Source organism: Neovison vison, chromosome 8 (genome assembly GCF_020171115.1).
Source record: "Neovison vison isolate M4711 chromosome 8, ASM_NN_V1, whole genome shotgun sequence".
NCBI lineage: Eukaryota > Metazoa > Chordata > Mammalia > Carnivora > Mustelidae > Neogale > Neogale vison.
The window spans coordinates 675,049-742,780 of NC_058098.1; the positions used below are offsets into that span (position 1 = coordinate 675,049).

Below are 67,732 nucleotides of genomic sequence, written 5' to 3' on the forward strand. Positions count from 1 at the left end.
AGGGAAGACCCATAAGCTTGGCCTCCCTGAGAAGATGTACAGAGGCCTCCGTGTGCTGGCAGAGGAAACAGAACGCCGGGCACAGGAAGCAGTGCATACGGACAGTCCTTTCCTGGCTTGGGGGTCACTGCGGCTGTGGTGTGCCTGGGGTTGGGCGGAAAGGGAGGGGAGCGGTGGGGGGATGGGGGCAGAGCAGCCAGCTGTGCAGGTGGGGTGGTCTGAGAGCTGCAGGGGCGGATTACAGAGGTGAAGAGAGCGCTAGGTTAGGGTCGAAGGCCACGGGAGCATTGATGGGTCCAGACCCTTGGAGGGGCCCGGCTCAGACCCGCCATCACAGGGCGTGGGTGAGGGCCCATCTGTCCCTCAGATTTTATCTGCCGCAGATCAGGGACCATTGGTCATAGTTTTTTCATTTGCCCAGAGGTGTGGAAAGGGGCGTCAGGGTGCTTTCTCTGTGGACAAGAACTGACAAAATGCGCAACCTGCCAAACACCATCCCTGTGTGTTCCTGGAGGCCGGGCTGGGGCGCGGGCGGGGGGTGCAGTGGGGGCGGGCCGTGGTGGCAGAGGCCGAGCAGGGGCTCCCTCGAAGGCCCAGAATTACCCGTTGGTTTCCGCCCTTCCGGATGTGTCCAGGACTGCCGTCACTCCGCAGCCTCCCTCCACGTCATGGACAACCTCGGACAACGGGTGCCGAAGAATTATCACAGCTGCAAAATACCAACCAGCTCCCTCATGTGATTAGTCGCTTTGCCAGGGGCTGGGGAAGCTTGTTGCGAACTCCGATCCTTGAAAAAAACCTATAAATTAAATTTTTATTGACTTTAGTATGAGACGTTTTTTAAAAAAATCAATGCTTTCATATTCAATCTCTTCCTTGCTGAACTGCGCCCCCCCCCACCGCCGTGAGCTGGATAAAGTCAGCCCTTCCTCCTCCTAATATCGGAAAATTCCCTGGAGGGAGGGCTGGGACTTTCTGTCCGGGTAGGCACTTCCTGTTGTCCAAATTACAAAATCAAGATGAAGACAGCCCTGACCCAGGTTATGGGATTGAGAGCCTGTCTCCTCATTTCCCCAAATGAAGTCTTGTCTCTTGGGCTGGTGGAGTGTCCCCTCTGGCCTCTGCCGGGGTCCTCTGTTTTCCTGAGGCCAGCATGATTGGAGAAGGAGCTTGCTCCTTTTCTACTGGGAGGAGGTGGGCGCTGGTGAAACAGGAAGCTTTGCTTTTCAGTGTCTGCCCCCGGGGCCCCCATGGTCACTGGCCCAGAGAACTGAGTGTGGCTGAAAACCTGGATGTAAATATCTTCTATGTGACCACCAGATGGGCTCCACGAGCAGGTGTCAGAGCTGCCCCTACCCTACCCCGGAATGGCCCGTGCAGCATCACTGCTGGTGTCCCTTGGCCAGGACGAGAAACCTTCGGAAGCCTGTTTCTTCTGGACTCACTTCCCCTATGCCCTGATGTCTTCTCTGTGGGACCCACCGTCCTCTGTTGTCTGTGAGACTAGAGTCATGAGCTCCCCAGGGCTGCCTCCCAGGAAAGGCCAAGCCCACTCACAGTCTGGTACCTCTGGGGAAGAGGGAATAGTCCAGAAGTTTTGCAAATTTGGTTTCTACAGCCAGCCGCTGTGATGTCATGTCCTGGGCTCTGGGGAACACAACAGCAGGCAGGACACACGCAAAGGCGGGACAGTGGGGTCCCAGCCCTGTGTGGTGGGTTCCCTGATGCGAAGGGAACACGGAAGAGCACTTTGGGGGCGGGGGGTGGTCTGTGAGACCTTGGAGTTGGCCTCCAACAGTGGCCACACTATTTTCTCAGCTCAATAGTTCAATCTTGGCTGCTTAGTGCAGCCAATGATGTGGGGGCGGGAGGAGGAACCGGAAGGGGAGGCCAGGAGCTGCTGCTCCGGAGGCTCTGGGGAGAGTGGCCGGTGCTGGAGGTGCTGAAAGTGCCCAGCCTGGCGGGCCCGCCTCCTGCCCAGGGGAAAGGGTATCCCCAGACTGGAGCTGGGCGCTGTGTCCATCTGGACTTTTCCACTCCTCTTCTCTGGGTTCTGCAGTCTTGGCAAAGATGGCTTGAGCCTGAGGGCTCTCCCATCTATTTTTAAATCAATGAAATTCCTATCTCTTGCATGGAATTCATCCCAACTAAGCATTTAGCCCCGCAACCCTGGTTCCCTGGGTTGCGGGGGTAAAGGGCATTGTTGACCAGGTTGCTGACAACCGGACAATGGTGTGCATGGCACAAAGCTGAGAACATGCGTGTTCAGTGAGCCATCTCATTAAAAGGACATCCTAAACCAAGGATTTTCAAGCCTTGATATGGGATTCATCTGCCAGAACCTCTGGGAAATGTGTCAGACCTTCCTGGGGTCTCTGCTTGAGACAAGAGAACAGAGGGCTTGTGGGAGGCAAAGGTGAGCCCGCATCCCTAGCAGGCTGCCCTCCAGCTTGGCCAGCAGTTCTCCCGCTGAAGGGGCCTCCCCCAGGAGGCTCTGAAGGCAACTAGTCTCTCCTTAAGGTCTCAGAATGCCAGAGAGCCTGGATGGTGTTCCCATTTCAGCCCTCATATGTTTGCAAAAATGATACCTGGGAATTGCTCCTTCCTCCTCTGTGAACCGACCTCACCCATGGGCCCACTTCACTGTCACATCGAGCTCTGAGAAGGGCTCCCGCAGGAGGGGACATGCCCCGCTAAGGTGACACCCCATAGTCTGGGGCTTTTAACAGGATGAGAGCACACAAGGGATGCTCAGAGGCTGAGTGGAGAGAGCCAGCATTGGCAGCCTCTCTCTTTTTGTGATGTAAGTGGTCATGCCCCCAGCCTTGAACTGAGGAGGTGGGCTCCCCCTTCCTCAGCCTGGGCTCAGCGGGGTGTGCACACCCAAGGAAACTGCAGCCACCTTAGGGCACACTGGCTGCATGCTGGTGATGGTAGCTAATGACCAGGCACAGAGGCAGGGTGGTGGAAGTCAGGAGTGTGGCCCCTGGGCTGTACCTGTGTGCACAGTTGTACGTGGGGCATAAGCGGCACTCCATCCTCAACATTCTAGATGACTTACAGATTAGACCATTCTGTCTGGAAAAGGCCACATGGCCTCTAACTTTGGAACTAAAAAAGGGCAAACAACACAGCTGATCCAGCACCATGGACAGGGCTGCTTTATGCGCCAACTTACTGGGGAGAACAGTGTCTGCTACAAACTGGGCTGATCTTAGTGGACCCCACAGTCCTAGGCAAACGTGGGAAGAGGCTGGATGTGGTCAGGAGAGGCACCTGCAGCCAGCACCGTCCAAGGGAGGCTGCAGAGGGAGGCTTCAGCGAGGTGGGGGCGGGGTGAGGAGTGTCCATGTGGAGTGCGCAGGGGCCTCTCCATGACTGAGGAAAGAGTCCTCTGGCTTCCCAGAAGAAGATTCCAGAATGACACCCCCACCACACACACACAACCATGGCTCCCTGGCTAGGGGAGGCAACCTCTGCCTACTCCCCCTCAAGAGGACACCTTGCCATCTGTGTCCAGAACCTACCCTCCTTTGTTCTGGACTATGGCACCAGTGTCCACTCTGGGCTCAGGTCTCTGTCTTGCCCTGGGGGTCATCCTTCCAGGTCCTTTCTGGAGTCTGCAGAAGGAAGTCGAGGCCCCTTGGGGTGAGTCTCTCAGGTCTCACCTCTCTGACCACCTCTGCTCCTCCCCCTGCTTCAGGGGCCTCTGTTCCTCCCTTCCGGGACTCCTCCAAGGTCCAGTTCAGGCCCTCTCTTAGGAAGTCTCCCCAGATGCCTCCCTCTACACTCAGGGACCTGGGTCTAAGGGGTCCTCATAACTGGCCCACTTAGAGGCCAAGCACATAAGGTCCCAGTGGGCTGGGCCTTAGCAGAGGTTCTACTAAGGGCCGGTGCCCATTCCTACGTCCTGCTCCTAGGTGTCCAGTCCAGAGGTCCAGCTGGTAGGAATCCAGCTGGGGCCAGGCGCTGGCAGAGCTTTGGGATCCAAGGAAGAGCGGGGGGCCGCTCAGGCGCTGCGCCTGTCTTAGCAGGGAATGGCCAGGGGGCCGGATTCCCTGGTCAGGACACGCGGGGCTGCGGGAAGGGGCGCCCGGCGGGCCCTGGTGGCAAGAGGCCCGGAACAGCCCGTCCTCTTCGTCTGCAATCTCCCGTGTTCCCTAACCCTCCCCTTCCCGCGGCCGGCGCGGCGTCGCAGGGGTTAATGGGGGCGGGGCGAGGCGGCGGGCGGAGCCAGGTGGCCGCAGCGTCCCCGCGCGCGGCCCCGGCCGGCAGGAGCGCGGACCCGCCGCCGCTGCCGCCTCGGCCATGCGGCTCCCGGGCCGGGGGCCTGGGCTCGGGCCCGCGCCGCCCCTCGCGCGTCTCCCCCGCTGAGCCCGCGCCCGGCCGGGGCGCCGCCCGGCACCATGGTGCAGAAGTCGCGCAACGGCGGCGTGTACCCCGGCCCGAGCGGGGAGAAGAAGCTCAAGGTGGGCTTCGTGGGCTTGGACCCCGGCGCGCCCGACTCCACCCGGGACGGCGCGCTGCTCATCGCCGGCTCCGAGGCTCCCAAGCGCGGCAGCATCCTGAGCAAGCCGCGCGCGGGAGGCGCGGGCGCCGGGAAGCCCCCGAAGCGCAACGCCTTCTACCGCAAGCTGCAGAATTTCCTGTACAACGTGCTGGAGCGGCCGCGCGGCTGGGCGTTCATCTACCACGCCTACGTGTGAGTGCGGCGGCCGGCGGGGGCGCGGGGCGCGGGGCGCGCGGCGGGCTGGGGGGGGTGCTGTGCGTCCGAGCGCCCGCGTCGCTCACGCCCGCGCGGGGTCTGAGTCCGGGGAACCGCGTTCCTTGGCCAGAGCGAAGGGCGGAGATGCTAGTGCGGATCGGAAGGAGTTCTGGGGCCCGGGCGTCCCGGCCGGGGTGGGGGCGCCGTCCCCCCACCAGCAGCGGCCTGCTTGGGTTGCATCAGCCCCTCCCCCGCAGCATGGGGGATGTGCGGCGCCCCAGCCTCTCCTCCTCCGCCCGAGGCCCCTCCCCACGGCCGCTGCGCCGAACAAAGGGCCAGCCGGGAGGGAGGGTGGCGCTTACAGTCCTGCCACCGTCTCTGGACTCCTCGAGGCCCCCTCTGGTCTGGGCACCTCCCCCACCTCCGCCCCAGAAAGGGGGCAAGGGGTGGGGGCAGGGCCTGGCTTACCAGGCCTCAACCCCCAAGCCGCTCACTCTGCACCAAGGGTGAGCTTCTGGGTTGCAGGAATGGGGGTAGGGGCTGTCTTAATATTACACCCCCCCCCAGCCCCGGGCTCGGGGTTGTTGACTGTCTTGACCGCGGTGCCTGCATTCATCTTTGGCCCAAAGTGCATCCCTCACTCTCCCCTCCACCCAGCTCAGCCCTGACCCCTCTGTGCTGCTGCGAGCTGGAGGAGCAGGGAGATGCCCATTCTGGGCTCCGGATGGACGCCCCAGAGGGGGGTTCTGTCCTGAGGCCGCCAGGCCTGGCCCTATGCAGGGATCTCCTGGCTCCCTGGGCAGGGGCAGTGGCCTCAGGCCCACGCCATGTGCACATGAGCATTCGTGCGTGGCATGTTTGGGCAGGAGTTGCTGTGTGTGGCCTGTGCCATGGGCGTGCAGTCTCTGAGCGGATGGGCACTAACCTCCCATCCCAGCTAGACTGGGGCCGGAACTCGGCCATTTTGTATGAAAGAGGCATTTTGGGATGGGAGTGAGGAACGGATTCTGGGAAACCATCTCCAACCATGTGCCGCCCTGGGACGACAGGGTGTGTGCCCACGGACCTGTGCATGTGTGCTCTGGACTGACCCTCCATGGGTCCATAGTCTAGGGGAGAAGACCCCCGGGGGGGGGGATGCTTGGCTGCTGGTGGGATGGTATCCTGCGGGGAGACCCCAGCCCTGGCAGGTGCAGGCGCTGAGTCACCATGGGAGGCAGGGGCTTCCCTGGCGCCGTGAGCCATGAGCATCCTCCCCACCCCCTCCCCAGTAGGGCGACTTGTGCCCTTCCCATGTAGGCATGCTCAGGCGTGCTGTTCGTCTTCGGAAGAGCCCTGCGTCTCCTCACCAGTGGCCAGGTTGCCCCCCACCCTCACCTCCGGTATGAGGTCAGAGCCCAGCCCACAGCCCAGCAGCCAGGCACCCCTCTCCGACCTGTGGTATGGCTGCGGGAAGGTTTGCTTGCCTTGGCCCTGCAAGTCCCTGGCCGACGGACAACCTAGGGTTCCCTGTGTGTGGTCTTGTCTTCAGCCCCAAGTGGCTTCTCCTGCCTGTGCCCCGATGTGGCCATTCCCTCTGTGCCCCCTCGGAGCTGCAGCCTCCAGACTGGGACGCCACGGGAGAGAAGTCCGGGTCAGGCTGCTGCTCCCCTGTGTGCGTGTGTCCGTCTGTGTGTCCGTGTGTCCGTCTGTGTGTCCGTGAGCCAGGACAGGCAGGCCTGTAGCATGTGGGGGCCCTCCCGCCTGCTCGGCCCCTCCCTGGCTTCCCCACCGAGGTCACAGGATGCCTTGAGCTTCCTTTGCCCCCAGCTCACTGGCAGGGGGACCTTTTCTGGGGAGTCGGGGGGGGGCAGGAGGGGGCCAGACATGGTGGAAGCGGCCGGGTCAGGCACTGAAGTCAAGTCCGGAATCTGCAGGCCCCAGTCTTCGCTCAGGACAGTGGGTGCCTGCTTCTTGCCCCCAGGGGTTGTGGAGATGGGCTGCGTGGGGCAGCTGCTGTCCCAGGGCTGGCCGTGGACTGTCCCTGAACGGCTGCCACTGTTGTTCATCGCCCATCCCCCGGGGCCCCAGGCGTGGAATTCTCCACTGTCCCCAGGCCCAGCCCTACCCCAAATCAGGACGCCTTCACCGCCCCATTGTTGGTCTCCTGCCTGAGGCTGCGGCCACCCTGGGATCCCCTTGCCTAGCGTGGACTGGCCCGTGTGTGTGCAGCATTTGGCTTGTTGGATTCATTAATCAGATGAAGTTCAAGGCCCCCTTCCCTGCCTGGTGCTGAGCTGAGCCTGAGGAAGCCCGTGGAGGGCAGGGACCCGCCCTTACCATCTGTCCTGGCTGAAAGGGGGTCCCCAGGGCTGGGACAACTCTGAGCCTTCCTGGGCCACCGTTCTACAGCTTTTGCCACCAAAGCCTGGCTTCTGGGAGCTGGAGGTGGGCCAACCCCTCCGGGCGCCCAAGGCTGCCCTGTGCTTCCGCGTTCCCCGTCGACTTCCCCGCCGACCCTCTGTGGGAAGCGCTTTCTCTGAGGACCTGCCTCTGGGAGTGGAACCACGGAGCCATGGAGCCACGGAGCCACGTCGGCCATCACTCCTTCCCGGTGTGAGCTTTTGGAGAAAGCAGCCTTCCCTGAGGAAGGAGGGATCCCACGCCGGGAAGTGTGGACCTGCCTGGGTGGGAAACAGCTCGGACCTGCCCCTCCCAGCTCTGAGTTCCCTGAAGGGTCCCTTCCTCTGCCTCTGGGTGGGAAGACCCTGCCCCACCAGGGCATGGGACGGTTCACCCCGGTTCGCGTGGGCAGCCCAAGCCGCACATGGACCCTGGGGGTGGTCACTGGGGACTCGCACACGTCGATGGGGCCCTTCCCTGAGGAGCTTGGCCGTGTCGGGTGGGGAAGGGTCAGGCTCAGCAGACCCTGCTCCCTCCTGCCGCCCCTCACGCTTCAGGCCAGAGTCTCAGGCTTGAGGATCTGTGCACCCTGAGAGAGGGGGCATCTGTGTAGGGGATTTTCTGGGTCAAAGCTCTGGAGTTTTCATGAGTTTCTCAGAGGGACCGTGAGCCACAGGAAAGGCCTAGGCCTCCCTGTTGGGGTTGTGGTGCAGGCAGGTCCACGGGGGACCCCCTGGATCGGGTGTGGCTCCAGGCCTGAGGGGAGCTGGGGCAGTTCCTGCTTCGAGGGTGTCCTCCATGGGGCTTCTCTGTGGCTAGCGGTGGGAGTGGAAGCGGGCCCACTGCTCAGCTCTCTGGGAGCCTTGCTGGTGGGGAAACTGAGGCCAGGCAGGGTTGAGTGAGCTCCGGCACTGTCCCGCTCCAGCTGAAAGGGGTCTCTGCCTCGGAGAGGAGAGTGCAGCCCGCGTGACCTTTCTGACATCGGGAAGCCACTTTGAGTTGCTGGTGTGAAACTGTGTTTAAAACAGGCCGAGGCGGGCTGAGCGTGTGGAGGCCGGGCTGAGCGCGGAGGCCGGGCTCACAGGGCGGCTCACCCTTTGTGATTTCTTCCACCAAGCCCTCCCAGTCCTTACATGGCCCCGGCCTCAGGGTTTTCTGTGCTGGGGCTGCTGGGCCCAGTGTGATCTCCTGCTACGTGTCAGCCAGCTGCGGTCCAGGGTCCCAGGCTCTGCTGCCATCCCCTGCATGGCCTTGGCTGGCCCAAGTGGGGTCACACTCTTGGCCCGCGCAGGCTGCCTGCTGCTCCCTCTCGCTTGTCTGTCGCCAGGGGGCCACCTGGGGTCGGGGGAGGGGAGGTGTAGCCTCTGCCCTCAACCTTGGCCCCGAGTGTTGGCCACTCTGTTCCTTGGTCTGACCGCATTTGAGGGTCGAGTGCGGCCCGGGGAGGTGGCTGGGGTCCCTCTTCTGCTGACGGAGCATTCTGTTCCCAGAAGGAGACGGAGGTCTGCGTGGTTCTGTTGTCATCTGCCTTCAAGTCGCAGAGCTCCGTCCTTGGGACGGAGATTCTGGAGAATCTTACAGAAATTTCCCTAAAGGTGGGAACTCCAGGAGGCTCGTGTTTTCCGGAGGGGCCATCCTCACTGGCCTGGAGACCTCATGCTCCTTGCAGGATTCCCCGCCCTCACCAAGTAGTTTCAGTGGAGATCGGACTGTGACAGCACAGTCCCGTCTAAGCATGGTGTCCTCTGGGTCAGCTGCTAGGCTGTGGAGTCCCCCATGCTCCTGTGTGCACAGCCCGATGCGGTGGCCAGGAAGCTTGGTGCTTGCCAGTTTCCCGGGCCGGAGCAGAAAGACTCTCGGATCTATCAGACATCCGTACAAGCCAAAAATTCCAACTCTGGAGACTCGGGGGGAGGGGACTGGTGACGTGGGTACTGCTGTGCGTCGGGGACCCTCAGGCCCCAGGAGCCCGTGGCGGGAGGTCCAGCTCCGGTTCTGACAAGACATAAGCCCCACGCGTCTTCGAAGAAGCAGATTCCGTCCAGACGTGGTGGAGGTTTTCACGAGGGCGTTTCACGGGTCGTTCAGTTTATCTGACCCGCAGGTCTTGGCCGTGCCTCTGTGCGTGGCCGTCACTCAGCGGGCGTCTTCGGTCCCTGCTGGTGAGAGCCACAGGGCGAGCCTCAAGAATGGGCTCCCTAACTGCCCCGTGGAAGGAATGGGGCCCGGGGGACTGAGCTCCTTGGGGCATTTTATGGAAGACACCAGCAGGGTCTTGGGTGTGGGGAGGGTAGGCCCCTCAGGGGAGAACTTCTGTGCAGGACTAGGGGTCACACAGCATGGTTTTGTGGCCTCTGAGTGTCCGCGGGGCCTTGGATAGGGCGGGCAGGTGGGGCCGGGGCCGAGGCCTGGGGTTCAGGCCCTGTCCTGTTCAAAGGCTCAGGATGCTGCTGCTGTTGGAAAGCCGAAGCTTTGAGGGACGTTGGTGCCCGACCTCTGGCTATTGGAGGTTGTTGGCTGCCCTGCACGTGTCCCCGTTAAATATTCTTGGGCACAAAGTTAGGATCATTCCTGGACGGACGTGGCTGGGTACACGTGTTAGGCCACCTGGCCTCAATTTCCACCGCCTGTCAGGCGCGTGACTTCCGTGGCACGGCGCTACCCAGTGGAGATTGTTCAGAGGGTGTGTTGGGTGAGGGACCATGAGTGGTGGAGACCCCCGGCTCTGGGCCAGCCTGACTGGGCTCCTGTCTCCACCGCCGGCCCCAGACCCTGGACCCCAAGTTTCCTTGTCTGTGACGTGGGCTGATAACTGTGTTCACTTTCTGCGAGTCCTCGACCAGAGCTCGGTGTGTGTGACGCTCCCAGAGCTCCTGGCTGATACTCTCGTCTCTGTAGCCGTGGCTCAGCCGAGTGAAGATCCGCGTCTGGCACGGAGGCTGGACAACCAGGCGGACGGAGGTTGGCCTGTCCTGACCGGCTCCCGTGGCCTCCCGCCCCTCAGCCCAGCCGTGGAAGCCCGCAGTCCCATCGGCCGGTGGCGGGGCCTGGATCACGAGGTTTGTGGCTGCTGACAATGAGGCCACACTTGAAGACGCAAGGTCCCTCTGGCACTTTGGATGCTGGTTTGTGTCTGTCCTGGGGGATTGGTCAGTCTCCTGAAGGAATTTGCGGCTCTGCAGCCGCCTGGGTCTCCGGACACACCTTCCCTCTCGCAGCGGAACGGCACACGTTCCCCACACCCTGAGCCTTCAAACATGGAGGCAAGAACGTGCCCAGCTTGTGGGCTGGTTGTACTAATGGGGTTCCCAAGGCCGCTGGCCTCTGCCTGGGTGTCCTGACCAGCAGCCCCTGCTGTCCTCAGCCAAGTCGTGTGGGGACCACCGTCAACGCAGGCCCCTCGGCGGAGCCCAGCCCTGGCTGCACTGTCCGTGGAGTGTGGGCGCCGCTGCCGGGCTCCGCCGCTCTCCTTGCAAGCCTGGAGCTCCGCGGCGCTTGCCCACCGCTCCGGCTGCCTCCTAGAACGGCGCCTCCTTGGTGGCCGTGCCCCAGCCATCGTGGGAGGAGGAAGTGCGTCGTTTGCCATGGCTGTGTGGCACCTGTCCGCCCACCCAGAGAGGCTGGAGCAGCCCAGTGGAATCCGGGGTGTGCGAAGAGTCATGCAGACTTGAGGTCATCCCTGGAGATCGGCATCTTCTGGGCTGGGGGGAGGGTTTGGAACCAAGCCCTTGCTCTGGGAATGACGCAGTTTTGCACCTTGGACCCTGGGCCCCACACTCTGGAGGGGTGATGCATCCCGCTGACCATTCCTCGGTGCTCTTCCCCCGCTGCGGGTGGCATCGCCGTGGCCCCGACGCGAACATGCTGTCCTCGATGGTTCCTGTGAAGGAGTGAGCACGTAGGAGAGGGCCAGGGGCAGACCCGGCCTTCCCTAAAGCCTGCCTCTTCCTCATGCCAACTTAAAACGCTGTGGCCAGGGGCGCCTGGGTAGCTCTGTCGGCTCTTGGTCTCAACTCGGGTCTTGATTAGGGTTCGGCCGTGAGTTCAGGCTGCACGTTGGACTCCATGCTGGGTGTGAAGAAAGAAGTCACGACCGGATTCGGGAGGGGGAGGCGGCTCAGGGCTGGTCAGCAAGCGGACTTGTCTGGAGTTGGGAGGAGGGGGCTAGGGCTTCTGTTGTTTGAAGCTGGTCTAGAGGATGCTTTTAATTCATCCGGGCCGGGGCTGATGCGCCTGGGACGGCAGGGCCCCTGGATGGGGAGCACTCTGTCTGAGCTGGGACCTGCCTTCCAGAGTTTCTGTCAGACCCAAGGCCTCCCAGGGGCAACTGGACGGTCAGTGTTTCCAGAAGAATAAGGTGTTTCCTTTTTTTTTTTTTTTTTTTAAGATTTCATTTATTTATTTGACAGAGAGAGCAAAAAAGGAACACCAGCGGGGGGAGGGGGAGAGGGAGAAGCAGGCTTCCCGGGACCCTGGGATCATGACCTGCGCTGAAGGCAGACGCTTAACGACGGAGCCCCCCAGGCGCCCCAATGAGGTGCTTCCAGCATGAGTAGCTCTGAGTGTGTTTGCGTGGCTGTGTGCCGGCTGGGTCCTTGTTGGGGCCCGTGGGGACGAGGCTGGGAGCACATGGTGGGACCAAGGGCCCGGATCGTCACCGGCCGGCGCCGTCTGCGGGTCGGAGTGCCGGCCGAGGAAGCGCTTGTCAGCCCTGCTGTGCACCTGGCCTCACCTGTCCTGGTGGAGGGGAAGGTGGCACGTGCGGTGGGGACACAGGGCCCCATGTGGAGTTGAAGCCAATGTTTTCTCCTTCCTCCTGGGCCCTGGTTAGGTGGGTCATGGGGGCGGTCATGTCTTGGGAAGGAGGTCTTCTAACCTTCCTTGAGTCTCGGACAGTGAGCGTGGGTGGGGACAGGGTTGTTCTCAGGCTCTTCCCACACCTGCTGTCCGTCGGCCCCCTGATGCTGAGGTCAGGATCCCTGGGGAGCGGTCCTGGGCACGAGGCCACTCGGGGACAAGTGGGGCAGCCAGGATTCAGGCCGAGCTGGTACTGGGCTATGGGGACCGTGGCTTCTCTAGCAGCCCCCACATGTGGTCCGGGGACTCCTGCTCTTGGGGGGAACCTGCCCTTGGAGGGCTCTGTCTCCTCCCCACATGCCACTGCTTAGCCTCTGGGCTTGGCCGAGGGGAGGAAGTGCTGGTGGGGGGTGGACAGGGCCCTGCCTTTTCTGGCCACTCTGTGCAGAGGCCATGAGGGTTGGGGCCATGGCAGCTGCTTTGGGGGAAGTGGGGGTGGGGGAGGGTATGTTCCAGGCCAGCCCAGAGTCTGACCGCGCCTGCATGATGTGCTCCAGGGAGGGCTGTGTCATTAGGCTCTGCCCATCACCCAGCTTGAATAAAATCAGGTTTCTAATCCTTTGGATTCCTTGGAATAATTCTGTCACTGTACAGAAAGTCCTAATGGGAACCGTTGGGCACAGTGTCCCCAGATATCCGTCAGTCACCCGTGATGGTGGCAGGCTGACAGCTCGCGGTGAAGCTGGCCATGAGGCGTCCTCCTCGATGGCTCCCTGGCGTGTGCAGAGCGCCGCTGTCCCCCACAACCAGCTCCCCCCCCCCCCGGGCCCGTCTGGTTTTCTTTTTCCTTCCATGGAATTCGAGAGCTTAGAACGCCCGAGTTTGCTTTTCCATTCAGGCTTGGAAAAAATATTTGAAGGGTCCACAGGAGGAAAAGACCGGTTTCTCCTGGGACCCCAGGCTGGGGGAGGTGGTGAAGGGCTTTGGGAAGCACAGAGAGAGAAGCCGGGTCAGCAGAAGCAGGTGCGGGAGTGGAAGGAGCAGCCTCTGGGCTACGGGCCTGGGGGTTTCGAAGTGTGTTCACCACAGAAGCAGAGCTTCAGTGAGCCTCCTACGGGGGTGGGGGTGGTGGGCAGGGCCTGACCTGGCCGTTTCTCCTGCGCAGAAGGGCAGAGCAGGGAAGTGGGAGCCTTTGGGAGTGGGAGGCCCCAGGCAGGGGAAGTGGGGGAGGGCGCTGGCCATGGTTCTGAACGTGAGCCCGGGCTGGGCTCCTCAGGGGAAGGCGCTGGGCGGGCCCTCCCTGGACCGCTGGCTTCCGTCTCCAGCGGCTGGTGGTCTGAGGTGCTTTCCCCCGTTAGTGTTCTCACTGGCACATCCAAGACCGTCCTCTCTGACATGCGTGGTTTAATTAGCTGAAAGGCACTTCCCAAGGCAGGGCCCGGAATCAGGGTCTTGCTTGCGGGCGGCCCAGGCTGAGCTTCTGAAAGCAGCCCTTGGGTGTGGTGTGTGATCTTCTCTGCCGACAAAAATGAGACGCACCCATTGTGGGACGTCGGGAAGATGCTGACAAACGCAGGAAGGACTGTTTGTCTCCCTGATTTATTTTCAAGCATCTGTGCCCATCTAGGCGTTTTTTAAACAAGATAGGGTGCAGACTTCTATCCTCCTTTCCTGTGTTAACGATGTACTGTGGCATTTTCCTGTGTTTGGCGAAGTGTGGGGCTTTGTCTCTGAGAAGAGTTAGCGGGGTAGGGGGTGTGACAAGGGCCCTGTCCCTGACTCCTCTCACCTTGTGCCCTCGGTGGCTTGAGGCCCAGGAGGAGACAGCGGCTGTGGGCTCTGACCCGGAGAGTGGACCCCAAGCACATGCCCTGTGGTCACCCGGGTGGAGGGAGACCAGGACTGGCCAAGGAGGAGTTGTGATAAAAATAGGTCCTGCCTGTGGGTGAGCCCTCTGTCCCTGGAGGCGTGGGAGTGGCGTCCAAGAAAACGCTCCCTAGGCATGTTTTTAGGGGACCATATGGCAGAGCTATGAGCCTGGGAGCATGGCGTGTGGGCCAGCCCAGCAGCCAGGGGGACGGTCTCCAGGGAGGGTCTGGGGGAGACTGACGGGGCTGCAGCCTAGCTGTCCCATCAAGCTCTGGGGGGGGCAGCCGGGTAGGGGACCCTGAGCCCCTGAGTGTTTCTGGGCTCGTTTCCTGGGATGTGGTCCCCCAACCCCGCTGTTGAGCACCTTTCCCCCAAAAGCTGATGTCTCCTCCGCAGATGAGGTCTTGCTAACTGGGTCCGGTTCCCAGAGCTCACAGCACAGCCGTGTGGCCTCCAGGGACCCCCCGCCGCCCCGATCCCGTACTGGGCTTCCCTGGGATTGTGCGGACGGACTGTTCTTCCCAGTCCTCTGCTGTTCCTTGTGGGCCTCCTGTTCCATGAGGTGCGTTGGCCCCGTCGTGCTTCACATGCGGCTGGGCTCCTCAGAGAGTGCCGCGCCCCTCCCGGTCTCAGGACCCCCACGCTCTGCCTTTGGAAGCCCGCTGAGTCACTCTGGGACACAGGCCTGCTGTCGACGGGCCCCGGCTTGAGCCCTGGCTCCTGTCCTTTCCAGTGGTGTTCGGACACTGCACAGTTTGCACTGCGAACTTTGTCTGGGTGGGGCTGTGAGCCGCTTTCCAGCCGGTCCGACCTCAGGAAGGCTGTGTTGGCCATCATGGGCCAGGAAGCCTGCCCCACCCCCGTGTGTGGGTTCTGGCTGTGTAGTCAGGGGCCAGCTGAGCTGAGCAGGGGAGGTGGTCTTGGAGGGTACTAGCATAGCAGGGTTGGGCAGCCTGTCAGAAACCACAGATGAGGAGGAGGCGGCCCCATGATGGATGTGCAAGCAGAAAAGAGATTCAGGCCATAAGAACGGTGCATGCAAAGTCCCTGGGGTCAGGAAGCTGGCTTGGGAAGGCTGAGAAATCCGCAGGAGGAGAGTGAGGTGTGCTTCCTATGGTCTCGGTGCGGGTTGGGTGTCCCTGTGAACATGGGGCTTCTGATAGATGAATGGCTAGGGAGAGATGCAGGGATCTGACCGGCTTAGCTCTCAGTTCTGAGAGAGTCCATGGCCAAGGCCTTGTAGGGACTGGCCATCCCGGGGGGTTCACTGGCCAGTGGGGGGCATCAAGGGGTCTCCTGAGAGACCTTCCTGCCCTGGGTGTTATGAGAGGAAGGGGCATGGGTGTGACAGGCCTGGCTGTGGGATGGCCTTGGGGGCCGGGCGTGGGAGGGGCTGGAATGGGGTGGGGCAGGCCAGGACTGCTCACGGGGGCCGCAAGTGCTGAGGCAGAGGCTGGACCTTCCACGGGGCTGGGGCTTTCTGGGTTGTGGCTCGTCAGGCACGGGCCTTGTATCGATCACTTGTTGAGTGCCAGGCACCATCCTGAGAGCTCACCTGTCACCTTCCCATGGGCTTCGGCTCAGGTGGGGGGCTGGGCTGACTGGCCTGGGGGCTCTGGGGGGAGGCCGCACCCACGGGGGAGCCTCCGCTCCAGAAGAGGGTCTCGGGAACCCAGTGATTGTTCACGTCTGGTTCATGCCTGGAGCGGCCGTCAGCAGTCTGGGCTCTCCGTCACTCCTGGAGATTGGAAGTGGCAGTGGGTCCGGGAGGCAGAGCAGTTTATTAGGGGTGAAATTAGATTCCAGGTCCTAATGGACAAGGCAGGCAAGAGTCTCCCGGGGGCCGGGTGGCAAGTCTGGACAGGAGGTCCCGCTGTGGCCTTGTGCGGGCTGGTGCTCTCTCTGCCTGGGCCCTGCCGGGCTTCTGGGCCACCAGCCCCCAGGGAGGCACAGACGTACTGTGGCGAGGGGGAGAGTGTGCTCAGATCCTGAGTGGCCACCGTGAGCGGCTCCAGAGCCTCCGTTTTCCCTCCTGTAGCATGGGCGAGAGCACGTCCTGCCTTCAGTCATGGCCGGCACACGGTCGCCTCGCTGTGCATGTTAGCCTGAGCGGGGAGGCTCGACGTCAGAGACCCTTCCCCACCTTCTGAGAGCAGCCAGCTAGGGCTGGGGGGCGGTGCTGCGCTCAAGCCTTCTCCCGTGCTTGCCGGGTACCGTCAACGTCTGTTTTGTTACGGACGGAAACCAGACTGGAAGCCTCGGCCGTCTCCTGCCTCAGTCTTCGGGGGCAGCAACGGCGTCCAGGGTGGGGGCCTGGCCCAGGAGGCTTCGCCTGGCCTCTGTGCGGGCCCCCTCCTTGTTGACCCCAGGAACGAGATCGCAGGGGCTCTGTCCTGTTTTTCCAGAAAGTATGCATTCCGTGCTCTCAGATGGAGTGAGGTGTGGGCGGGGGAGACGAAGCAGAGGAGTGTCTCCCCGGGGGTGGGGGCTGCCCCCCTCGTGCGGGGGAGGCAGAACTCACACGTGTGCACGCCTGCTCCGTGCCCCCCACGACCGGCAGGCGTGGCTACAGGCTGACCGCCGCGGGGGGCTCGTTGGTGAACCTGAGCCCCTCCACCGCTCGCTGTCCCCTGAGCCCCTCCGTCAGCACCTGCCTGCTCCGGGCCGCCTCGCACCAGCGCCCCGTACGTCAGAATCCCAGAATCCCAGAATCCCAGAGAGGCCCCTGCCGGCCTCTCTGCTCCCCACTCGGGCTGTGGCTCAAGTCCCTTCCGACGCGGGCGGAGGTCTCGTCTGCCGCAGGGTGAGCACCGCCCGCTCGCTGCGGGCCTGGGCCGGGCTGGCCGGCACCCAGGCGGCGGACGAGGGGCTGTCCTCGGCTGCTCCCTCTCCAGGTGGCCCCTTTCCTCGCGTGAACGGGTGAGCTCTGTCTGAGGTCCTCCTCACCCCCCCCCCCGCCTCGTGCCTCCCATCCTGCCCCCCCACCCCCAGTCTGGGGCTGGAGACCGGCTGCTGAGATACTTGTCTCCTTGGCAACCGGGGGATTTCGCCGTGAGATGCCATCTCAGGCTGTGGCTGCGGGAGGAGAACCACCCGGTCCTGGCACCGGGGACGCCTCCCGCCTCCCGCCTCCCTCCTGTCTTCCACGGCCGCCTGGACAGTTCCCAGGCTGGAGGGCTGAGAAGGGCTGCACAGAGCGGCTACGGGGGGGCTCCAGCCCCGGGGCCGCAGAGCTGTACCCCGTCCTCACCAGGAGGAAGCGGACCAGCCATCCTGCGCCTGCAGAGCAAAGATGTCTGTAAACTTCTCCTCTTGAGCCGTGTGGGTCCTCCGGGGCCTGGAGGAGTGGGCACTCTGAGCCCACGGTGTGCTCTGGGGGGACCCACGGGGGTGCTGGTGGTGGTCCCTGGGCTCCTCTCCCCACATGTCTCTCGAGGACCGGGAGTGGGCAGAAGAGTCCCTTCTTGCCTCAGCCACCAGGAGCAGAGACTGAGGGAAAGGCCACGGGAGGGAAGGCGAGAACAGGCCCCCTTCAGATCCCGGAGAGTCGGCGGGCAGCTCCAGATCTGTCCAGGGCTGCAAGGGGACCCCACCTGCCCTGCAGGGGGATGGCACCTGTGTCCACGCTAGCCCCTCCCCCGGGATCCCGGGGCTGGACCCACTCGGGTGTCTGCATCGCCGAGGACACCGTGCTCGGGCCCTTGAGCAGCTTCCTGAGCTCAGTTCCCCCATGCGAGGGTGGGTGCGAGTGGATGGCGGCCGGGGGCTGGCGGGGTCCCTGGTCCCCAAGGTGCCTGCAGACAGGAAGGTGCCTGGAAATAAATGTATCCTCTCTTGTTCAGCTTATGTGCACTGGGGGTGGAGGAGGTGATCGCCGTTGGGGGCCTCCTCTCCGGAACGGGGGACCCCGTCCTTGGCCTGGAGATGTGGCTCAGCCAGCGGGTGGTCGCTCTCCCTGGGGCTCTGCTTGTCTTTGCTGCGGCCTTACGCGCTGCCCGCCTCCCCCGCCCCCTCACGGGTGGGCCGGGCCACCTCTTCCCAAGCGCGCACCCCGGCGCCTGCGGGGGCCGTCCGTTCTAGAACCTCCAGTGCAGGGCGGCCGCTGTCAGAGTTGGCTCCGCTCCCCTGGCTGAGAGGGACCTTCCCAGAGTTCACGCTTCCCTGAGGGTGACTCTGCAGCTCCCCATCACGGCCTGCTGGGAAGGCAGCCTGTCCACGGAGCATGGCCAGGCCGTTCCGGAATGTTCCAGGGTGCCGGTCAGAGCCGCCCACAGGAAGCTGGGCACACAAGCCCTGGTCGCCTTGGGCCCGGGGCTTTCTCTCCTTCACTTCAGGGGAACGTTTTCTGACAGCTCGGGTCTGTGCGTGGAGGCCGCCCGCCCGCACACGGGTGTCGGCGGCGTCAGGTGCCCCCTGCCCCGTTTTCCCATCTGGTCAGACGCGCCCCCTGCCGGGTCCCGGAACCCGCCGTCTTCCCCATCTCTGGGCCACCCCACGCGCTCTTCCCTTCTCCCCTCTCGGCCCCGCCCAACCTCTTCACCTTCGTGGACACCTCCTCAGGGAGGCCTGCCAGATTGCACGTCTCCCTGGGCTCCCTGCACCTCTGCACCGAGCCAAGCTGAGTCGGGTGCCCTTCCTGCCGTGGGTGATACGTTCGGCCCCTGCCATCAGCCAGGCCTCCGGGGTCCTGACCCAGAACCTGGGAACCTCCATGTCCCCTGTCCCGGGCAGGTCCTCCCTGCACGGGTGCGACCCCCCCACTGACTGACTTGGGAGAAGACCCCAGCAGGCAGAGGGTTACAAATACATACCTACAGCACATGAGCTATCGGGACGTTTTCTCCAGGGCTCAGTTAATTGAATAAATTGTCTAATGAAAGGAAATTAATTGTGGTTTTGAAATGTGACTGTTTTTTCGCTCGCGTCGTATCTGGCTGGCGGGTGCTGGCCTTGCCTTCTTTATCTGCGGGGCGTGCGCCGGGACCCCCTCCCCAGCCACGCTCCCAGGGAGGGTCTTTGGGGTGCATGGGGCAGGGCTGCCCGAGGTGCCCCAGGATGGGGCTGAGGCTCAGAGCTGCTGTGGCAGCCCAGTTAGTGCGCCAGCAGGACACGGGCGGACCCAGCGGGGGCGGGCCTGGGTTAGCGTCCAAGCCACTGGGCTCGGGTCGGACTGCGTGAGGCCTCCTCCTGGGAGCCTGGTGGTCTTGATTCCTGGGGCATCCAGGGTGGCAGTGACACCGGGAGATGCGTGGTGTGTGGACCCCTGTCTAGCTCCCCACACCGTGTGCTTTGTGCCCCGGCCCCTGGCCTCAGGCTCTCTGCTCTCTCAGACCCCAGGCTCCCACTGTCCCCTTCAGCTGGACACCCTGGCTGCTGTGTTGGACGGGGCCTTGGCGTCTGCGTTAGCTGCACGGTGTTTCCCGGCACCACTTACTGGGAACAGCGGGCCCTCTCTGCCCCCGCCATGCACAGCCAGGACCCAGCTCTGGCAGCCAAGGCCCTGGGCAGGTGTTCGTGAAGGACCGTGCTAACTGGAAGACGGGCGTGTTCTGTTTGTGAGCCTAGAAAGGGACAAGCGCATGCAAGGCAGAGGACCCAGACTGACTGAGGGATGTCCACGGGGCAGCCAGTGTCCCTCTCAGCATTCTGGGGACCTTCCCACAGCCCAGGGCTGTTGACGCGGGAGTGTGGCAGGCGTGGTGGTGCGCAGTCCCTGGGGCGCGTTGCGGGCGTGGGTGCGGGGCTCTGCCCCCCGTGCCCCGTCTGTGCCACCGCTGACCGCCCTCGCCTCGGCCCCAGGTTCCTGCTGGTCTTCTCCTGCCTCGTGCTATCGGTCTTCTCCACCATCAAGGAGTATGAGAAGAGCTCGGAGGGAGCGCTCTACATCTTGGTGAGCCCCTGGCGGGACGTCCAGCTGCGGAGGGGTGGTCGGCGCTCTGTCCCCAGCCCCTTGTCTCTGATCCCTCCAGACCTGCTCCGTCTGAGCCCGGCCCCCTCACGGAGACCCGTCCCCCACCCCGCAGTGTTCCCTGATCTCTGGTCTCCAGCTTGGTGGACGAAGGCCCGTCCAGCCTCCCCTCTGCATTAGTGAGCGACCTTGCAGCGCCCACCGCCCCCGGGGTCATAGTGCCCCTACCTGCTTCCCCTCTAACAGACCGTCCACCCTGCTGCCCCCACAGTCTCTGAGAGCCCACCCCACCCCGTTCCCAAGTGCTCAATAGAGCCTGAGGGCCCAGGTGCCCCCTCCCTGGGATGGTGGGGAGTTCCCCATGATGGGGGCGCGGGGCGGGGGCACAGGGCGGGGGCCCAGGGGGCTGAGGAGCTGACAGCCGCTGATAGGCAGGGGCGCGCACCATGGCAACCGTCGTGTGGTGTCTTTGTTGCTGCTGGTGACGGAAGGAGGCTGATCAAGGTCCAGAGAGAACCTCAGAGGAGCCTGCCCTCCCCTCCCACCTTTCTCTCTGGCCTGGGGGCCACTGGCCTCAGGGAGGCCACGCCCCCTTGCAGTAACCTGGGACCCTTCCTCAGCTTTGCTTTCCATGCTCCTCCCCACTCGCCACCCCCACTAACACCGACTCACACGCCGGACGGGACCCCCCCCCACTAGTACCAGCTCACGCCGGACGGGAACCTCCCACACGAACACTGGCCGGCTGGGTCCCCACCCTGACCCCGGCCTGGGCGTGGCTCAGCCTGTCCTCTCCTGCAGGAAATCGTGACCATCGTGGTGTTCGGTGTAGAGTACTTTGTGCGGATCTGGGCGGCGGGCTGCTGCTGCCGGTACCGCGGCTGGAGGGGGCGGCTCAAGTTCGCCCGGAAGCCCTTCTGTGTGATAGGTGAGGCGGGAGAGGGTGCAGGGGGCTGCCAGCCCCGAGACAGACGGGGGTGTGTGCTGGCCCCGCAGGCAGGCCGAGACTGCTGACAGGCCGCGTCCAGAAGTTTCTCCCACCTGCCCCTTGGTGCCCGCGCCGTGGTGAACGCGGTGGAGTGGCGGGAGGAAGGCGGAGCCGTGGGGACAGCTGCTGCCCAGGGCAGGGCCAGGCGGGGTGAACCGTCGTGTGGCCCCCTTGCTGGCCCTTTGCATGTGGCTCCTGTCCATCTGTCCGTCATCCTGGGGGCCCCCTCGCCTGCAGCCGGAACTGGCAGTGCGGGGGCCAGCCCTGCCTCGAGCCCCGCCGTCTCCCGCAGACATCATGGTGCTCATCGCCTCCATCGCTGTGCTGGCCGCCGGCTCCCAGGGCAACGTGTTCGCCACGTCGGCGCTCCGCAGCCTGCGTTTCCTGCAGATCCTGCGCATGATCCGCATGGACCGGCGCGGCGGCACCTGGAAGCTGCTGGGCTCCGTGGTCTACGCCCACAGCAAGGTGAGCCCCGCCCCCACACCCTGCCGCAGATGCCCCGGGGGTCCGGGCATGCAGGGCCCAGCCCATCCCCTTCCCGGGCATCCTCCCATGGGCTGTGCTGTCCCGGGAGGCTCTGTCCGCGGCAGCTGGTCCGTGGCGCGCTGTGTGGTCAGTGGGGGCATGGGGCCATACTGCCCAGGCATGGGACCCCGGAGGCAGGGGGTCAAGGTGGCTGTGTCAGGGGCCTGCAGCCCCACCCCCCAGGAGGAGCCCGGCAGCCCCTCCTGTCTGAGCCCGGAGCTGGGGGATTGGTGAGCAGGCCAGGGCCGGGGTCGGTCCCTGGACATGCTGAGGTGCTGAGGACCCCCCGGCTGGTCCAGGAGCCTCCTCCATGCCCAGGGAGGTCATCCCAAGGCTGCAGCCTGAATGAATGCCTCAGACTGCTGGGGGAGCGCCCCAAGCCTGGTGGACGGGACGTGCACGCGCCCAGGTCCAGGGACCACCCAGCCCTGGGACTGTGAAACTGGACGCCCTGCTCCCCAGCCCCGTGCCCAGGGCCAGGGCCACACGACCCAGCAAATGCTGGGGGCTGTGCGGGTCACCGAACCCATAGCACGCCTGCCCAGGGTGGGGGACCCTCGGTGCTGCTAGGGTTGGGCCAGGCCGGACGCTGCGTGCTGGGGTGGGCAGCCGTGACGGGGACCCTTCTTCCAGGAGCTGGTGACGGCTTGGTACATCGGTTTTCTGTGCCTCATCCTGGCCTCCTTCCTGGTTTACTTGGCGGAGAAGGGGGAGAACGATCACTTTGACACTTACGCCGATGCCCTGTGGTGGGGCCTGGTGAGTCCTGGCTGCTGGGTTCCTCATCGTTCCCTGGGGGTGCTCCCCCGCCTGCCGGCTGCAGCCCTCCCCGGGAGGTGCCCCCTGCCCCCTGCCCCCACCGCAGGAGACAGGAGGACTCTCGGCAGGAGGTGCTTCCTGGCGCCACCTGCTGGCTGGTCAAAAGCAGGTGCCGGGACTGGGCGGCAGGGTGTGTGGGCGGCTGGCAAGCCGGTGGCCGGAGGCCACTGCCGTCCCCCGCAGACATCATGGTGCTCATCGCCTCCAGGTGAGGGGGCCCCCAGGATGACGGACATGCTGGCTGCCGGGGAGCCTGTGCCCAGCTCTGGCCAGTCATGGACCTTCCTTTTTCCTCGGTCCCCGGTGTATGAGAACTCTCAGCGGGAGGACAGGAGGGGGCAGTAGGGACACGGGACTTTGAAAATGGGATACCGGGGCCCGTGGCTCTCCTGGGCTCCACCTTCCAGGCTGCCCCATCCAGGGGAGATCTGGAGCCATTGGCGCGGCTGCCCGACTCCCAGGTCCCTGGAGGGCCCTCTCCTGTCATCTGCTTCTTCCAGGGCCACCCTGGGTGGGGACGGCCCCGTGTCTGTGCCTTGTGGGGACAAGGCCGTGTCCTGGGGGCTTCATCCCCATTAGCTGGATGGAACTCGGCCTGGCCCCCACCCCGGACCCTGTCCACAGAAGTCCCTGGCAGGGCACAGGAGGGCCCCTCCTCCGCGGGGCTCTTCCCGAGGGAGCGGAGTGCTTGGCCTGGGGGCGCGTGGAGGGTCGCATGGGTCCGGTGTCTCCCAGGACTCCAGACCCCCTTCCACAGATGCTGGTTGTGTGGCCTCTAGCAGATAATTCAGATCTAATGGGGAGAAGGAATGTGCAGCTTTTCCTCACATTTCAGTGAGAATGCAATTCATCTGTAATTATTTTATTGATCGCCGGGAGCCCTGGAGTCTGTGTCCTCTGATCCAGCCGTGTGGGAAGCACGGGCCCTGGGCCAGTGGCTGGCGACGCAGCGCATCCTGCCCCCAGGCCCCGTTCTTGGGCCTGTCTTCCCATCTCTGAGAACCGAAACTCCTACTGAAGGGTTTTACGGAAGCCGTGTTTGCACATGTGCCCGCACGACCCACGAATAGTGTGCAGGTGTTGCCGTGAGTGTGCCCGCCCTCCCGGCCTGGGGGCAGAGGCAGCAACTCCTGCGGCCTTTCTCGGGGGTTTACCTCCAGATCCCAAGTCACGTGCTTACACTGCCCTTTCCCGATGGAAGCTTCATACCTTAGTGACGCACTTGGAGGACCTTAGCGACCTCATCATTCCAGGGAGGCGTCCTCTCTGAGCTGCCGTCCTTCTGCTCCGCAGGCCTGCAGGGCTGGGGGGCCTGCACCTGCGTCCCTCCCAAGCCCACCCCGACGCTCCCCTCGAGTCTCCCCTCACTCTGGAGGAGCAGGCCTGCGTCTCGGGGACCTCATGTCTATGGGTGTCCCACTGCCACACGCCCGGCTGCTGGGGGCCACTGAGGGCAGGGCCTTTCCCTCTGGGCACTTTGGGGACCATCTCCCATGTGCTTCTGGACTGGGGGCCGCAGTGGGGGGTCCTCCTGTTCACCTGCTTTTGCCACCTGGACTCCTGAGCCGGTCTGCCCACCTGTGTCTGGGCCTGACGATACCTGCACGGACCTCAGGACCTTGGGATGTGTCTGTCTGGTTCTTGTGTCCCCTCGTGTGTTTGTCCCGCTCCTAGGAGACGTGCCCAGCTTTTTGTCTCAGCCAGCTTCATGTTAACTTCATTTTCAAAATTACTTTGTTTTATGGATGAGATTTCTTGTCTCTGTGAGAGGATCTTGATGTCTTTGAGGTCTTCTGTCCCCTGGAGGGCTTTCTGCAAGTCTTGGGTTCACCCATACTGTTGCCCTTTTCATGGAGCCTGTCCCCGTCTGTCCCTCCCCCTGCCGACCGTCCCCCTCCAGTCTGTCCCCCAGCTGGCCCGTCCCCCTGTCTGCCCATCCCCCGCCGGCCATCCCCCTCCGGCTCGTCCACGGGCTGGTCTGTCCCTCACTCCTGCCCTGGAGTGGAGGAGGGGCTCGCTGTGGCTGGGGTCCAGAGGCATCTCCTTTCTGCTGGGCTCTCGCACCCAGACTCCCGGCCTGTCTCCTGGCCCCGGGCCCCGTCCTCTGGGTCCTGCTCCCGCCTTTGTGTGTCCTCTCCACAATCGCAGCAGTCGCCCAGTGGAATTTTGGGGGGAAATGGTGGTTTGAAGTGCCTTTTGTCTCTAAAATATGCATTTATACTGAAAACCTTGATAATCCCGCACTTAGTGAAGTTTCGACCAGGGAGGTTTTAACGGTGAGGAGTGGGTCCCCTTATGGGCCTTGCCCACTCCTGGCTGCCCCTTTCTCACTACCGGTCCCTTTCCAGAACTTTCTGCGCATGCCTGAATGGGGATGGTGTCCCTCTTCTCACTGTATGTACGCAGGCCCAGAAGTCCCTGCCCGGGGGGCCATGATTCATCCAGTGCTGTTTTCTAGACTCCACGGTGGGCTTTAGGCGGGCTCCGTGCCCCGGAGTCCGGGGACAGCCCCAGGGGCTGCAGGTGGGCGCTGAGGGATGCCCCATCGGCAGAACTGGTGGGGGCCACCTGGCTCTCCCTCTGTGGGCAGCGGGCCTCCTGTGTGCCTGAGGGCCTTGTGCCTGGGGACAGTCCTCCCCGCTGCACACCAGGGAGCCAGCCCTGCCCCCCGTCCTGCTGGGGCAGCTCACGTGCTCTACACTTCTGAGGGACCCTTCCTGAACTTTCGGCCTCCGCTTCTAAGTCACCTTCCCAAAGGTCCCATCGCACGAAGGTCCCGTCCTGTCTCTGTCCTCTGCCCCCTGGGGCTCCTGCTTGGCACCATCCCTGTCCAGCTGCTGGTTCTTCCTGGGCTTTCTGACCGCTGCCCCCGCCATGAGCCCAGAGCTGCCACCTGCCACCCCCCACCCCCATGGGAAGCCGCTCGGCCTCCTTGCTTGGTGGCTCCTCTGGCTCTGACAGGTGTGGAGTGGGAAGAGAGGCTCCTAGGGACCCCACAGCCCACCCTGGAGTGTGGAGAAAGAGGAGGGATCCGGAGAGTGTGTGACTGTTGCAGGGATGAAGGGCGGCAACGTGGGCCCCGGCCTCACCGGGCCTCGTGTGGTTGACGTGGGAGGGGCGGCCTGTGTGCCTGTCCAGCGTGTCCTGAGGGCGGGCCTTTGTGTAAGACTCCTGGGGGCTAGGAAGAGTGTCCAGGTCAGGATTGTGGCCTCCACAGTGGTCATGGCCAGGCCTGGCTGACTGACCATCCTTCCTTTCCACAGATCACCCTGACGACCATTGGTTACGGGGACAAGTACCCCCAGACCTGGAACGGGAGGCTCCTGGCCGCGACCTTCACCCTCATTGGCGTCTCCTTCTTCGCTCTTCCCGCGGTAAGTCCTGCTGCCCCTTCTTGCCTTTGGTGGGGGCCACGTGCAGGCCCAGGCTCCTGTCCACTCGGGGTCCATGGGACAGGGGCACAGCTCCTAGCAGGGTCCCCAGCACTGCGGGAGCTCAGGGCGGCAGGTCTGGTGCAAAGATCTGGTGCCCTTCTCCCTTTCAGGGCTGCCCTGGCCGGGGGCTGGTGGGAGCACTCTGTCCTCGAGCTGTGTGGCCTCTGTCTGTCACTCTTTGGCCTCTCAGCCTTACAGGACTGGCCAGTAGGCCCCTGTGACCAAGAGCAGTGCTTTGCAGTGCACAGATCCCTTGTCAAGTCTCCAGGCAACCTCACGGAGGGGACGAGCTCTCTGTTAACCGTTAGGCAGGACAGAGGATGGCTGGCGGGTACCCCGCTCTCCCCAGGAGCCTGGGCCTGCTCCCCCTTCAGGGCCCACGGTCAGGAAGGAGGACGATCTCTGGGCCCAGGCGGGTTTCAGGGGCACATCGTCATGCACATGAAAGCCAGAGGTTTCCTTGACCCCAAGTTCATGTGTTCTCCCCGAGCTTGGTCCCAGATGGTTAGGGACGGAGGCAGTGGTGAGGCCGAGCCTGTGCGTCCCCCCAGCGTGTGTGGGAGTGTGTCTGGGAGTGGGTGCTGCGGCCTCAGGCACATGGTCTGACCCTGATGGTCCCCAGGGCATCCTGGGGTCTGGCTTTGCTCTGAAAGTTCAGGAGCAACATCGGCAGAAGCACTTTGAGAAGAGGCGGAACCCTGCCGCGGGCCTGATCCAGGTGAGTCCGTGCGCCCCGGGCCTCCCCCACCCGGACAGGCCACAGCCCCTCAGGAGCGTGGACGTCAGGGCCACGTGCTGGGAACCGGTGCAGACACCCGAGGCCTGTAGTCGTAACAACATGGGTGGTGGCTGTTGCCCTGTGTGGGCCGCGGGCCTCTGGGGGCAGGTGTGCTGGCTCTCCCACGCTGCACAGAGCCCCCACTCCGCGAGCTGGGCTGAGTCCCACTGCTGGGGACTCAGATCCCCTTGGGGTCCAGCCAGGCTTCCTGAGTGGGACCCCCAAGGCCGGGGAGCCGGTGGACACGGCCCTGCCCTCCTGGGTCTTTCCTTTTTAAAGATGGGGACTGCTCCGGGGGCATCTTACCTCATCTTACCTCAGTTCTCAGGAACTGGACCAAAACCTTCCATCAGCCAGGGCAGTGTGCCTGCAAGCAGCTGCTGGGGGCATGTGGTCTAGACGCCCTTGTCTAGCACCCCTGGCCCTGGCCCCGGGACATTCCTGGTGTGGCTGCTGGCGTCGGGGGGCGGGGCAGGGGTGCCTCGTTCTGGAAGTGTGCTGGTTTGCCTTGGGCTCTGATGGCCCCAGAAGGGTCAGCTCAGGACTTTACCTGGACATTGTCTCAGGCTGGAGTGGCCCTGGACACACGGGCATCGGTAGGTCACCAGTGGACAGACTTCGGAGGAGGAGCGGTGCACGTTCGACGTAGAAGTCATCTTCGTTTCTTCACGTGGTTTAGACGTGAGCGTGTGAGGCCGCGGCCACAGAGCGGCATTTCTGGCTCACGGGGCATCAGATGTGACCTCTAACGGTGGCGGCACGGGGCGGGGGGAGCAGGGTCCGTGCGTTGTTGTGGAAAAGTGGGCCTGCATTCAGACTAGACGACGGTGAGCATGAGACACCAACCTCATGCACAGGTGACCGTTCAGAAAGCAGCTTGCATGAAAACTTCAGGAAAGGGCAAGAGAAAGGGAATCCAGGTAAAACACCAGATGATGTAAAACAGCCTAAGACAAGGGACGGCGGCGGGGGGGGGGGGCGCTCGGAATCTCGCGCAGCAGGAGGCCCGTCCATAACCACAACACATGGACGTGGACTGAGCTCTCCCAGGTGAAAAGCGGGGGGTGGGGGGTGGGCAGAAAATATTTAAAATCTACCCAGCTGCATGCTGTCTATTGGAGACTACCCCCAGGCCCGGGACAGTGACAGGCTGAACGTACAAGAAAGGAGAGAGATTTTCCCCGGGAACCCTGACCTCCAGAGGGCCAGGGCGTACCCTGAGTCCGATCCTGTGACAGAAGTCAAAGGAGGTCGGGACATGTTGACAGAAATCAGTCCACAAGGAACAGTGACAGTCACGTACACACTAACGCAGAACCCCAGGTGTATGCAGCAGAAACGGACAGAATTATAGGGCGACGTAGACATTTGTGTGGTAAGAGCTGGAGGCTCATCCTGGACGGAAGAGCCCGGGACGCAGAAGACCTGGGCCCAGGAGCCGGCTGGACCCGCAGATGCCCTGGGACAGCCCAGCGCGTTCCTGCTTGGAGCACAGGGAACATTCCCCAGGACGGACCATATCTGGGGCCACAAAACAAGTCTCAAACGACGATATTATCAACATCCAACAGGAAAGAACGGGCTCTTCCACAAATGACGCTGGGATGACCAAACATCCAATTTTAAAAGAATAATGTTTGACTCTTATACTGAATTAACTGAAAATGAGTCAAAAACCAAATTATTAGAGCTAAAACGATGAAGTTCTTAGAGAAAACAGGAGTGAATTTCCATGGCTTTGGTTTCTTAGGATACCTAAAGCACAAGCAAAAGAAAAAAAAAGCAGATGGGATTTTATCAAAATTAAACTTTTGTGCTTAAGGGACACTATAAAGAAAGCGTAGAGTTAACCCACAGAATGGGAGAAAATATTTGCACGTATTTCTGAGAAGAGTCTAGTATCTAGAACATAAGGAACTTCCATAACTCAGGAACGAAAAGACAAAGTAATTTGGAAATGAATTTGAGCAGACATTTCTCCCGACGAGACACAGGGAAGGCTGACAAGCACGTGAGAAACGCTCCCCGGCATCTGTCGCCAGCGAAGCGCAAACCAGAGCCCAGAGAGCGGAGGTGGGAAAGCGGGAGAGGTGGGTGCGGAGAAACCGGAGCCGGGGTGCCTGGCCCTCAGGGTCCACTGCCCGAGGACCCGGCAGCGCCCCCATGTCCATCCCCCAAGACCTGGAAACCAGGGTTCAACCAAAGTCTTCGCCGGGACGTGTGCCGCGGCGCTCCCTGCAGTAGGGCGATCGCGCCTCCTGCGGAAGAACCAGTCAGGGCGTCTGCGGACGGGGGGGACGTCCCTCGAACCTGGAGAGAACGGGTGGGCCTTGCAAACGTCAGGATAAAAGCTGTCGCTGAGGGATGTCGGGAACGGGGGGACGCAGCTGGACGCCCCGGGCTGGCGGGCGCGGGGCGCCCCGGGATGCGGTGCCGGTGGGTGCGCGGCAGCCGTGGAAGCGCACCCGTTGCCCCACGTCGCACACCTTGAAACGGCGCATCTGTGAGTGTTCCACCGCGGTGAGGACTGCAAACCAGCGGGAGCCGGAGCTCTGGCCGGGCGAGGACAGTCTGGGGCCCAGCAGCCAGGGCTGCACTCAGGCCCCTCTCCCTCACGGAGCGCCCGGTCGTGGCTCCCGGGAGGACCGAAGCGCGTGTCCCTGCTCCGCCCCGGCCCGGGTTCCTGGGGTCACCCCTGTGTACACCCAGCGTGAGGTCCGCCTGTGGGCGGGGGGCGCAGGAGTGACCGCCAGCGGCAGTGAGGCGGGTCCCGGAAGGCTCTGCACAGGCGAGTGCGCCGTACACAGGGTCCCCGAGGCTGGCAGGGGCTGGGCACCCGGGGAGGCGTCTGACCCTCGCCCCTTCCCCTCTGCAGTCGGCCTGGAGGTTCTACGCCACCAACCTGTCCCGCACGGACCTGCACTCCACGTGGCAGTATTACGAGCGTACGGTGACCGTGCCCATGTACAGGTACCCACCGCCGCCGCCCCATCCGCTGCATCGCCTGGGGGTCATTTTGTTTGTTCTGAAACCCCATCTTTTGGTTGTTCATGATTTTCGTTAATTTTTCTTTTTTTTTTTTTTAAACAATGTGTGTACTTTTCAAGGAGTTCTGTGTGTGATTTATTTCGCAGCATTAATTTTGTTCTTTGTTTTATAGCTCGGCGTTGTCTCTCACCTTCATCCACCCCTTTGCTTAGCTTCCTTGCTGTCGGTCGCACTGTGTTGTGGGCATTGCGGAGACCGGCCCTCCCGAGAGCTTCTCGGGGTCCGCAGCCTGGCACTGAGCCCCGGCAGGGCCGGCCCCAGAGCCTGGGAAGTGGAAGGGTAACTTTGACCCTCTGCCCGTCAGCGAGGACCAGGGTTGCTGTGTTGAGGAAGGGCCCTATTGAGGGTCCAGGGCCAAGAGGGCCCTGCCCAGGGCAGCAGGGACGACCCCGTCACCCCCCGTCACCCCCCGCCCCACAGAACAGAGCACACAGACCCCTGGTAGGTGCCCTCTGGTGGGAGCGGAGGGCCGGGAAGCCCTCACTGGGAGCCGTTGGTGCAGGCAGAGCCAGTGGCCTCCAAGGCCCCAGGGTTGCCAGCACACAACTTTGCACCTTTTCTCAAGGGCGGGTGGCAGCCCAGAAAGAGAGCGTGGCCCCCCAGGTTGTGTCTGTGCCAGGCTCTGGTGGAGAACAAGGTCTGAGGTGAAATGGCCTGGGGCCCTTGGGATATACCCCATCCTGCTTGCGTTCCCTCGCGGGGGGCGGGGGGGCAAGCTGAGCCCTGGGGCTCCCCAGCCCGAGGGTGCCCCTTGCCTGCCCTAGAGGTCCCCCCCCAGGGCCCTCACCGGAGGGTGGGCTGATGGCCAGCTGGGGTAGGGCTCTAGGCTGGGCAGCAACCCCTTCAGGACCCCAGGTTAGCAATGGCCAGGCGGGGTGGGGCTGTCCCGTCCTGCCCCTGCCTCTCCCCTACAGAGACGAGTCACCAGGCCAGGGCGTGTGACCCCACCATTCCCCCCGGGACTTTCTGGAATATTCCACTTCCAGGCACACACCTTTCTGGGAGTGCCGCAGGCTCTGGCTTTCCCAGCGCTGCGTTCCAGCCCTCGGGCATCAGCAGGGTGGACCTTGTGCTAATTTTCTTTGTTCTGTTGTTTCCCCCACTTTCCTTGACCATTTGGTTCATTTTCTTTTTCTTATCCCGTTCTTTTAAAATTTCCGTTCTTTCCCCTTTGTGTGTGTGTGAAAACACTCTTGAAAGCTCGCAAACTCAAACCTACGGGGCCTCCAGGTAGGAGATGCATGGGCCGGACAGCGTGTGTGGTGTGGTTGTTCTGTGTCTGGGGCTGGTACAGGGCTGCCCCGGAGCCCCCCTCCCCGGGTCCCCCGGTCTGCAGAGCAGGGCTGCCGGCCAGCACCCCCGCACCCGTGCCCCAGCCTGTGTTCCCCATGCCGGGCGCAGGCGCTGCCCTGCTCCTCCGTGGTCCCTGCCTGGAGCCCGGCTCCTTCTCTGACCTCCCCCGCCCCCGTCAGCTGCTTTTTTGGGCTGGATCCGTCTGTCTTACCTTGTCTTCTGCTCCTTGTCCTGCTTCCTGCCGTGTCCCTCCCCGCACCTCCAGCCTCACCCGCAGGCGCCTCTCGTGCAGGGCACTGAGCTGCTGGAGACGGGGGCTTCCTCCATTCCGGCCGGGGAGGGCACCCCGTTCCCAGCAGGCGGCTCGCCTCTGACGCTGCTTGGGCTCCCTCTCTAGACCTGGGAGGGCCGAGAGCCTGGGATCCTTGTGTGCTGTCCCCGGTCACTCTGTCCACACCGGCGGGGGCGGGGGGGACGCAGAGGTCTCCCTCCTCCGCAGGGAGGAAAGGGGATCACTTGCCCAGAGTGGGGTGCTGAGCTCCCACAGGAAATCGTTCCCCACGCACAGCACAGCCCCTCTGTAGGTCCTTCCCTGAGGGCCGGGGATGGACAATGTAGGAAGAGTGCATCCGCACACAGGCCAGCAGAGCGAGGGTCCACAATCTCCCTCCGTAGACCGAGCCTGCGGTCCCCGGGCAGAAGCTCTTGGCCTATGGTGCCCCGCGTGGGGACTGTGTTAGACCGCTCTCCCTCTTCCCAGATGGGAGTGGGGTGCGCAGCCCCCGGGCATTTCCTCCCCAGCACCTGCCGTTTACTGGCCGCTTGCCCCAGAGGCTTCGTGCAGAGGAGGAGGCGGGCGGGGGGCAGTGTCCTCCCTGGGGTGCTGGCCCTGGGCTCTTCGGGCTCCAGGCCGCCCCAGCACTTGTGGGGACCCTGCTTGAGGCTCTTCCTAGCCTCCCTTGGCCCATCTTCTGCAGCCAATCCCAGCCCCTCCCCACCTCGGCCCGGGTGGCGAGAGTTGTCCCCTCTCACTCCTGTGGGATGCCCCCGGACACGTCCCCTACTCCCGTCGGCACGCTGCACCCTCGCCCTCCGTGACCGCCCTCCAGGTGATGGAGGCTGTGTGCGTGGCCCTCACGTGTGTGGTGTATGCACGCCCCTGCGGTGGCCCTGCCCGTCCATGTTCTGTCCCTGCTGCTGTGTGTCCAAGGCATGACATCCTATCTGCGTGCCCCCCCACTCGGACGTGTGTGTGTGTGTGTGTGTGTGTGTGTGTGTGTGGGCTGAACAGGGGGTGCTGTCCGCAGTCTCTGCTGCAGGCCCATGGGTGGGTGGTTGAGGGGGAGTGGAGAGGCTGGTTTTGTCCCCGTGTCCAGCCCTGGGGCCTCTGCTGGGCTGGTGACGTGAGCCAACCTGACTGCCCTCACCTGCTCATTCTTGATCCGCTAGGTCTGGGCTGGGCCTGGAGGAGGAGGGGCAGGGGAGGGGAAGGACAAGCAGGAGGGAGAGGAGAGAGCTCACGGGGTGCCCCTAGGAGGAACCTGGCTTTCCTCCAGAGGGAGCTGAGCTAGGCCAGACCACAGTGACTGAGGGCAGGACCCACAGGGCAGGATTGGGGGGGCACTGGCGCCAGGAAGCCGGGCTAGGAGGGGTGTGGAGGGGCTAGAGCAAAGCCAGACACTAGGAAGCTGGCATCCATGCCATGGATTCAGGGGGCCAGCAATCCTTTGACTCTGGGGGCACTGGGGAGCCTCCGAGTGATGTCCCATGAGGTCAGGGTGGGGTCCGGCCAGGCCTGTGGGCGGAGAGAGGAGGAGGCAGACACCTGCCGGCAGGTGAGGCTGAGCCCCCAGGGTAGAGGTGCTGTCCCCTCCCACACCAGGGAGAGGCTTAAGACACTGATGCTGGACGGACGCCCCTTGGGCTGGGCTGGGTCAGCCGTCCCCAGGGTCAAGGATAGATAGGACAGGGTTAGGGGCTGCGGCTGGGTGGGGGTCTTTGAGCGTGATTTTAAAGGACTGCTTGGAATTCCAAAACTGAGGGCAGAGTGGGGGGGGTCATGGCAGGGTGGGGGTCACAGTCGAGTGGGGTTGTCAGAGCAGAGTGGGGGTGTCACAGAGGGTGAGGGTCACAGCGGGGTGGGGAGCTCACAGAGTGTGACGGGGCGTCAGCCAGGTGGGGGCTGCATCAGGAAGGGGAGACCAGGGCCGGGGTCTAGTAGGACAAGGGGTGTTTGCTCAAAATGAGATGAGAAGTGTCTGGAGGGCAGGAAGTAGTGAGGCCTGAGTCAGATGGAGGCTGGGTGAGGGACAGAACTAGCCCCAGATGTCGGGAGCAGGCTGGAGTCCCCCTGAGGGGCCCTAGTCCTGTGGCTGGAGGTGGGGACAGCTGGGGGTCCCCCAGGAACCGCCCAGGGTTTGCATGTCCCCAGCCGTGGTGTCAGGAGAGGAATTAATTACCTTCTTGGCTTCCATGGGACTTCTGGCTGGAGCTGCCCAGGGGCCCGCTGTGGGGCTGCAGGCCGGGGTGGGGGCCGGCCGTGCCGGCGTCCTGGGTGGGTGTGGCCTGGCCTGGGAAGGGGCGTGGAGCCGGGCGGGGCTTGCCAAGGATGCAGGGGCTCTTCCTCCAGCCGCCAGGCAACTCACCACACCCGCCTTTCCTAGGACCCTGGCCCCGGCCCTGACTTCCGCAGAGGGCGTTGCTTTGCACAAAAGGGTGCTGTACTGCCCCTTGGAGGTGTTCAGGGATTGGAGAGGGAGAGGGGAGGGTAGAAGGGCCCCCCAGCCTGTCTTCCGGGACCTCTGGCCCCCTTCCCCGTTCCCCATGGGCACTCCGGGGGCGGTGCATACTGGTGTGCTCACCTCAGGGCCTTGGCCCCCCTGAGAGGCGCAGCCCGGAGCGTGCAGATGGCCCCCAGCGGCTCGGTGGCCAGAGAGCTCTCCCCTCCCCCTGCCTGGGACAGGCCGCACCCATGGCCGCAGCATCAGCACCGCAGGTGCCTGTGTGTGACGTGGGTGCTGGCGAGCGGCGGGTGTGGGTCCCCCAGGCTCCGGCGGGCAGAAGGTCGCTGCCGAGAGCCGGGTGTGGGTCCCCCAGGCTCCGGCGGGCAGGAGGTCGCTGGCGAGCGGCGGGTGCGGGTCCCCAGGCTCCGGGGGGCAGGAGGACGCTGGCGAGCGGCGGGTGTGGGTCCCCCAGGCTCCGGCGGGCAGGAGGTCGCTGGCGAGCGGCGGGTGCGGGTCCCCAGGCTCCGGCGGGCAGGAGGACGCTGGCGAGCGGCGGGTGCGGGTCCCCAGGCTCCGGCGGGCAGGTGGACGCTGGCGAGCGGCGGGTGCGGGTCCCCAGGCTCCGGCGGGCAGGAGGTCGCTGCCGAGAGCCGGTGCGGGTCCCCAGGCTCCGGGGGCAGGCGGTCACTGTCGAGAGCCGGTGCGGGTCCCCAGGCTCCGGGGGCAGGCGGTCGCTGCCGAGCGGCGGGTGCGGGTCCCCAGGCTCCGGGGGCAGGCGGTCACTGTCGAGAGCCGGTGCGGGTCCCCAGGCTCCGGCGGGCAGGAGGACGCTGGCGAGCGGCGGGTGCGGGTCCCCAGGCTCCGGCGGGCAGGAGGACGCTGGCGAGAGCCGGTGCGGGTCCCCAGGCTCCGGCGGGCAGGAGGACGCTGGCGAGAGCCGGTGCGGGTCCCCAGGCTCCGGGGGCAGGCGGTCACTGTGTCTCTCTCGCCGCAGACTCATCCCGCCCCTGAACCAGCTGGAGCTTCTGCGGAACCTAAAGAGCAAATCCGGGCTCACCTTCAGGTCAGCAGAGGGGCTCCGGGCCGGCGCCGTCCTGCGAGGGGACCCCGGGCAGGGGCCGGCAGCGACCGGACGCCCTGGGGTCTGGAGATCCTGGTGTCTTTCGGGTTCTGCCAACACGGTGGAGGTTCCCGTCCCCAGAGGGTTGCTGGTTTGGGGTGAGCACGGGCTGTGCAGAACCTGCCCCGCATCTCCCCAGAGCAGTGGCCGGTCACACCCACTCCGGTGCCTGCTGGTTCCTTGTGATCGTGAACTCTGGGACTCGAGCGTGGGGAGCACGGAGCCGGCGGTGGGGGGAGGGGGACCCAGCAGGAGAGTGGACAGAGAGATGGCCGCCGGGGGCCCCATGCCAAGGGCCGCCCCCAGTGGCTTGCCGCCTCTGAAGAGGTGCCGTGGGAGGTGAGCAAGGACCCACTTGCCCCCCCTGAGGTACGTCCACCCTGCAAGCTGGACACGAAACCTTCCTTGGAAAAGTCTTTGCGGACGTTACTAAGGAAAGGGGGTCAACATGAGATCCTCCTGGGTTAGCAACGGCCCTAAGTCCAGTTACGACTGTCCGTAGAGGAGGCAGCAAAGACGGCCACGTGAAGGCAGAGATGCGGGGGCTGTGACCACAAGCCCAGGATGCCTGGGCCACCAGGAGCTGGGGGAGGCAGGAACCAGGGCGCGGCACCCTGCCGTGTAAGCGCCTGTGCTCTGGCCGGCGGGTGCAGCTCTTGCTCCTGGGACCGAGGGGCGGCTGCGACAGTCCCGCGGTGCGGAACTGAGTGCTCCTGGGGACACGGCCACTCCTGTCAGACAGGGGCAGACAGCGAGGGGGACCTTGGGACAGCGTGGGCCAGAAAGCAGACCTAGGATGTGCCCGGCTTCTAAGCTGGTGTGGAAAAATGTCGTCTGGTTTCCCCTCTGCTTATGGAAAGCGGGCAGAGAAGGGGAATTCAAAGAACTGAGCAGAGAAGCCAGCGCGGGAAGACTTGGTGCCTTGGCCGGTCCAGGCCACAGGGACTCTAAGTTAGGGACACAGCGGGTGGGGTGGGGGGACGCTTGCTCTGGAAAGGGGGCCACGGGCATGGCTGGACGGCCGTGGTGGAAAGCTCCCGTGGGTGGTCGGGGGTCCCCCTCTCGGCACAGGGGAGTAGAATGGGTCACCCAGAGGAGATGGGGGGACCCTCCTGCACGGGGCGTCGGTCCGGGGTGTGGGGGGGGTGCATGTATACAGCCCACGGAGCCTCAGAAATGTTATCCCTGGCCGGCAGGGACGGAGACCGACCACGGCAGGAAGGCAGGGCAGTCTGGGGACCTGCAGGCCGGAAAGAGGCTGACGGAACCACACCCACATGGGGCTGGGGCCTGGGTCCCGGAGCTCCCGGGGTGACTAAGGCATTTATCCCCAAGTGGGGTTTCCCGTTGGATCTCAGACTTTGGGTAGCGGTGACCTTTATTCCTCTCAACTCCCCCCCGTTTGGACAGTATGTCTGCCCTGTTGTGTTTTGGGAGCAGGTCACTGGCCTTCTAGAGATGACAGGTCCCCCGCTGGGGAGGACTTTTACCCCAGGAAGGATCCCACCCAGAGTCTCACTCACACCGGGGTCAGGTGACCGGGACGCTGGGATTCCGGACTCTGAGCTGCCGAGTTCTCACGGACATTTGGACTCAGGGCTGGTGCCGTCCTGGGTTAAGACTTTGGGGATTGGGACGTAAGGGGGCACAGACTAGTGAGTTGAAGGGTGGCCCAGAAGGTATGTCCATGCACTGGAACCATGAATGGGACCTGACCTGGGGAAAGGGAAGGTTCGCAGGTGGAGTTCAGGACCCTGAGACGAGGTCCTCCTGGATAGGGTGGCCGTAGGTCCAGAGGCCCCTGTCCTGAAAAGACAGACGCCAGAGAGAAGCCATGTGACAAGGAGGCAGAGACCCAACACAACTCCCAACCCAGGGAGCGCCTGGGCCCCAGGGGCTGGGAGAGGCAGAGGGACTCCAGCCCTGGGGGCAGGGAGGGGGTTGCTGCCGACCAACACCCGATTTCTGACTTCCGGCCTCCGGACTGAGAGGGGAATTGCCTTGCTTGAAGCCACCGGATTTGTGGTCCCAGAAGATGTGCAGGGATGCCCTGGGCTGGGCTGAGGGCATCCAGGGCAGCTCTTGGTGGCTGGGCTCAGGGCGGCTGCGGGATGGGGCAGTGCAGGGCTGTGGTTCCCGTGGAGGCCTTTGCACACCGTGTCCCTGGACGTCATGGGAAAGGGAGCGCAGGAGGTTGGGGCCAGTCCTCAGGGACCCCAGCCGTACGCAGGAAGTCTGGGCGCACCCTCCTGCCTCCTCGGTCACACAGAGCTCTGCCGGCAGCATCAGAGGCCACTTGCTCTGTGAAGGTTCCAACATGCCCCAAAGAGCGTGGGGTCGTCCCAGGGATCGGCCGAGCAGGGTCCCAGCCGCCACCCTCCCGCTGCCGTCGTGATGAATGTCAGGCACCATCAGGATGGGCAGAGCATGGGCCCGGGGCTGTGACCCTCCGACCGGAAGGAGGACCAGAGCAGCTGCCTGTCCTGAATGGAGACCGTGGAAGCCGGATGTCGCTGGTGTTTCCATGTCCACTCGCTTCCTCTGGAACCTGACGCTGGTGGTTCTCATTAAAACCTGGGGCTGTCACCACTTCCAGAACTCCCTGTCTCCTGCAGGACTGCCTCCTCGGGCGCTCCGGGGGCTCTCGGGGTGGGTGGGCCTCAGGTGGGGGCCGGATGGGGCCGTGGACCCTGGTGGTGCCACGGGAGGTCCACTGGGCCCTCTGTGTGGTGGGGTCCACGTGGCGGGCCACCTGCTCACCATCTTGTCGCTTCTGTTTAAAGGAAGGAGCCTCAGCCGGAGCCGTCTCCCAGGTCAGTGCCTGCTTGTCCCCTGCTGCCCCGGGCTCGCTGCTGTGCCGGGTGCTGGTCCCTCCGTGTCTGCTCACCGCGTGTCAGCAGGGGCCCTGTGCGTGCCCACGTGTGGAACTGTGTGTCTGGACCCTGCCGGCCGCCCTGGGCCCTTTAATCACTTCGCCTGTGCTCAGTGCCCTTGTCCTGCGGCTCCAGGGTGGACAGCGAGGCACTGCTCGCCCTGTCCCGCCCACCCCGGGGCCCTAAGGCAGGGGGGTGTCGGCGAATGCCCCCACTCTGGCCCCGTGTCCCACCTCTCCGGTGCAGACAGACGCCCCTGCTCTGTGAGTGCTTGTCTAGCCTCCGCAGGTGGGTTAGCCGTCGAGCTGATTAGGGACCAGGCCACGCAGGGACTGCCCGGGGCCGTCCCCGCGGGTGGAGAAGGGTGGACAGCTATCTACCACTGGCCCGTGTTCAAGGGAAACTCCCGGCTAGTTCATGACTTTCAAGCCTGCGTGTGTGTCACTGTGCTGAGTCCTCTGAGCCTGTAGTCCCCCGACCCCGGGCCAGAGTCCCGCTGCCTTCCATCAGTGCCCTTCTGGACCATCAGTGACTCAGCTGTCCCGTTTGTGGAGCTGGAGTCAGGCTGAGCCCTGCCCTCCCCCGTCCCCCGAGTGCCCCCGGGGGGACTGAGCCGGTGTCTGGAATCGCAAGGAGGGGCCCCCAAATGGCCAGAGGATCAACGGGGACCAACCCTCGCAGTGGCTCAGAAAGCTGCGGGGTCCAGGCTGCTCTCCCCGGATGGATGGACGTGCTCACTGTCGGGGTGGAGGGGGAAACGCAGGCCGAGCTCGGCCTGGTGTGTGGGGGGTCATGGGCTGCCCCTTCCCCCTTCCTCGGGCCCCCGGTGCTTCCGCGCCACACCCTGAGCCCGGGGGAGGCGGGCCCGTGGCTCTGCCCCGTCCACCCGAGGCCCCCCGGCCTGATGCGGCTTCTCGCGGCCCCCACGACCCTCGTCTCAGCCTCTCTCTCTCTCTCTCTCTCCTGCCCTCCCCCCAATCTGGACACTCTTGCCTGCCCCCCCAAGTGCCTTTAATCTTGTCACTGCCCTTCTTGGGCCCCTTTCACGTCCGTCTGTCTTTGGGGAGGAGGTGGCTGACCCTGAAGGCAGGACTCAAGGTGAGGACACGCGGGAGCCCCCCCTGGGCTCTGCGGCACGTTCCGTGGCTCCCCCCCCCCCGCTTTCCGCACACGCTCCTCTGTCTCCTCCCCGTGTGTCCGTGTGTCCCTGCCTGCCCGTGACCCAGCGGCTTCCCCAAGGGCCAGCCTGGCCCGGCCCTCCTCCTGGCGGACGCTGGGCTGAGACCCCATGAGGCACCCTTGTCAGCTGGGTGAGGGAGGGTGGCGTTTCTGTCCCCTCCCCGGGGCAGCCGCAGACCCCCTTGCCAGCAGCCAGTGCGTAGCAGGAAGGCAGGAAATTGTTCTGCCACCAGGGCCATGAGAGGCTGGGCCTGTCCGAGGGCTCCCGGGCAGGGGTCCCTGCTCTGGGAGGTGCTTACGGGGTGTGCCCCTGCCTCCGGAGTGTGGTGCTTGGTGGTCGTGGCCGGGCCACCGCCTGCCGCCTGCACGCCAGGATCCCACTGCCGCTGACCGGTCTGGGCAGGGGGATGGGGCGGGCACGGAGACCCTTGCCAGCTGCCGTGAGGCGCCCTCCTGGTCTGGGGTCCTGACGGGCATGCGCCCCAGCCGTGTGGGTCCTCGGCTCCGCAGGACCCGCTGTGGCTGTGCTGGTGTCAGGCCGAGGCCGCCTGGATCAGGTCAAGGGGTAGGGTGGGCGGCGGGCTGCAGGGTCTCGGGCTGCGCTGCTCTGGGCGTGTCTGTGACCTGCCCTCTGCCCTCTGCCCCACCCTGTTTCTCACTGCCCCCCCGCCCCGTGCCTGGAGGAGACCCGTCCTCCAGCTGCTTTGCCCCCTTGTCCGTGTGGGTCCCCCCTCGTCGGCGGCAGCCGCGTGCCGTGTCTGAGTGCCCGTCCGTTCAGTCTGGTCTTGGTGAGTGTCTGTGGGCGCCTCTTCCTGCCAGGTGGACCCCAGGCCCCCGGTCTTGCCTGCCTGCCACTCCCGGGACTCTGCCGTCGGCTTCTGTGGGCAGGAAGAGCCCAGCGCCAGGCTGGGGTCCGGACGCAGGGCCTGAGCCTCGCGCCTTGGAGCCCGTGGGGCCGTGCTCAGGGAGACCGTGGGCTCTGGCAGCCCAGGAGCCACTGGCCACATGGGGCTGTTTCAGTTTCACTAAGTGCCGTGAGCCAGGCCCCAGGCTGTCGGGCCTCGGGACGCCCTGGGTCATGCGTCTAGGCCCCGTGTCTGTGCAGCGAGTTTTGAAGGCAGCAAAGCTGGCTGGGGTTTGCTCAAAGCTGGGGCCCTTCGAAGGTGTCGGAGGCAGAGACCATCCCCCTGTTGTCCTCTTTCCCTGGACAGAGCCTCCAGGTGCTGGGGGGTGGGGGCCGCGTGCTGGCCTGCGGAGCCCTGGGAGGGTGAGCACGAGGCTCCCGTCTCCGGCTGTGGTTGGACTGTGGCTGACGTGAGGTGTGCCTTGGGAGAGAGCATTTGCCCCACATTTGAGGGGTTTCTACGAGCAGCCAGGGCTGCTGGGCAGTAGAGAGCATGGGCCTGGGGTACTGAGTCACATGGACGCTTGTCCCCAGGTGAGCCCATTTGCTGATATGGCTGGACCCTAGGTCCCTCCTGGGAGGACCCCGCACAGAGGCAGTGCCCCTGGAGGGGAGGGTAGCTTGTGGGGGGACCGTGGCCCTCACAGTCCCTGGGCCACACACAGTTTTCTGAGGAGCCTCACCCTGCGGGACTAGCAGAGTGTGTCCTTGCCCTGAGGTCCTGTTGGACACAGGCAGGCGCCACCAGCATTTACTTGTGTGGATGCTGGGCACGGAGGCCCGGGGCTGGTTTCTGAGAGTGGGGGTCGGCGTGTCTGGTTCCTTGGCCCCACAGAGTGAGGGCCATCCGAGCAGCAGCCGTGGTGGGGGACGGAGGGACAGACGGAAGGATGGAGGGAGGGAGACCCCAGGACAGCAGAAGGTCCTGGTGTGTGGTTTTCAGTTTTGCTTAGAAATGTGCCTGAGCAGAGACAGCTCTAGGGCCTTCTGGGTCAGCTTCTGGGGAGCAGGCAGTGTGGACCCAGGTGGGGCTTTGCTAAAAGAGCTGCCAGCGGTCCGGCCTGGCCCAGGGCTTCAGCACAGAGCCCTAGGGGAACCGATGTCGGCAGTCCACTTAGATCCAGGGTCCCCAAGTCTGCTTTCCTGAGCTTCCCTCCAGGGTAAACTGAGGCCACTTCCGGTTGGCAGGGCCTGGCGAAGCCTTGGTGACTGGTTTGTGACACCAGACTGCACGTTCTTCCTCTAACGTGTGTGCTTTCCGGAATCCTGTCCATTTAGAACCAGCCTTTTGCAAAGTCTTGCCCATGTATTATTTTTTCATTGGCATGAATATAGCAAAAAATAATACATCTTTAAAAAGACATGGCCCAAAACTCTAACTCTGGAAGGAAAAGGTATTTTTGGAGGAAAAAAACAGGATTTTTTTTTTTTTTCTCCAAAAATAGGGCACTGTTTTCTTTTCCAGGCCGGCGGGAGACTTTCTGTGCGGCCCCCTCACGGCCGCTGCTGGGACGCGGGCGCGGTGGGCGGACCCCAAGCCCAGAGCCGCGGCCGCAGGGTGGGCCCGTGCGTCCTGTCCGCCCGTGCGCCAGGACTAACTGTGCTCTCCTCGTTTGCAGTAAAGGCAGACCGTGCAGAGAGTCCCTGTGTGGATGCTGCCCCGGACACACTAGGTACCGCGGGGCGAGCCGCGCGCACTGACCGCCTGCTGCACGGCTCCCCACCCCCCTCCCGCGCCAGACACTCTGCTTACTAGAGGTTCTAGATGAGCGAGGGCAAGGCCGGCGCCCCCTGCCCCGCCCCCCCCCAGCCCCCCGGCCACGATTCTGATTCTGATTGGCAGCGCGGCCTCCGCGGCCCTGGCCCCCGCGGAGCGCCAGGCCCCCTCCCCCGCCCCCGTGATTCCAAACCGCCTCCCGCCGACGGTGGCGGCCGCAGGAACATACTTCTCTCCCCGAGCCAAACGATGCCCTGCTCTGAGCAGGCGGGGGGCCGGCAGGGGGCTCGGACGCCCAGATCGGGCGTCCGTGGCCTCTGGGGCCCTCATCGCTCTCTGGTGAGCCCCTTCCCTGGGGACCACTGATCTGGCACCCGAGGACGGCCTCTCCGAAGCGGCCGCCCCACCTGCGGGAGGCAGCTCCGTCCCGTGAGTGCCGGGCTCCCCGACACGCCACAGAGCCGGAGACCCTCGGCTCCCCCTTCCCCCCACAGGCCTGGTTTAGGGTGGACTGGACACGGGACGGGGGAAAATCCGCCCCCACCCCAGCCCTCTGCACCGTGGGCCCCTTGTCCGCATCTCCACTCTCTGTCCACTGTCTGCTGTCGGGTGTGTGGAAGCGTCTGTCCTCTTGCTTGCTCCGGGTCCCCCCAGCCCGTCTCCCTCCTGCCTGCCGCCCTCCCTGAGCAGTGCAGCGTGTGGGCAGCTGTGCCCGCCCCCCCCACCCCCTGCATGCCCCGGAAGCAGTGGTGGAGCGGCGGGCGGGGGTGGGGCTGTCGGCAGGCCCAGGGGCCCAGGCGGCGGCATGCTTGTCCACCTGCATCTGCATGCTCCTGAGTCTCCCCCGGACAGGGGCTCGGAGGCCTGCCTTCCCCTGCCTGTCCACCTTGCTTGTGTGCTCCCGGAGGTAGGCGCTTGGGGAAGACTTGCAACCCCGGGAGCGGAGATCTGTCCTGCCCCGGCCGAAGCTGCCCTGCTTGTACAGAGCTTGTGGGGCCACCGGCTGGTCCCTCGGGTCGGGGGCTGTGGTCACGCTGCTTGGGGACCAGAAGGGCCGGCGGGGCCCACAGCCAGTCCAGGAGCCCAGGCCAAGCCCAGCCTTGCTGTGTGCCGGTCCCACGAATGTCACTGCATCCGTCGCACTTTCCCTGGGCATCCGTGGTCCAGTGGTCCGGCGAGGGCAGGGCCGTTCCTGTGGATGCCGGCTGCCCCTTCCCCGCTGAGCCAGGCCCTGGCTGTGCAGACCTGGGTGTGGCAGATGGCAGGCGGGGCCTCCCCTTGCCCCGTTCCTGCTCAGCTGGCCCCGGGCCTTAGAATCCCGCTACGGGGTGGCAGGCGGGGGAGGAAAGCCTGGGGCTTGGCTTACCCCCGGACCCTCCCGAACGTTCTCCTTGGTCCTGTGTGAACGCCAAAGGGCGGATGCCGGAAAGTGCCCTTTCACACACATGGTGGTCTCGCCGAGTGCACTTTCCCCCAAGCAGGCGGCCAGAACCCCATCCTTCGTGTTCGTTTGCTTCTGTCCTTGGCCTATGAGGTTAGGGCAGCCCTGCCTTGACGCCTGGGGGGACAGGAGCTGTGTGTGCCCCTGGGTGGGGGGCAGGTCTAGTGGGCAGGGCACCCGCCGGCTGAGCTAGGCAAGGCCATCCGCACGGTGGCCTCCTCCGGCCAAGTGCCCCTCCCCAGCCCGGGCATTCCAGCCGCTGCGACAGAAAGACCTTCCTGTGGCTCCGTCCTCGGGGCAGCTGTGTGGGTCCAGCTGCTGGGGGCGAGGCTATTGCTTCTTATGGTCTCCCCGGACCAGCTGTTGGTCTCCATTGGGAAGGAGAAGGTCATCTGTGCCGAGGGCCCCGGGGCACCTGGATTTGGGCTGCCCTCGGCTCCTGTCTGCCCATTCTCGGCCTCCTGCTGGGCACACCTGTTCCAGGCTTGGGGCCAGTGAGCCGGGCAAGCAGAAGCCCACCCCACTCCTGAGTGCGACGCACACCGAGGCCGACTGCCAGCCCTTGGGGGCTCCTTTCCTCCTTTTCTCGCTATCCCACGAACCCTTCAGTCCAGCCGACGGATGATCGGCTGCCCGGGGGTGGGCGGCGGGGACTACAGCGTCCAGACTGGACAGACCAGGCCGCTGGCCGCTTCTCCATGGCCCAGTCACGTCTGCGCCGTCCGAGGGGCCTGTCTTGGCTGTGGGTCCTGCTTGGGGCTGCTGGAGGCGGCTGACCCGGGGGAGCCACAGTGGAGTCTGGCGAGGTCTGAGGGGTCAGCACGTGATGGCAGCTTCCCAGTGAGAGGAGGGACCCCGGGCAGCTTGTCCCATCCCCCGGGGCAGCGCAGGGCCTGCCTCAGAGGCTGTCTCAGTTCTGCGGCTCCTGCCTGTGGCTGGGTGAGAGCAGGTCCGCAGGTCACAAGAGCCTTGCTTGTGGACAGTGGAAACTGGCCAGTGGCCCCCGGGTCCCTGGGCCTGACCAGCACCCGGACCATCGTGACCCCCTCCTGCCTCCTGGCTGTGGCCCAGAGGGTGCCAGACTTCATAGTTTCCAAGAGATACAGGCCCGGGGGTGGGGGCCTGGGGACCCCGGCAGGGCTGCGGCTGGCCAGCCAGCGTTGCTCCCTGCCCCCACTGTGGCCTCGGACCAGAGGTCTGTTCCTGCGAGGCGGCTGGCAGAGGGAGCCTGTCTACTCTGTGTCTCTGGTGGTGTGGGACTGTGGTCCCCAGACACCTCCTGTGTGTGGGTGTGGGGGCTGTGTTGGCCCTGGGGCAAGGGGGCTGGACAGGTCTGCCCTGCAGAGTTGACAGGGGACAGTTGCCCCCTCCATGATTCCCAGGCTCCCGCTCCTGGCCCAGACCCTTCCTCCGGGTGATTCCTGGGGCTTGGCCTCCGGACCCTGGGGCAGGCGGCAGGGGGAAGGGGCTGCCCCGGGCAGGGATGGGGCGTGGAGGGGTGGGCAGGGGAACCACTGGCGGGACCCACAGAAGGTGTGCAGGGAGAAGCCGTACCTGCACAGCGTTTGAGGCACGGTGTTGGGGAGGGAGACCGGACAGGACCATGTGGAGAGGACCCTGGCACCTTCCCGTAGCACCGAAAGTGATTTAAGTGTCCGCTGACCCCTCCCCAGCCAGGCCGAGCCCCTGAGTGGCCCTCGGAGCGCCCACCCCCTGCGCTCCTTGTCTCCCCGCCACCACCCCCTCCACGTGTAGGCGTCCGCGGTGAACGGACGGTGGGGCGTGCGCGTTCCTTCCAGAGTGACTTCTCTTGCTGTCTTTCTGTGTGTGTCCGCCCGCCTGTCGGCCCTCGTGGGAGCAGTCAGAAGGTCAGTTTGAAAGACCGTGTCTTCTCCAGCCCCCGAGGTGTGGCTGCCAAGGGCAAGGGGTCCCCTCAGGCCCCGACCGTCCGGCGGTCTCCCAGCGCCGACCAGAGTCTGGAGGACAGCCCGAGCAAGGTGCCGAAGAGCTGGAGCTTTGGGGACCGCAGCCGGGCGAGGCAGGCCTTCCGGATTAAGGGCGCGGCGTCCCGCCAGAACTCGGAAGGTGGGTCAGGCCGCGGGCTTCCCGCGGTCCAGCTGCCCCATGCCGGGCACCTTCGGGGCCCTGTAGCCTCTTTGAGCAGCAGCTTCCCTTTCCCTTTCTTCTTTTTGAGGTGAAGCCACGTAACATGAAACCGGCCGCTTTCAAGCGAGCAGCTCAGCGGCCGTGAGCACATTCACGGCACAGCCCGGATCACCTCTCTCGTTCTAGGGGTTTCCATGCCCCAGAGGAGACCCGTGCCTGCCAGCAGTCCCTCCCAGCCCCTGGCCACTGCCAGTCTGTTCTGGACATTTCCCACATGTGGCACCACATGCTGCATGCACCTGCTTCCAGGTGTTTCCACGCCCGGCCACCATCCGGCTTCACGCTGGTTTCTGGCGGGCTGAGGCTCTGTTGTTTCCCGCGGCCATAGCCATGGGTCTGCCCGTCGTCCGCTTTTCAGCCATCATGTGGGCCTCTCCTGGGGCCTCGGCGGGACAGAGGGTGGGTCTCCAGAGCGCAGGGAGCTGCTCTCGGGGCGTCCCTGGCGCCGTCCCTGGCGCCGTCCCTGGCGCCGTCCCTGGCGCAGCTCAGCCCCTCATGGGCCGTGTCTCCTTCCCCCCAGAAGCAAGCCTCCCCGGGGAAGACATCGCAGAAGACATTAAGAGCTGCAATTGCGAGTTTGTGACGGAAGATCTGACCCCGGGCCTCAAAGTCAGCATCCGGGCCGTGTGGTGAGGCACCCAGGGTCCAGGGCAAGGGGCCTCCCTGCGGAGTCCAGGAGGGGTGCGGTCTCTGTCCCTGGGCTCTGGGTCCTTTGGGAGCTGGTGATGGCTCTGCGCACCTGCCCCTGTCAGAGCTGTCCCCTGCATACCCCGGGGGCGAGGGTCTGTCTGCACCCCGGGCCTGGGCATGGCCTGTGGATGTGGCAGGTGGGTGGGGCCGGATCACCGTGGCCACGTGTCCGGTGGATGTTCTGGGAGATGCTGGGAGGGCCCCGGGCAGGCGTTGGCCCCGGGCTCACGGCCGTGCTCCCCCAGTGTGATGCGGTTCCTGGTGTCCAAGCGCAAGTTCAAAGAGAGCCTGCGTCCGTACGACGTGATGGACGTGATCGAGCAGTACTCGGCCGGCCACCTGGACATGCTGTCCCGCATCAAAAACCTGCAGTCCAGGCAAGACCACACCCGCCTGCCTGGCCCTGGGGTCCGTCTGGGCCAAAGCCAGTGTGGCCCCAGTGGAGTGGCGTCTCTCGGGCCGGCACGGGGTGAGGTGTAGTGTGGGGGTGCAGAGGGGGACACGGTGGTCAGCGCTGTCTGCTGCCACCCCCAGCCCCGCGCCGGCCCTGTGCGGGCGTCCTGCTGTGTCCGCGTGTGGTCTGTGTGACGATGTGTGTCGTCTGTCCCTCCTCACCCTCCCGCCCCCGCTGCGGGGGGTGAGCGTGCATGTGCGGGTGCCCTCACGCTGCCCGTGCGCACAGGCGTCATGTGACCCCACACACGTGAGCGACGTCTCCAGGCATCTGGTCGCCTGCACGGGAGCGTGTGTGCACATGTCCTGCATGCGTGTGTGTGTGCATGTGCCTCTGCGTGTGTCGTGTCACGTGTGCATGTGTGTGTGCACATGCGCGTGCGTGTGTGTTGGGGATGAGGCTGCAGGGTCACGAGCCCTGTCGGGAAGCAAGGGTGCCCCATGGAGCAGAAAGACTCGTCCACGCCCTGGCCTCGCACGGGGCTCCCCCTCCCCTGGCAGGAAGCAGGGCTGCGGCACGGCGACGGCAGGGCGCACGGTGCTCTGCTCACAGGCAGCCGTGCGCGCACGAGGCTGCTGGCTCACTCTGGGCTCCCTGCACACTGGCGCAGGCGTGCACACACATGCATAGGACGCCTGTCCGCTCCTTGCACGCGGACCGACACACACGTGTGTGCATGGACACACGGACACACGTGCACACACAGCCACTCATAGCCGTGTGCACACTCATGCACTCGCTACCTCCATGACACACAAGTACCCAAGTACACACGTGCGCAGCTGTGACCCCTGCCACATTTAAGCACGCCCGTGTGAGCACATGTGTTTGCAGGGTCTGGGAGGAGCCCACAGGACTGTTGTTGGGTCCCTCCTGAAGTGGGTCCCACGGTTCTGCCAACGTTCCCTCCCCTGCCCAGGTCCCTCAGAGTGGGCTGCTGTAGGTTGTCTGCCCCCAGGATCCTGGGCCCTGGCTGGCAGAAGGTCTGGCCAGTGGAGGGACAGTCGTAGGTCCGAACAGCTCCCCAGCCCCCGGCAGGATGGAAGTCCTCCTTCTGGGGAGGCCCGTGAGCGCCTGCCCCGGGGGGCGTCTCTAGTCCTGCAGCGGGATGCCCGGCAGGGGTCAGCTGCTCTGTGGGGCGGGGAGCCGGGGGGGTGGTGACCCTTTCTTCCACACGGGCTCGGCCAGGAAACCCGACACTTACCCTCCTCCGGAGCACCAGCTAGACCTGTGCTGTGTGTGTGGACAGAAGTGTGTGCGCTTGCGCGTGCGTAATCTGTGGAATGTGTGTGAGCGAGTGAGCGAGGACAGTGCAGACCCGGGTGTGCGCTCACGTGGGAGTGTGCACACCCGTGTGAGAGAGGGCAGGGTCTTGGCCGCTGGGCCTGTCCCGCATCTCAGGGAGGCTGATTTGGCTCTCCAGGCTCTCCTGTCCTCAACCTCCCTTCCCGTCTGGAAATACGACACAAACGGGCCCAGGGAGCCAGGATGTCCCTGTCGCCGGCAGAGCCGCACGGCTGTCCACGGCCGGTGTCCTCGGGCCGTGCGCTGGCGGCGGTGGCTCCTGTGCACGCCCCAGCCGGCCCGGGCAGGCTGGGCTCAGCGGTGAGGCCGCGGCTCCCCAGTCCTACGCGCAGCCGGGCCCGGGAGAGATCGGGCGCTGCCCTGGCCAGGCGAGCGCGGTGGTCCCTGCGCCACGTGCGGGGCCCCCCTCCGCCGACTCCCCTTCCGTGCTCCTCACGATGCGTTTGCTGGTGTCTCTTTTCTTGTTCGCTCGCCAGGATAGATATGATTGTGGGCCCCCCACCCCCTTCAACTCCCCGGCACAAGAAGTACCCCACCAAAGGACCCACGGCCCCTCCGAGAGAGTCACCCCAGTACTCACCTAGGTCAGGACGCCACCCCTCCCCCGCCTTGTCTCTGTGGAACGGCCAGCCCCCTTCGCCCCAGGCCACATGACGGCAGCGCCTGTCCTGCACCTCCCCATGAAGCAGCGCTAGGGGAAGGTGGTGCCCCCGGGGCCCCGGAGGGGGGGCGGGCCAGGGTGCCCTGGAGCTGTTCCTCTTGGTGGGCTCTGGAGAAGCTGGCCACAGGAGCTCCTTTCCATGAACATTCTGCGCGGCGTCTGCCTGGGGGACGCTTCCGGGCCAGAAGCAAAGGGGTGCCCCCACGAGGATCCAATGTGTTCAGAGCTGTGGGCCTCGGTGGCTAGTGGCGACCTTCCCAGCCCCTCTGGGGCTCTCCCCTGATGCCCTCCCCTCAGGCTGACCCGGGCTGCTCCATAGATCTGAGTAGGTCCTGTTGCTTCTCTTGCCTTGAAACTCCGTGAAGAATAAATGGGAATGTCCTGCCAGGCGTCTAGCACTGGGTGAGGCTCCCAGGGAAAGCCCAAGACCTTGGAGCTTTATTTCCGATTATCAGAATTAGCATCATTGAAGCTGGCCCTGGCTCATGGGCAGAGAGGAAGGCAAGGGCTCGGTTAGGCGGTGAGTTAGCAGAAGTTTCTCTAGTGAAGTTCAAGCTCCAGGGCCTTCTGCCTCCGGGACGGTTCAGATGACGGCTGTGACCTATGCCTCCGGAGCAGGTCTGGTCACCTGGGGGAGAGCAGAGCCCCTGGGGGCAGGGAGGAGGGCAGAGGGGCCCAAGGGCATCCCGGAGACCAGCAGGGATGCTGGCCAAGCTGGCTGGTGGAGGGACTGTGTGTTTGCCCCGCGCTCCCCGTGTGCCAGGACTTCCACCCGTGAGGCTGAGGGTCGGCACAGGGTCGTCTCCACCCGGTGGCTCTTCCGTGAGAAGCGAGTCCCTGTGGGAGGGGGGCAGGCCTGACCCAGGGCAGTGCAGACAGTGTGCAGCCTGGACACCCAGGACCACCCTCGTGTGCTGCTCGGGGGGCGGCGGCTGAATCCTCAGGCCAGGAGCTGGAAAGGTCCTGCGGCTCTCAGGGCCCCCCAGGCCTCTGGACCACTGCGGCCAGAGGACACACAGGGTCACCCAGAGAAGGCGCCGGAAGGACGGCGTGGGCACATGGGGGTTAAACCTCACTCCTCTGCCTGAGGCCAGGGGAGGGATGGCCCGGGCCCCTTGGAGGTCCCTTTCCAGCCCCCCACCCGTGGCAGCTCCAGGCTCCCCGCGGGACCGGCCAGGCAGGCGGCCCGTCATGTGGCAGGGGTGAAGGCGCTGAGCACCGGTGCCTGTGCAGACGCCCGGAAACACCAGAGAGCGCTTCCCCTCCCGCTCCCTACCGGGTCTGCTTGGAGTCCGAGGCCCCCCCCTCGCTCCTCGTCCGTGGTGCATGCGGCGAGCGCCCCCCCCAACGCTCCTCGTCCGTGGCGCATGCGGCTCTCCGGGGCATGAGGCTGCACCGTGGCTGACGCGGCTCCCCACCCCCTTCCGCTTCGTGCAACGGCAGAAAAAGGCCCCCCGAGCCCCACTCCCCCCAGAGGCAGACAGGGCAGCCTGTCGGTGTGGAAGGACACTAAGACAAGCCCCCTGCCCAGGTGTGGGAGCCGTGCCCTCCCGCACCCCAAAGCTCGAGGAATGTGTGTGGGACCAGGGACGAGGCGGGGCTACCTGGCCTCAGTCCGGGGGAGAGCCATGCGCCCGGCAGGCCTGGGGGTTCGGCACTGTGGCTCGCAGGCACCCGGGGTCTCTGTTTCCAAGCTCCCACGTGCCCGTGGTCTCGGCGCGAGTGTTAGAGCCCGCGCCGCAGCAGTGGCCCCTTCTGAGCCCTCCGGTGGCCCTTTCTGCTCCGCAGGGACTGTGCTGGGTCCCTTTTCCCTCTAGAAAACCCGTGTCTGGTCGCCCGCGGCCTCCCTGCAGCCGAGCGCAGCTGCGTTCTGCACATGCATTCGCACGGGCTCGCGTGCACACACGCTCACACGCACTCACGCCCCCCCTCAAGCACTCACGGACCCCCGTTTGGCAGTGGCTCTGTCTGCCCCTCCCTCGTGCGCTGGCGGTTTCCTGTCCGTCTGTGCCCACCCCGTCCCGTGTGCATGGAGCCGTGGCTCTTGTCATGTCTGCTTCTGTTCCTGCCGCACACTTGGGACTTTGCCCGCCCCCGACCCCCGTTGTGCTGAGGACCCCGTGGCACATTGTGGAGGAGTAAAGCTCAGGGGTCGGGCGGGCACGGGAGAGGGGACCTGGGGGGCTCGAGGCACCCATCCCCACCACTTTACTCCTTGCTAATGTGCCAGCCCACTGGATCGGCAGGGGGGCCCCTCAGGTTCAGCGAGCGGGGCGAGACCACCTGTCCTGGCACCCTGGTGGCCCCCCAGTCAGCTCTGGGCTCAGCCCGGAGCCTGGATCTGGGGGGCTGTGGCCTGGCCCAGGAGGAGAGGGCCACGGGCCCCGCCACACCCACCCGAGCTCATGCTGGGGGCTGGGGTCTCTTCCCGGCAGAGTGGACCAGATCGTGGGGCGGGGCCCGGCGATCACCGACAAGGACCGCACCAAGGGCCCGGCCGAGGCGGAGCTGCCCGAGGACCCCAGCATGATGGGACGGCTGGGTAAAGTGGAGAAGCAGGTAGGAGGCGCAGAGACGGGCCCTGCGGGCAGGGCCTGGGCTCCAGGGGTGGGTCAAAGCTCTCTCTGGGGAGTGGGTCCTTGGGGCCCGTGTGTAAGAAGCACTTGGGGCGTGCTTCTGGGAGCCAAGGAAAGGAACTGTGGGGTTCCTCAAAGGGACCAGACACTGAAGGGAGCGTTCAGAGGCTAAGCTGCTGTGTCTGCTTCCCGCTGCTTCTGGACCTCGGGGGGCGGGGGTAGCCCAGGGCTTTCTCACCTCCCAGGAGCAGCCCAGGGTCCCCCTACGTCCTGGAGCAGCCTGGGCCTCCCACTTCCCGGGAGCGGCCCGGGACGCCCCCCACCCCGCCCGGAGAGCGCCAGGCCTGGTCCAGCAGCTCCCCTTGTAGGTCCTGTCCATGGAGAAGAAGCTGGATTTCCTGGTGAACATCTACATGCAGCGTATGGGCATCCCCCCGACGGAGACGGAGGCCTACTTTGGGGCCAAGGAGCCAGAGCCGGCGCCGCCGTACCACAGCCCCGAGGACAGCCGGGAGCACGGGGACAGGGGCGCCTGCATCATCAAGCTTATCCGCTCAGCCAGTTCCACGGGCCAGAAGAACTTCTCGGCGCCCCCGGCCCAGTGCCCGCCGTCCACCTCGTGGCAGCAGCAGGGCCCCCCGCGCCAGGGCCACGGCACCTCCCCCGTGGGTGACCCCGGCTCGCTGGTGCGGATCCCGCCCCCTCCCGCCCACGAGCGGTCGCTCTCGGCCTACAGCGGGGGCCCCCGGGCCAGCACGGAGTTCCTGAGGCACGAGGGGGCCCTGCGGGACAGCGACACGTCCATCTCCATCCCGTCGGTGGACCACGAGGAGCTGGAGCGCTCGTTCAGCGGCTTCAGCATCTCCCAGTCCAAGGAGAACCTGGACGCCCTCAACAGCTGCGGTGCGGCCGCCGCACCCTGCGCCAAAGTCCGGCCCTACATCGCGGAGGGCGAGTCGGACACGGACTCGGACCTCTGCACCCCCTGCGGGCCCCCGCCACGCTCCGCCACCGGGGAAGGCCCTTTCGGCGACGTGGGCTGGGCCGGGCCCCGGAAGTGAGGCCGCCCGCCGGCCTCTCCCTAACTCTCGGCCTTCCAGGTGTGCGGACGGGCCCTTTCCTCAGAGCGACTCGGGTGGGGCCTGTGGGGGAGACGGCAGGCGGGGGGGGGGGGGGGCGGGTCTCACGTGGCGAAGGCTGACAAGAGCTTCTTTTCTGACGAGGGGCAGCCCGGCCGGCCGTGCCCACTGAGACCGTTGGCGCGGGTGCTGCGGGGCTGACGCGTAGGACAGACCCCGGCAGTGGGGAGGAGGCACAGGGCGCCGGTGGGGGTGGCTGCTGTGGGAGGGCCGGGGCCTTGAGGCTTCGTGGGGAGGGAGCCACGGCCTGTGCCTGCAGCGGCAGGAGGTACGGCTGGCCCCTTGAGTGTGGCTTATCCTTGTCCCTCGGTCCCTGCCCCCGCTGTCCCCGCACGGCAGGCGCGCATGATGGGCCGTCTTCCAGAGAGCTGCTGGTCAGCACCACCTCCCCCACCCCCGGGTCCCCACCGGTCCCGAGTCCAGGGTGCTGGCCTGGATGGGAAGGGCTGAGGTGAGGCCCCAGCACCTCCCAGCGTGGGGGCGGGTTGCTCCCTAGGCCTCTGGAAGAGGGTCCTCAGAGGCTCCCGCAGCCACAGGAGATCGGGGGATGGGCCGCCCGTGTTCTGTCTGTTCTGCTCAGGCTGGACACCAGCCACCAGGCCACGACCAGCTCTGAAAGGAGACCCGTGCGCAGGGAGCGCACTGGGTGGCTTGGGGCACAGCCAGGCTGGGCTCCTGTTTCCAGGTCCCAGGGCCAGGGGGTGGGTGACCAGATTCACACGGTGTCTTTCACTGGGGGTCTTGCTTCCCTGGTCCCTCCCTGGGGCCTTGACAGGACCGGGGCGGGACAATGATGCTCTAAGCCCTGGGAAAACCCTTCGAAGCCTCTTGAGGGCTTTGGGGTCCCCTCCCTCTGCAGGGTTCAAGCAGCTCTCTCCTGTAGGAAGCCTCTTTTGTCCCCACTGGAGCTGACCGTCCACACACCTGCTCTCCACTGACCTGGCCCTTGCCTGGGACTTCTTGAGAGTCAAGGATGCCCATCTCCACCCTGGCCTCAAGGAGCAGGGACCCCCATCTCTCCTGGGGCAGGCCCCTTGGCCCCAGGGACGGCAGCTGTGGAGTTTCCCTTCCAGGCCCTCAGCGGTCAGTGTGTGTGGGCATCTGGCAGTTGGGACCACGGGTCTGGTCACCTGGCGCTCTCTGAGGCGGTGACCTCGTGTGCATTAGGGCTGGGCGCAGCCAAGCCCGCTATGGAGCGACGTCCCCAGAAACCTACCTCTCAGGAGAGCCCCGAGTGGGACCGGAAGCGGCCAGTAACAGAGTCACTCCTGTCCTCTGGGAAGCGCGCAGGAAGCGGTGTCAAGGGTCCTGGGCTCTGGGCCTGGGGTCCCGCGGCTCTCCTTGGGACTCTGTCTGTTGAGCAGGTGGGGCCATGCCTGCGGGCGCTGCCCCTTCCCCGGTCCTGCTCTGGGCACCTCCTTGCCTGACGGGCAGCCAGAGGTTGGGCCTGTGTTTGCCCAAGGGTGGCTCCCAGAGGGGGAGGACGAAGGCTCGGAGTCGGGGACGGCTGCTCGTGTCGGGGACCCAGCCTTGGGGAGGGGCAGGCGTGGAGGTGAGTGGCCCCACGGCCTGGAGGGGAGGCGTTCTGGGGCTCTGCTGGTTTTCCCTCACGCTGATGAACTGTGTTCCTGAGGACAGTGTTTCTCTGGCCTGGGGCCTCACGGTGGTGAGAAGTCCCTGCCAGTGCAGATATCGTGAGCCCCTGACGTGGCCCATGTGTCGTGGCCCTGCAGGCGGGCCCTCCCATCGCTGCCTGCCTCTGGGCTCAGCCCCCTTTACCCTCCTGCCACGGGGGACTCGGGCTGCAGGCCCCTGGGCAGGGCAGGAACCACGGGGTGGCACGGCCTCATCCGTCCCCAGCTCTGGCCCCGTGCCAGCAACGGGGACCCCTCCGCTGCCGGGTCTTGGTCGTCGGGGGCTCCAGAGCCTGTGCCATGCGCCCTTGGGAGCCAAGGAAGCTGGCCTCGGAGGGGCAGGGGCTCCCCCAGGCTGCAGCGGAAGGGACGGGCCGGCCTGCGGGCAGGTCCCACACCCAGGGAGTGTGTGAGGCCTCCTGCGTGGAGTCTCTGCCCCTTGGAAGGAAGGCTGGTTTCGGGTACAGGCGGTAGAGATGGTATTGTAAAGGCGCCTTCTTGGGACCCGCAGAGCCAGGCCCGAGCAGTGTGTGCACCCCGGGTCCCGCCTCCGGAGGGGTACGAGCGGGAGGCCGGTGCTGTCAGGGGCGTCTGCGGGGCGCGTGTGACGGGAGCGGGGCTCTGCGCAGCTGTCACCCTTGGCAGGTGCGGCAGGGTTTCCTGAGGTCCGAGGGAGGCTGGAGTCTGTGCTCACACCTGGGCACACACGCGTGCGCGCACACTCGCTGCGCTCCTGACTCCCGTGGCTTTCGTCTGATCTTTCTGTCTGGGTCTGCCCACTTCGAGCCCCAAGGAATGGACACATGGAGTGACAGGTGCTCCTGTGCCCAGGCTCCTGGGCAGCACAGGCAGAGGGGCCCCTTGGCCCCATCCGGCGTCCCACACGCCTCACATCCGCTGCCTGGCAGCTGTCCAGGAGCTGGACAGCCGTGTCGTACCATGTGCCACACACGGTGTGGGCTGGGCCGGGAAGCTCTGGGTGTCCAGTTGTGACCCTCGGGCCCTGGTCACCTCCCTCTGCCCTCCTTGGCCATGTGGGTGTTGTCCCTCTCCCTGGCATATTGAGGCCCCGCATCTCCCTCTTGTCCACATGCTCTGAGCCGTGACCTTGCTAGTCCGCCCTGGAGGATGGGGGGGCCCTGGCTACGTGGCAGAGGCCCCCCTGGCCCGTCCACCTGTCCCATCCCCGTGGAAGGCCCACTGTCCTCCCCACCTGCGGGGGCTGCTCTCAAGCCCCGTTTGGAGGCCCCGGGAGCCCGCCCTGCCGGGACTGCTGTGTGGAAGCCTACGGGCTTAGGGCAGGTCGTGACCTGCCCTGTGGCCAGCCCTACTCCCCGAGCCCAGAGCACATGAGCCAGCCGGGTACGGTTGGCGTCTTTAACGTGGTCTTTAGCTTAACTGACCTTCTCCCCTCGTACTAGGCTGGAGTCCCCCGGTGGTCACCGATTCGACACAGTAACACGGAAGCCAAGGGGGCGACATCACGTTCAGGGGCCCTCCGTAGAGCAGGTGCCCCCTGCCTGTGCCGGGTGTGGATGGAATCAGCCCTGAGACATTTCTAGACGCTTCTTGAAGCCCAGAGGTGTGGATGGCCCCTGGGAGGCCTTTGTAGAAATGCTGATGTTTGTATCTATTTCGTATTCTCCCCAAATTGTAAATAATGTACAGAGCGGTGGGCTCAGGGGTTCGTCCCTGATGTGACGCTGCAAGACCAGAGTGAAGACGCAGCGTCCCACCCTCCGATGTCACAAGCCCTTGAAATAAACGTGGTGTGCAGAGGGAGAGCCTGACAGCCCGCGGAGGGTTTGGGGGCACCCAGCAGCGTGGCTGGGTCCCGAGCAGCCGGTGGGGCTCCGTGCCCCGGGTGCCCCCCAGTGCTCATGACTCAGAATCAGACACTCCCTTCCCGACCAACGCTGTCCTGAGTCGTCCTCGGCTGCCTTCTGTGACCCTGGAGCGGATCTTCAGGCCACCTGCTTGGATGGGCCGAAGCTGGGCGAGGGGCAGGAGGCCTGGGTGGGGCCTGGTAGGAATGGGCTGCCTGCTCCCGGCACCAGGAGAGGCTGTGTGTTGTCCCAGGCCAGCTGCCCTCCCATGGGCCCCTGCCAAGCCCTAAGTAGGAGAGACAGCCAGGGAGGACTTCCTGAAAGAGGCGGCATAGTGGGACTGGGGGCTTGTGACTCTCTTCTCTCCAAGGAACCCAGGAAAGCCAGCTGCCTAGGCTAGGGCCCTGGTGGCCTCCGGAGCATGCACGGGCGGTGGCCACGGTTCACTGGATAGGCCATCTTGTGGGGGAGGGGCTGACGGCAGACCCCAGAAGGAGACGCGGGGGGGAGAGAGGCTTCAGCAAACAGGGTAGAGAGAGCGAGGAAGACCCGCTCCCTGGCAGGTGAGACCCTCCGTCCACCTCTCAAAGGCACCCGTAGGGTTGGAGGAATCGGGGGGGGCCTCTGGTCTTGACACCCGGCGGGCAGAGGATGCCAGGGATCGCCCAGGTCAGGTGCAGGGGGAGGGGCCCCCGGGGGTGGCGCTGTGTTCTGGCCCCCCAGTGCCGTAAGCCCGACTCTGGCTGGGTTTCATAATGTCGTTGCCTTAATGCACGTGGACGGAAATTCACCGAGGTCGCCCCAGGCCCCCGGCGTCTGCCCGGCACCGCACCCTGCCCCCTCGTCCGCGGGACCGGCGCTATGGTCGGACGCAGAGCGGGCAACGGACCAGGAACGGGCCCTGTGCCCGCCGGGACCCTCCTCACCCCGTCCCGCGCCTGCCCCTGCCGCTCGCTGCCCCGCGGCCCCCACCCATGCTGCTGCCTTGGCCGTCTGCACTTTGTTCATGCTCCAAAGAATTCTTCATTTGCCTTCAGTACTGACGTGCCCTTCCGACCACGTGTATGCACCCCTGCACCACAGCCGCCGGGCCTTTCTGTTTCGTGAATGTGTCACCACCGCACACTCGACCCTCGACTCGCGTGTTGTCCGTTTTCTAGGGATAGACGCCCAGGGAATGAACTCGAGTTTTGTACGGACCAGCCGAGACACTAACTTCTCAACTCACTGTCCGCTTCACACTTGTCCCCGAGAATGGGGCCTGGCCTGGGTTTGCCCGGCGACTTCAGGGGTGGAATCCGGCAGCAGGGACGCATGTGAAAAGTTCCGGGAAGTTCTACTGCCACGGGGACCTGTCCAGAAGCCCAGTGGACCTGTGCACTTAGTAAAACACAGTGATTCAACCTGCGTGGTGTGTGGCCTTTTCCGTCTTGCATGCCGTCTCCAGGGCCTTGGTGGGGTCTCGGGGTGGGGGTGCGCCCAGGGCAGGGACAAGTGGGACACACAGGGTCCAGGGTCAAGGTACATGGCTCTGTCCGTGTCCGTCACTGCCTCATGCTTGCGGCTTCAGACCGTGGGGACTCACGCTCACTCGCTCCGGGCCCGGGCCCGAGTCTGCCGAGGCTCCCGCTGGCGGCCCTTCTCTCTGCCTTTAGGAGCAGCAGGCATCCGGGGAAGGGAGCCGCTGGCTGGGGCTGGTGAGCCCTCTGGTCCCGGACGCGGACCCCGTTCCTGGGTGCAAGCTTCAAGCACGTGGGTCCGGTGCAGAGGCAGACTGTGCTGCCGGCCCTTGGCTCTGCTGCCCTTGGCTCTTGCTGGCCTCTCCCTGCCAGCCACTGCCCAGGCCCTGTGGGAAGAGGGGCTGGAGGTTAGGGTGGGCACAGCTGTCCTGTCTCCCGCCCTGCAGTGTCCTGGGTGAGGGCCGGCCGCAGTGAGGTCCGGGTTGCTATGGCTGCCCCCGCCCTCTGGGATTTTCTACCTGCCGGGCCCTCCCCGGGGGTCAGTGGAGCAGGCAGATTGGTGAACAGGGGCTGAGACGCGGTGCTGTGCCCCAGGCGCCCAGATTTGCTGACCTCAGTGGGGCTCAAGGCTCTCGGTCCCCTTGGCCCTCTGTCAGGCCTGGCCACCCATCAGAGGCCCTCATGCTGCGAGACTTCCAGAAAGTTCTGGGCTGGAGTGTTCAGGTTTTGGGGAGAGCTGGCCCAGGCTCCAGGGACGGCTGACTTCCTCTCTGCAGGCCTAGGGTCAGCTGCCGTGTCATCTCTGTTCCCCTCAGCACTGATTGTTCTGCTGTGTCCCCTGCCAGGCTCTGCTGGTGCCAAGTGGCCACGGGCACTAGAGCCATCCTGGGAAACCTGGAACCTGTGCTTCATGAGCCCGGGGTGCCTGGGCCAGCACAGTCCGCCCTGCCCAGATTTTTGTGTAGTTCTGGGGGTGCTGCTGAGTAACCGAGGCCCCGGAGTGCTCAAGAGCCTGGCACGGTCCCTCTGCTCTGTGTAGAAGAGGCTGTAGAGTGAGGCAGCAGGCCACCTCTGTCGCCCTCCATGGCCCCGGGAGAAGGTCATTGCTTGCATTCCATGGTCTTGGAGCAGCTGCCTTATTTCTCTGTGCTGAGAAATTTGCCTCAGTTTCTCTGGAATTGTTACCTAGGATTAGGGTTAGTCTTGGCTGCCATTAACAGAGAGGCCCTACTTAAGCATGGGTGCCAGAAAGACTCACCTTTGTTTCTGATGGCCTCCACGTGCAGAGGGAGGCTGTGTGGACGAGCGTGGGAGGCGGACCTACAGGGCCCGGAACCCAGGACCCTCCCGATTGGTTTCTCTGTCCTATGTGACTTCCTCCTCAGGGTCACCTCGTGGACCAAAGTGACTGCCGGATTCTAACTGCTACATCTTCATTTCAGCTAACAAAGTGGGGTGGGGGTGTGGGAAGGGCACCCTGTCCTTTCAGGGACCAGTCTCTGAAGTCACGCACCCACGTGCGCGTGAGGTTTCTGCCTCCTTGTATAGGGTAAGACCCAGTCCCCGTCTGTATGGAAGATGGGAAAACGCAGTCTTCACACCACGGGCCTGGCCACACCGGGGTTCTGTACAGGGGCCGTCCGGCAGCCTGCGCCCAGCAACCCGTGCAGCCCGCATTCTGCTCCTAGCTGGGCTCCCGGCCCCGCTGCCAGAGCACAGGATGAGCACAGTGGGGAAGGGCGGGGCAGGGGTGACCCCGTGGTCACACAGCCACACACCCCTGCGCATCAGGCCAGGCACACACCCCCGTGAGGTGGCATTTCCCGAGGGGAGAAAACCGTAGTGGGAGAGCTGGGGACGCCCTGGCTGGAGGTAAGTAGGGGTCAGCAGGTGGCCCTCGACCCCGCCTGGGGAAGTGGCCAGAGTTGCAGGAGAACTGCCCCGGCTGAGCTGACCCCGGGGGTCCCTGCCGTGGCTGTCTTGGTTTCTGAGAAGGTCTGCGTGCATCTCGACACCCTCCCGGTAGGCCAGGCACAGAGCGGCCTTGCTGTCTCCTGGGCCCGTGGGCCACCGTGTCCCGGCCTGGGGACTGGGGCCGCTCGGTGGGGAAGGTGGGGGAGGCTGCAGGTGTTTGGGTCGGATCTGGGCAGCCTGGGAGACGGGGGGAAGGGGTGGAGCAGGGTCTGGGGCTGTAGGGTGGACACAGGGAGGGGAATGCCTATGGAAGAGAGGGCAGGGGCCACAGCAGACCCCTGGGCGGCGGAGCTCTCCCTCCCAGGGATGCTGACTGAAGGAGGTCAGTGGTCATCTGCTCACACGATCCCTTCCTCATCCTGCCCCCTTGCTCTCCCCGCCTCCTGCCCTGGAGAACCTCCTGGTGATGGAAGATGACTTTAGGGTGACAGCAGCACTCTCCAGTGGCTGGTGAGATTTCGAGGATCTCTGATGCCCCCACACACATGCTATCCCTGCTTGCGGTGACCCCCTGTCCACCGGGGGTCCTCCGATGTGGCGGCAGGATGCAGGTGTCTCCAAGGGTCCGAAGGTGTCGTGGGGGCACCCGAGGGTGCGATCTCTGAAATAAGGTCAGCGGGGCCATGGTCAGGTCAGCGGGGCCGTGGTCAGGTCAGCGGGGCCGTGGTCAGCACAGGGACAGGACGTGGTGCACATGGACACAGGGGACGGGCATGGGCTCAAGGGAAGCTGGTGGGCGAATGTCGACTCCCACGTGTGCCAGCCCCCTGCCCGCAGCCCCCCGCCCGCACCCCCCGCCCGCACCCCCCGCCCACAGCCCCCCGCCCGCAGCTCCCTGGATGCCCTCTCACCCTTCCCCGGCCTGGAGCCGCTGCGTCCAGGACGCCACTAGGTGGCAGCACTCACCGGGCGGGAGCCAGACCCAGGCTGCGGTGGCCCAAGGGACCCTCCAGCTTCCCGGGATTCTCGAACCTTCCCCTGGGGAGGACCGACCCTGCCCCTCCCTCCCTGCGGAGCGAGGTGAGCAGTCAGACACAACCCCCACATACGGTCTGCTCTGAGCTCCTGCCGGCCAGCGGCCCCGCCAGAGGGTCTGTAGGCCCCGCTCCCGGGCAGAGGGGTAGCAGCCGCCTGTCCTGCTCCCATGTGCGCGTGCCCGTGCGTGCCCATGTGTGTGCTCACGTGTGCGTGTCGTGTGCAAGAGCTGGCGTGAGCATGAGCCCATCGTGCGGCAGGAAGCAGGGCCAGCGACATCCATGAGGCAGCCGACAGGAGGAGGGGCCTTGGGGAGGCCGGGGCGGGGGGTGGTGCGGGGTGGTCACAGGCTGGCCCCTCGGGCCTGAGCAGCCGGCCCGACCCTGGGTCCGCCGTTCTGCTGGGCCTCTGGAGAGTTTGGAGCCTGCCTGTCCAGTGCCGGGAGCCCTCGAGGACCTGAGACCCAGGGAGGGAGCCATAGGCAGGAAGCGGGCCCCGTTCAGACGCCACCATGTCTGGCTTCACCCGGACCCAGAACCTGGGGCACAAGAGGGGGGCACCCACCAACCCCTGTCCCCCGAGCTCCGAGGCCGACCTGCCAGAGCGAGCCTGTGGTCACAGGCTTTCTGAGAGCTCACGGCTCAAATCTCCCTGACCTGCCCCAACGCACCGCAGCCCGGCCAGCGAGGCCAGCAGGAGCGCCGAGCGAGTTTGCCGACCTTCCGCTCACCGGGCTCACCTGCCCGTCGGGCTTGGCTCTGCTCTGGCCGGGCCCCACGGAGGACGGAGGACAGTGCTCCAAGCTCCCGCCCCCTCCTCTGAAAGCCCAGTTACAGGGAATGCAGCTGGCCTGTGGAGGGGGTCCTCCGCGGGATGGAGGGGGCTGCACCCTCCTCCCGCCCTCCTGCTCTGCCTGGACTTGCCCCGCTCCTGCTCACAACGTCATCTAGCCTGTCTCCAGGACAGAATGTCCTGCGATGTGTCCTGTGTTACAGAAACAAGACCCCTACCCTGCCCTGAGTCCCCGTAGCCCTCAGGGTGGGCGTAAGTATTGGGCACGGAGGGCCTGGGGTGTGGAGGCTCCCTCAGGGCACAGGGCCACACAGCCTAGGAATCGTCTGCTGGCCCCCCTAGGTGAGCGCATCTAGGGCCCTGGCCGTGGATACTGTCCGGAGCCCATCCTCGCCACACAGCCCCCGCACACCGTGCCCACTCGGGGCTCCCCGTCACCCCGTCTGCTGCCAGATTCCTCCCTCTCCCCCGTGTGACCCACCGGGAAAGTCACCCGCCCCCCGAACGCGCCCGCCTCCGCCTGGGCGTCCTCGCTCCGGCACCCGTGCAGGGATGAGGCTGGGCCTGGGCCTCAGGAAGGGCGCAGAGCACCCAGGTGCACTGCAACCCGGAGACCGAGGCCGGAGGCGGGAGGAACTGGCCGGGAAGTGACCGGACAGGGGCAGGACCCAGAGCCAGCGGGGACTCCTGCTCCCAGCTGTTAAACCAGGCAAGTTGGGGCCCCTCCACGTGGTGTGCCGCTTTCACAGGCAGGAAAGGGGGCTCACCACAGAGGGACCCCAGGGCGCGGCCCAGGAAAGGCCCTCACACCTCACCGGCCCCGGGAAGCCCTTTCTGCTGCGTTTGTGAGGGTGCGCACCTGTCTCACGGAGCCTGGGGAGGTTTTCTGTGACCCCCCCCACCTGGGGGCCCCTCCTCCTCTCATCCCCCGTCTCCTCCTTCAAGGCTTCTGCCGCTTTGACCACGGCACTCCCTGCTCTGAAGCCTTCCATGGCTCCCTAGTGTCTGTAGGGAAAAGTCCTAACTTTCTTGTCACGTCCGGGACTTCCAGGGGTCACGGTGAGGGGTGTCCACTGCCCCTTCGTCCCGCACACCAGATTCCGCCCCCCGTGTCACCCCCTCCCCACCTTCCCTGCCCGCTGCCGTCTTTGTCTTTGCAAATCCTGCTTGGTCTGCCAGGCCCACCTCCACTCCTACCTCCTGCTCGGGGGCCTCCACGTGGCCCTGCGCAAGGCTCCCTCCCTTGGCTGGATCTGTGTCGGGTTAGGGTGACAGGCAGCCCCTCCATTCGGCCCAGAAGGGCTCCTCCCTCCTGAGTCTCCTCCCTTTGCTTGTCCCTGGCTGGGGCACCCCAGTCCTCAGGCTCGTGCTCGGTCCTCAGAAATCCCCGCTTGTCTGCAGCCATCATCTGGTCTTATAAGATGCAAAAAGTAATTTCTTTTTCCGTTTAAAAATGAAACGGTGTAACTCAAGCCCTTACTTCCGCATCTGCCAAAGGAGGTGTGAGTTCTGACGCGGGCGCATGGCCCGCTCCGAATGCGTCCCGTGCAAACGGCCTGAGTCAGCCCAGGGGGTGGCTCGGGAGGTGAGAACTAGCTCAGGGGGTCGCGCGGCTCTGCAGACGGCCCGTGGACGAGGAGGGCGACCGGCCGGTACGAGGCCGAGAGCGCGGGAGCAGCCGCCGCCCGCACCTTGTGCCCAGCACCACGGGATGCTCGGAGACCTGCTGAGCTTGTGGCGGGGGGAGCTCAGGGCAGCCTTTGTCCCCTGCCCCCAGATGTCACCCGACCTTCTCTGAGTCGGTACATGGTCAGCCCTGCAGCCCCCTGACCACGGGTCACTCGCCCTCCGTTGCTGGGGCCGTCCGCCGCCGTCAGGCGGGTTTTCCTGCTCGCCACGGCTGCACCGAGCCCGTGTAGTCACCGGGCGCCCCTCAGCATGGGGTCCACGGCCATATAGGCCATACAGGCCAGGCCCCCACAGCTCCCTCCCTGGCAAAGACAATGGCCTGTCTCCTCCTACATTCCAGACCGGAGATCTCTTGTGCTGCAGAGGCCAGCTGTGTCCCGGGGGGGGTGGTGGTTGTGTCCACTAATACCTTCAGGCTTTTCCTCGTGACCAGTTTCAGCCTAGGGCAGGGAATTCAGGTTTTGATCGGGCCACGCTGGTCAGAGGTCACCTTGCACCTGTCAGCTCCTGTCTTCCGCGTGAACTCAGCTGACCCTGACCTCACCCTCAGCTGACCCTGACCTCACCCTCTGCAGTCCTGGGCTCAGGGGACGGCTCCTGGCGGCCAGATTCCCCCGGCTTGCGCCCCTCCTTCTCACCAGAGGCATTGTCTCCCCACCGTCCGGAGATCGTCTCCCTTCTGGTCTGTGCTTGCCGGTGGCCCTCAGCTCAGGAGCGGGAGGTGCAGCCCAGCCCTGTCCCCTCCACCAGCCAGAGCCACACGGCCCGGGGCGGGGCTCTCCTTGACATTCAGAGCCGCTGGCTTCAATGCAGGGGCGGCTTGACATTTGCATTGGAATTGGTTTGTATTAACTTCCTTCTGCTTCCACAGAGCCGAGATCCTCTGCCGCTGCCGATCTGGCACTGAGAATCTGGGGGACTGCCCCGCCCACACCGGCCTCACGCAGGGGAGGTTCTGAGACCCCAGCAGCCCAGGTTTGTACCCAGAGCCTGCACAGAGAGCTCGCACGTGGCCACCCTCCTGTCCCTCCCTTGGGAGCAGAGGCCGCGTTCCTCTTGTGTCCTGCCTGGAGTCCTGAGCTACAGGCAGGGATCCCCGTGGTGGCCACTGTTTTCAGCCACGAAGTTCCGGGGTTGTTTGTTGGGCAACAGCAGATATACCAACGCGAAATCACGGGGTTTACAGGAAAGGAGTCCCAGGCGCGCTGTGAGGGCGCGGCAGCCCCCGTGGGCGCAGACGGAAGGGAGCGTGCCAGCGTCTTCTCGGGAGCCTGGCGGTGGGCAGATGCCGGAGAGCCAGGCTGTTCCCGGCTCGCTGAAAGCTCTTATCTGTGGACGTTTGCCAAACGATTCGTGGGCTTGCACGGCGCTGGCCGGTCACGCGGCTTTCCATCTCTACTCTGTTCGCGTGCGGGATGACTGCGGGCACTTCCCGAAGGCCAGCCCGGCCCCGCGCCCGGGCCCAGCCTGGAAGGGCCGTGCTGTGTTTGTGTTTGCGGGTCCCGTGCACTGGCTCACACTCTGGTCTGTGCTCGTCAGGGAGCGGGTTGGGAAGTGTGTCCTCTCTGAAAGGGCGTGTGTAAGTCGCACTTCGCCGGCCTCGTCTGGTGTCGGGGTTTCCCAGGGACGCCGCAGGGGCCTGAGGCTCCTAAGTGCAAACGCGGTTTTCGTTCCGGTCTGGGGCCGCGTCTGCTTCTGGCCGGGGGTGTGGCGGTTCACGTGCGCGGGGATGCCATCTGTCGGGTCTAAGCCCCCGACCGCCCGCGGCCTCCCTTGTTCCTCCCGCGGTGGGGGCCCTCCTTCCCTCCTGGGGTCAGTCTCTCACGTGGTTTTTGTTGGGTGTTTCAGAGCCCCAGTGCTCCGTGGTTCTGCCTTCAGCCTCACTGACCTCAGCTCTGATCTGGTCGGTTGCTTCTCCTCCTCCTGCTTCCTTGAGGCCTTGCCTGCCTTTTGCAGGTTCTGCGGTGGGAGCGCAGGCCCCTGCGCGGAAACCTCTCTTCTCTAACGCAGGCGTCAGACCCTAACTTCCCCCGAGCAGGGCTCTCCCTGCCTCCCACAGAGTTTGATATATATATATTTTTTCATTCTTATTTTAGTGCAAAATATTTCCAAATTTCCCTCGAGACTTCCTCTTTCCTGGGTCATTTTGGGGGAAGGTTTCAAGATCCGGTTCTGTCACTGACTTCCCCTTCCATGTCCTCGTGTTCTGAGACAGCACCGGGGGTGACGGGGACGACCGCCCCGCTGCCCGGCTTGTGGGTTTGTGCGACGACCCGGCACCCAGCGTGTCTCTGCGGACGCCGTGCGCGCGTCTGTGTACGGCCGCTCTTCCAGGAGCAGCATCGGGCCGGATGGCGGGTCATCCAGCAGTCTCGCGGTCGCCATGGGCAGCCGTGGTGGTGGACAGGAAATGCCCAGTGAGCCACCACGGGCCAGGCAGCCCCTCACGGTCCACAACAACCAAACATGTGGCAGGCGCTCAAGCAGTTGTCTCAAATCCTGGGCCTGGCTTCCGGCACACACGGTGGCAGCAAGAAGCGGGCACACGCAGGCCAGCCTGGGCCCTGCGCCCCCTGGTCCCGCACCTCTGGGGACAGGCCCTCCCCCACGGCTCCTCCCGCAGCTCGGCCCCTGTGAGGTCTGGGGTTCTTGTACTTGGTGTTCCCGGGGCTGGGGTGGAGATGGGCTTCTAGACAGTTAGGGGTGGTCCAGGTGCTGGGAGAGGGGCCCCCAGACTTGAATCTCCTTGACCCCAGAGTCAGACTAGAGCACATGCCTCAGAGCCTGGTCCCACGCGTGGGCTCAGAGACGCATGAAACAGTCAACGTCACCACGGCCACGTCTGTCAAGGCGTGAGGCTCAGGGGGCACGTTCCCCACCTAACAGGGGAGGGGGAGTGTCCGGGTGTGAAGCCCAGGCTGCACCTGGCCAGGAGGGCTCACTCCTTCTGCGCCCCTCAGCAGCAGCAGCAGCAGTCCATGCCTGGGCTCTCAGGAGACCGTGACCGCCCACATGTGCATGGGGAGCTGGGCTGTCCTAGGGAGAAGGGCTTCCCCAGTCCCACGCGGCAAGGAGGCTGATCGGAGCTGGCATGGAGGGCAGGCGAGGGCCAGACTGTGCCCACGACTTGCCCACGCCTGCCCCGCTGGCTGTTGGAGCCCGTCTCGCCCCCGGCCGCACCGGTGGAAGCGAGGCAGGTCGAGTGGGACGCCGCTGGCCCAGGTGAGCAGCAGGGGTCGGGGGCCCCGGACCTCCGCCCACACTGTCTGCACCGGGCACCCTAGCTCTGCACTCCCAGCCGCGGGAGACTGCCCGCCAGGAGCAGGCAGTGGGACACGGGCGGTGGGAGCAGCTGCAGAGAATTCCCAACCCCACTTCTCTGTGGAAATGCTCCCAGGCAAGAAATGCCGGTTTTGTAATTTTAAAACACCAGATGAATCTTCAGTCGTTTCAGCACTGAGGAAACCAAATGGGAGAACGAGGCAGACGAGGCTGGGGCCCCCGGGCAGGCCAGCGCTCCCCGCAAGCCCTAGACCCCGCAGTGGGTTGGCTGTCACCTCCCAGAGCAGGGGGGGCTGGGCCGCTGTGGACGTGACTCCGTTATCTTCTGCGGGCAGCAAGAGATGATCTGGTAAATATTTTATGTGCCTTTTAAGAAAATTAGGCCGAGAGAGACCTCCGATAGTCCGACAGCCTCTGCCGGCAGCGGCCAGCAACACAGAAGCCTCCAGGGGGGAGAGTGCTTGGGCATCCTGGGTGCCTTGGGCCGGGGAGTGGGCACCGTGGGCTGCAGGAGGGGACTGCGTCAAGGCCCGATGGGACTGCCCCTTTGGGAGAAGCCAGGCCTAGGTGACAGGTCCATACAGTGACCGTGGGCAGGGGTCCAGCTACAGACGGCACAGCAGATGGGGATTCTTGGTTCTTGGTTCTGCTCAGCCCCCAGGCCAGTAGGGCCATGCTGCCCTCCCCCTGTGGGCAGGGTTGAGCTAGGTGAGACCTCCAGTCCCAGGATGGGAGCGCTTCTGTCTGGATAAGGCAAGGGGCCTCCACGCTGCAGCGTGTCCGTCCTTGCTTCTGGCAGTCGTCTGCCCAACACACGCCCTTCAGCCCCAGGAGCCGGCTGTTGACAGCGGTGAGCAGTCGGGACCCACACACCAGCCAGCCGTGTGCCCAGGGTCCTGTGGTGACCGGAGCCCTGAACTGCCACCTGGCCCCAAGCTCCCCATCCCAGGGCTACCGCGAGGCCACAGGCCGTCCCGCCACAAGCCTTTCAGTTTGCCGCAGGGAGCGCAGGAGGGCCTGGCCCCGAGGAGGCTTCCCCTGTGGGGCTGACCCCTGGTTCTTTTCTGCCCCCTGCCGCCCGGCCTCACTGTCAGGCACCCTGTCCTGCTACAGGTCCGCCTCTTGCTCCGTCTCCCTCTCTGGGTGAGCAGATGAGGTCAGCACCGGGGTCAGCACCAAGGACAGCCCCCACGGCCCCAGCTCCGGGCTTTCCCCACCCCCACCTCTCCTCCTCCCTAAAGGTCTTCTCCAAGCCAGGAACTGCGCGGCAGAGCCCCGGGCTCCACGGCCGAGATGCTTTCGGAGCACCAAGACGCCCCCCCCCCCCGTGTCCCCACACACTTTGCCCAGGGCTGGCTAGGAGGAGGTTGGGACAGAAGTGAGGGCGAGGGAGGGAGGAACGCAGAGGCCGGACCGGGGCTGGGATCGTGGGAGGACAGGTGTCCCCATTTTATTCAGCCAAATCCCAGCAGTGTCTGTGGGCTGAGAAACTTGCATCAGAAATAATGATTTTATGATCAGAAACCGAAACGTAGGGCCCATGTGTGTCTGAAATAATCCCAGTTAGGCATCGCCCCGGGGAAGGGACGTCGGGTGCCGACGGGAGCCCTTCTGCTCGTGGGGGTGTGTGTGCTCTGCGTGGGAGGCCCACGCGCCAGAACAGGACTCTGCGGTCACACCTGGGGCTGGTCCTCACTGCCCTCTGCTCCCCTGCCCAGAGCTGGCCTCTCCACTATGCCCTAGAAAGTTCCAAGGCGGATGCGGGGACGCCAGAGCGCCTCGCCTTGAGAGGGACGCCCGTCCCATGGGGGATCGGCTCCGCAGAAAAGCCACTTCACCCGGAGGCGGACGGCGCCGCCCAGCCCGAGCAGGGAAGCCGGCCCCGCTGAGAGGGCTCCGGGAGCTGAGGCAAGGGAAAAGCAGGGCCTGCCCCGGGCCCCCACTCAGAGGGGCTGTCGCGCAGGCTGTCCCAGGGATGCTTCCGTTTCCCTAGGAGGGGGTGTGGCTGTTGCCGGGCAGCGCAATCCCCATAGGGCTGCTATGTGGGAATATTCCTTCCCCCTCCTATGCCTCAGTTTCCCTGTTCTCAGGCTGTCCTCTGGAACAAGGGATGTCATGGACATGAGGCAGGAGACCCAGTGGCTTTCAGCAGGCACACGGCTCAGTGCCCGAGCTGCCCGGCCTAGTCCCCGGCATGGTGCGCTGCTCTGGCCCCCCTTGCCTGACTGATCCCGGTGGGGCCCCGCCTTCAACGAGCTCACAGTAGGAAGCACGTGCAGGTTGCCACGGAAACACGCAGACCCTGTGGGCTGGAGGATGGGTCCCAAAGGGTCTCTGGTGAGGTCAGGGAAGATGGATGAGTTTCTGAGCAGGTCGGGGGTGGGGGGGCGGGGACGTGTGACCTTCTGGGACACCGGAGACAGTCTCACACGTGCCGTTTGTTAACCCTGGTCCACGCCAGGCTCCCGGCAACTGCTCAGTTAAACCAGCCGAGGGGATCCAGCCAGAGTCCCCCACACGCACGCAGCCTCTCCCCACCAGGCCTGGTCACCTGGGTCACGGGTAGCTCTGGCCTGGAGAGGTGGGGACCCCGCGGCCAGCCA

At 64.9% G+C, this 67,732-nt stretch overlaps 1 protein-coding gene across 16 annotated transcripts; it reads left to right on the forward strand.

Annotated features, from left to right (window-relative positions):
• Positions 1 to 4,297: 4,297 nt before the first annotated feature.
• Positions 4,298 to 56,364, forward strand: KCNQ2 (potassium voltage-gated channel subfamily Q member 2). Of its 16 annotated transcripts, none has more exons than XM_044262666.1 (19): positions 4,298 to 4,702; positions 19,553 to 19,643; positions 20,463 to 20,589; positions 20,942 to 21,117; positions 21,811 to 21,936; positions 25,260 to 25,370; positions 26,053 to 26,148; positions 29,084 to 29,178; positions 30,457 to 30,486; positions 34,267 to 34,335; positions 37,176 to 37,205; positions 40,968 to 41,021; positions 44,368 to 44,591; positions 45,193 to 45,301; positions 45,608 to 45,739; positions 47,598 to 47,705; positions 50,218 to 50,341; positions 50,727 to 51,458; positions 54,553 to 56,364. In XM_044262666.1, the coding sequence occupies exons 1-18, from the start codon at positions 4,407 to 4,409 to the stop codon at positions 51,417 to 51,419; spliced, it is 2,691 nt and encodes an 896-aa protein (XP_044118601.1). In that variant the 5' UTR covers positions 4,298 to 4,406; the 3' UTR covers positions 51,420 to 51,458; positions 54,553 to 56,364. The 16 variants fall into 16 exon arrangements, with proteins under 16 accessions (XP_044118601.1, XP_044118602.1, XP_044118609.1 ...); XM_044262667.1 differs by having other exon boundaries at positions 45,196 to 45,301; XM_044262674.1 differs by lacking the exon at positions 47,598 to 47,705.
• Positions 56,365 to 67,732: the final 11,368 nt, after the last annotated feature.

Excerpts from the sequence above, each read along its gene's own strand:
- KCNQ2 (XM_044262666.1), top strand. The coding sequence starts at position 4,407 with ATGGTGCAGAAGTCGCGCAACGGCGGCGTGTACCCCGGCCCGAGCGGG. Across the intron at positions 19,644-20,462 it reads AGGGAGCGCTCTACATCTTG|GAAATCGTGACCATCGTGGT; the intron begins GTGAGCCCCTGG and ends CCTCTCCTGCAG. Across the intron at positions 50,342-50,726 it reads TGGGTAAAGTGGAGAAGCAG|GTCCTGTCCATGGAGAAGAA; the intron begins GTAGGAGGCGCA and ends CTCCCCTTGTAG.